This window comes from Papaver somniferum, chromosome 5 (genome assembly GCF_003573695.1).
Source record: "Papaver somniferum cultivar HN1 chromosome 5, ASM357369v1, whole genome shotgun sequence".
Taxonomy (NCBI): Eukaryota; Viridiplantae; Streptophyta; class Magnoliopsida; order Ranunculales; family Papaveraceae; genus Papaver; species Papaver somniferum.
The window spans coordinates 157,460,440-157,532,528 of NC_039362.1; the positions used below are offsets into that span (position 1 = coordinate 157,460,440).

The 72,089-nt window shown below is 34.1% G+C and overlaps 2 protein-coding genes, 1 long non-coding RNA gene and 1 pseudogene across 3 annotated transcripts in view; 2 read left to right on the top strand and 2 right to left on the bottom strand.

Moving 5' to 3' along the window:
* Window positions 1–22,181: 22,181 nt before the first annotated feature.
* Window positions 22,182–23,935, bottom strand: LOC113278020. Its single transcript, XM_026526965.1, has 4 exons — window positions 23,795–23,935; window positions 23,565–23,687; window positions 23,415–23,487; window positions 22,182–22,669 (listed from the first exon to the last, which is right to left on the bottom strand). Exons 1-4 carry the CDS (start codon window positions 23,822–23,824, stop codon window positions 22,434–22,436), a joined length of 462 nt encoding a protein of 153 aa, XP_026382750.1. The 5' UTR covers window positions 23,825–23,935; the 3' UTR covers window positions 22,182–22,433.
* Window positions 23,936–27,320: 3,385 nt separating this feature from the next.
* On the top strand, window positions 27,321–28,701 carry LOC113279928 (annotated as a pseudogene).
* An 8,619-nt stretch (window positions 28,702–37,320) lies between these two features.
* On the top strand, window positions 37,321–38,976 carry LOC113283344. The gene is made up of 2 exons (XR_003327439.1): window positions 37,321–37,561; window positions 37,825–38,976. It is a non-coding gene; the product is annotated as an uncharacterized LOC113283344 (long non-coding RNA).
* Window positions 38,977–63,050: 24,074 nt separating this feature from the next.
* LOC113283345 overlaps window positions 63,051–72,089 on the bottom strand; it is a 10,955-nt gene continuing 1,916 nt past the window's right edge. The window contains exons 3-14 of the mRNA XM_026532571.1: window positions 71,356–72,089; window positions 70,872–71,199; window positions 70,525–70,780; window positions 70,201–70,417; window positions 69,729–70,081; window positions 69,052–69,582; window positions 67,712–68,921; window positions 67,196–67,546; window positions 66,884–67,121; window positions 63,978–66,538; window positions 63,701–63,858; window positions 63,051–63,428 (exon numbers count right to left, since the gene is read on the bottom strand). The exon at window positions 71,356–72,089 is cut by the window's right edge and continues 469 nt beyond it. Of these exons, the coding sequence (XP_026388356.1) occupies window positions 63,182–63,428; window positions 63,701–63,858; window positions 63,978–66,538; window positions 66,884–67,121; window positions 67,196–67,546; window positions 67,712–68,921; window positions 69,052–69,582; window positions 69,729–70,081; window positions 70,201–70,417; window positions 70,525–70,780; window positions 70,872–71,199; window positions 71,356–72,089 (7,184 nt within the window). The 3' untranslated portion in view covers window positions 63,051–63,181. The remainder of the gene's footprint in view (window positions 63,429–63,700; window positions 63,859–63,977; window positions 66,539–66,883; window positions 67,122–67,195; window positions 67,547–67,711; window positions 68,922–69,051; window positions 69,583–69,728; window positions 70,082–70,200; window positions 70,418–70,524; window positions 70,781–70,871; window positions 71,200–71,355) is intronic.

The following is a 72,089-nucleotide window of genomic DNA, read 5'->3' on the forward strand; positions in this document are numbered from 1 at the left end:
AAGAGAGTTACTATCACTTTTTCATTTTAGCACAAAAAAGTAGTTAGGAACACCTTTGTTTGTTAATAGAGATAGAACTAAATCCTTTCATTTTCTGATTGATAAGTTCTATGCTAGGCTCGGAAATATGAAGAAAGCTAATATGAATGGTGCTGGTAGAACTGTTGTTACTAAACATGTTCTGTCAAGTCTTGCTTTGTACCATATGTCCTGTTTTCCTCTCCCTAAAAAGCTTACTTCAAAGTTTGATGTTATTCAAAGAACCTTCTGGTGGTCCAAGAAAATCCTCGCAAGGCAGCTTATTTTCGCTCTTGGACTGACATAGGTAAATCCAAAAAACGTGGTGGTCTTGGTATTAGAAACTCTTATGCTTTGAATAGGGTCTTTATTTCGAAAATACCCCGGAGAATTACTCAGTTCCTTGACCACTTGATTTCAAAATTTCTAAAATACAAATATTTTCCTAATCAAAACTTGCTGGAAATTGATAAGGTAGCTGACGCCTCTTCTTGGATATGGAAGGGCATTATTAACAGTCTAAGTTTTCTGAGATCTAATATTGTTTGCAAGATTAACAATGGTAACTCTACTAGAATTTGGTCTTCCATCTGGTTACCCTGCTCTTCTGCTCCTCCTTTATCTATTAATCCTAATTATAATAATTATACCTTTGTTAGTGAGCTCATAGATCCTCATCATAATACATGGAAGTTAGACACTCTGAACTCCCTGTTTTGTCCTGAAGACGTCATCAAAATTCGTTTTATTCGTCTGAATGTTTTGTGTGATGATAAGATTATGTGGGCACATACTAAAGATGATAATTCTACCATTAAGCCTGCTTATAAAGTGTACACTAACGACTATGCTCCTGCTGATGAGTCTGCTTTTTGGACCAAGGTCTGTTCGTTGAACTGTCTCCCTAAAGTTAAGTTTTTTATATGGAAAGTATTTTCTCATATGTTTCCGGTTAACGTTACAATGAATGCCTATAATAACTCTATAGATCCTTCCTGTCCTCTCTGCAACAATGCTTCTGAAATTGTTCTTCATCTTTTATTTCAATGTCCTGTAGCGTCTCACATTTGGTTTGCTTTTCCGCTTCAGTATCTGATATCTTTTGATCTTTTCTGGCCTAATGATTATTTTCTGAAATGGTTTGATATTAGGCTAGGTCAGTCGCCTTTCCCTGTGGGTTGGCCTTGTATAGGTGCAATTATTATGTGGTGTATTTGGAAAATGAGATGTGAAGTTGTCTTTCAGAAAGTGGCAATAAATCTGAACAGGGTTATGCTCAACACTAAAAGAATGTTGAATACTTACATCCATCCCCCTCCTGCGCCTGTTGTTCGTGTGGATGCAAAAACTCCTACTTCTATTGTTGAACATATTCTCTTTATAGATGGCTCTTATAAAAACTTTAACATGGGAGCTGGATTGTCTTATGTGATGTTGCAGGAAAAATAAAACTTTGTAAATCGAACTTTGGGCTTGCTCCTGATGCAGTTTGTGCTGAAGCAATGGCGCTGTCTTTGGCTTTTTCCTAGGCAAATGAGCTGAACTTGTCCAAAGTTCTCTTAGTTAGTGACTGCTTGCAAGAAAAAAGAAAATGAAATTTAGAACTAGATCAATTATATCTCTTAAATATTTTTTTTTGTCACTCATATCATTTTGGCATGAAAATTAAACTTTACGATCCCAACAATTCGAGGCTCTAGGCAATGGCCTATCTAGCCTAGTTCGTTCGACATTGTTGTCGTCAAATGTGTTCATGTGAGAAATCTAAGCAAGGAATTTGTGTTATGTTAATCTAGCGAAGATACAATATGTTATCACGACAGACAAAAACAATTTGGTTGAGCTGAAAATTTTAAGTTGCCAGCAAGCTGGGCGAAATTGTTCAAGTCTTAGCAGTAAAAATCAGTTTGAGAAATTGATTTGTGGTCATGTATGAAAGGGCATCTGTCAGCCATCAGTTTTCATGGCTGAATTGATGAGATTTCAAGGCACCATGAATTTCAATCTCTTCGTCCCCCTCAAAGATAACCTACTCGTTTTAATTTTTTGTCCCTTCAAACGTTGACCCTTTTAAATAAACAAGGTCATATCCTAAAATTATCCTTTTAATGGATTATTATTATTAAATATTAGTATTAGCAGTATGTATAATTTCCTTTTAATAGATTATTATTATTAAATATTAGTATTAGTCATGTTTATATTCGTTATGTAGGTGTTTTAAAATGTTTGAGAGATGTGTCATTTATAAATTTTGCTAGTTATTATCCGCAAAGAAATACCTTAAAGTATCACTTTTCATTCTTGCCTTAAAAATTGTGCAAACTTGAAATAAGTCATCTTTGGATGGACGGAGAGGGTAATAGGTTTGGGAATTTTCATCCAACGAATTTCAAAAAGCTTAGAACCCGAATATGTCTCCATATAAAATATGTTTCCAATCATAAAAAATGATTTCATCCATAAAAATACATATACGAGTATTAATACAGAGATACAAACACATTTTCTTAGCTTCAACATTAACAGATCCTAGTATTGTGACCATAACCATGTCAGCCGCATCAACAAAGATGATTACTTTGAAGAGTTCTAACGAGAAAATCTTTGTTATTGAGGAGATCGTTGCCTTGCAATCTAAAACTATTGATCTCCAGATGATTGATAACGCACTTGAGAATATTGTTATCCTTTTTACTACCATCATGAGAGATACCTTGGAAGAGGTGGTCGACTAATGCACCAAACACGTTGAGGTTTAGACCTATGAAGATATAAAGATTTTAGATGGATAGTTTGTGAATTTCGAACATGATGAAACAAATACCCAGATGTTATTAGACATGTTCCGGTATACCAAGTTTCTTAACATAAAGGGATTGATGGATTTGACAAGAGAGAGTGGCTAAATGGTTGCCTTGTAAAACACTAGAAGAAGTAGTATTGATTTTTAAAAGTATAAAAATTAGTTGTCTTGGAAAAAACTAATTTGGATGGAGTAGGAGGTGGCTGGATCGATCATAGCTGGTTTCTTTTGATGAAATTTAGTGTTTTGTTTTCATTTTATCTAATTAGTAGTAGGTATTTAAAGCAATCTTTTTAAGAACGAATTTATATTTTGGTGTTTAAAGAGGTAGGATCCATAAATAATATTATATGAACACTATCTTACAAGATTTTCACCAATTTTTCTTTAGAGTCTAAGGGATAATGAATTTGAAGCTAATATTTTGATGATACGTTCTTCTTATTAATCTTTAGATTCTTACAAAAAATGAGCACAATCAGAGATACCAAACCTCGTGATCTACCGATTTTAATTCGACCATAGAAAATCAACTATTGATTTTAAAAGTGGTAGATGGTGGTGTTATACATTTCGGATTACAATATAACTTCTTTGAAGTAATACTCGATAATATAATATTCTCGTTAAAATAATAAAATTTCCTGGTCTCGATTCGGGCTCTTAGCGCTAAAATAATAAATTCGATAAAATCATAAAATAATACATTTTTGAAGTTCCCCTTAATGATCATTAGGTCCCAAATAATATATAAAATAATAGTTTTACTAGAAAAATAAAAAATTAATTTCATACATATTAAACTTTTCCAAAATATAATTTAATATTGGTTTCTTTTTCTTTAGAACTCAAATCAAGTTGTAATTCATACCCAATAATTCGTAATGCAATCAAAATATCCGGGGCCACGTTATACAACAACAAGAAGTAATTTTGAAGTGTCATTAATATTTGGAGTGCATGTATTTGTATTGCAATTAGTCAATAATATAATGCTTTTACAAAATTAGTCGATATTTTACTTAACCTACAAGTATTATTCAACCTCCAAGCTATGAATTACTTTTTAAAATAACTATATATTATTTAATTATAAAATTATTATATTATTTTTTATACAAAAATAAAATTATTTTATTATTATATTATAAAATAATAATTTATTATGTTATTGATAATATAATATTTCTTTAAAATAATAATTTTTGTTGGTCTCAAACCTATTATTTTATAATAATTATATTGTATACTCGTTTTTTTTAGGATTATCGGTTTCCATAAGAAGAATGTATCACTAGAAAATTTGCTTCAATTTCATTGTCGTTTGGGTTCTAAAGAAAAATGGGTGAAAATTTTGTAAGGTAGTGTCCATTTATGATTGTCCCTAGATCCTCCCTCATATTTAAATTCTTCTATTTTGTTGAATATTAAGTATCTAGCTCGATCGTGAAATAATCATCTAGTAGAATAATAGTAAGAAAAATCCTCCCCAATAGGAAAAATTATGTATTCTTGTTGTATGTAAAATTACAAAATACGAACAAACTTTAATAGCATCTAGATAGATTACTAACTAGTAACCTTAAGACTTTCAAAGACGCCAGGAACGACATTAAGTTCAGGACCGGGATGACCATATTCACCTTTAGAATTCTTACAAATAACAACAGGACAATCAACAAACTGGTGTCGCTAACCTTTCGAACAAACTTTGTTTTCCTATAGAAAATCCAGATGTGAACAATCATGCAAAATTACAATCCGCATTCAAAATCTTAAAATTGTCATTCTCGTGCATCAATAGAATAAGCGAAACCGGCAATATTTCGACGACCATAATAAAACATCCGCATACAATTAATAAAGAATTTTCAAGAAAGTAATATTTATATTCAGACTAGTGTGAAAATATGATAATGAGATTAGCGTTACTTAGTGTTTGTGTGTTACTTAGTTAGGGTTTGCATACGACTCAACAGATCGTTTGCATTTGTATGTTTGTCACTTCTAATATGCTCTGACATGGTTAATCATCTACTGACATGCATGGATTTATGTGCAGGGCCATCTCTTAGTTCTTGAAGCTCTGAGCGGACTATGAAACTAGTAATTAACGGTTGCACGCACAATCTTTAAAGTATACTTTTTTACCAAACAACATTCCACATTTCTCCTCCTATTAATATTTGTTTATATTTAATATAAAAAAGTTATTTCAAGATCTTTGTTTCTTGGTTTTAGAGAACAATTAACATTTCAAAAAAATACTTGTTTTTATATGAATTATTTAAAATTAGGGAATATATTCCTTAAAAGTTCTTACCAAATATCTGAATTCATAATGACATTACGCAAAAAAAATATTTATACGAAAAGAAAACGAAACATATTGTACTACAAAAAGTATATGTAAAAAGATGTTCATCAACAAAAACGAAAGTTCGTACTAGAGTAAATGTATTCATATGTTAAAAAAAAACTTTGTATGAAAAAAACAATACATATATAAACATTCAAATACAAGAAAACAAACCATGTTATAAATTTCGCATGTGCAAACTAACTTTTTTAGAAATCTATTTCTCTTCAACAATTTAAAATTGGCCCATTCCATATATATATATATATATATATATGAATTTGGGTTTTCCGAATCCTAGATTGAAAAATGCTTTAAGTTCACGAAAATGTAGGTAAATGTTAAAAAAAAATTAATGTATAAAAAATAATTTACATTTTGTAATATGGGTAAACACCTGCTACCTCGATTTTTTTTTGTATAAGGATAAAAATAAACCTGCATGATAATAGGTGATAAAACAATATCAAAATTCATTGACTCAAGCATAAATATTAACATATATTTAAAATATTGTTCAAGAAGGTGTATTTGAGTTCGCGAACCTAAACTCTTTTATGTTTCCTATAATTTTATTTACATTTGAGTTCGTGAACCTACAAAGATTTTGATTTTTTTTTATCTCTTATAAGTTGATGAACTCATTAGTTACAGACCTCAAATCTTAACAAGTCAACCTAACACACTATTGGCTTTGGACTCATTCTTATTTAATTTTCAACAAACCTTTCACGTGCTTACAAATTGCTTTTTCTTAACTAATTTATTTTTATAAAAAGTTTTAAGTTATTTCTAAGAATTCATATAGCTTGAGATTCAAGCTTTTAGATCTTCTTTTAAAAAATTGCATCTTTGTACACATTGTCTATTCTTAGTAGTTTTCATAGAATTTACTTAAGTTGACAATTGTCTACAACTTTAAACTATGGAAAGAACCTCATTGAAAGTCTAATTGTTACCAAAGAAACAAAATTTTGTATCAAAGGAAACAAATTAGATTTAACAATCGAGACATAACTTTGGTTGTAAGAAATTCAATGTTTGCACATTAAACAACCCGGCCTTGACTGATTATTATAAAACGATGAAAACTCAATCCCTACACGCTTGTGTATTTTGTTGATGAAAATACAAGGGTACCCAAATATACCTCAATATAAAACTTTTCCATCTGTAAGTCCTTTCTCCGAAAGTGATTGTCTATGGACTGAGTCGAGACAATACAACTAACCGATTCACACTTCGTGTGATCGTCTATGAATACGAGATCGAGACAATACGACAACAAGATAACTTGTGTGATTGACTATAAATACAAGATCGAGGCAATACAACAATGAATTATTTTTACTTGATAATAGGTTCGGACTTAACCAAACACAATAGGATTGCTATCACGTAAATAGGAATTAACGTTTGTGTATTTTACTTCTAATTATAATAAAACAATTATAATTGCGGAAATAGAAAAGTAAAAGATACAACAAGATTTTGTTAACGACGAAACCGCAAATGCAGAAAAACCCCGGGACCTTGTCCAGAATTGAATACTCTCAGGATTAAGCCTCTATACAAAATCTAAACCAACTTCGTACAGTTGAGACCAAGAACTTAAACCTATAGTTCACCTAGTTCCGTATGTATCCTTGCGCCTCCCGTTTTGCAATAAGTCACGCACTTGGAACAATTCCTTTGGTTCGTATTCCGAACAGTATAGGAACAACAAATCTGTTCGGTAACAACTCTTTTCAAACAAGTGATATGAGTTTGACAAAAGGCTCTTCTGTTTATCCCAATAAACTCCTTTGTCAGGTCCTTAGATCTATCTTTTCAATAACCAAAGTAATTGTCAAGACTTTGCAATCAATACTTTGAATCACAAAGAATTGTATTGATGCCGATCAAGTTTTCTGCACACCAAAAATTATGAACCCAAATCAAAAATCTTCTTCGTATTTAAATCTTCTTATATTTTCAATAAACACCTGCACACAATCAACTTGAATCTCTTGTGATCAATCACAAATCTCTTGTGATCAATCACACACATAACGGAGTCTGTTAACAATGAATTATCACAAGACGTCTTTAGATCTACAAACAGTCTAAATATCCCCGTCAAAATTTCGATCTAGTTTGAGTGAATCTTATATCAGAAGAGAAGATTCTCAAGCATAAACAAACTAGGTGCAATCAAATCTCAACAATTGTTAGTCAATCAAATGAATCGAAAATTAATAATAAACTGCAATTATCTAGTTTCCCACTAACGGTTTTCGTAGAGCTTCCCAATCCTAAAGAAGTCTTTAAAACGAGCGGTCGTAAGAGATTTCGCCTAATTAGGGTACTTTCCTCTCCGAATAGACGACTCCACCAGTAGCAACACAACTAAGTAGTTTTGCTGGCTCCGAGGATTAGTTTGCTAGAAATGCAAACTTCAATATTTATAGACCAAGGAAGTTGACTGAAATCTCAGTAGAAAATCTCCAACTAGTAAATGCGCATTACTAATTTTATTTTCTACGGATATGCATTTTAATTGTTGGAAATTAAAATCATATAAAACTAAAAACCTTAATTAAAAGATTCTCAATTTATTTAGATCTGGAATTCTCCTTTAGCTATTAAGGAATATCTTTGAACAATAAAAGATAAGAGTTACTACACATGTTTAAAGTATGTCGACATCTTTACTTTGTAAATCCTTTTTCATATTTACAATCTTGGAACCGGTTTTCCACACTTCCAAATAAGTTTAGAACTGGTACATCTTACTTCCAAGAACTATGTGATTGATTATCCTATCAAATCACCATTAATGGGTTTCACGGTTCTACCTCAACATAAAGTTTCGGTTTTACCTCCAAGTGGGTACTAGGATCGGTTACACTAGTTACCATAAAATGGCTAACTAAGTACTATGATCGGTTACCATTTCTTATGGTAAAACTTGTGATCGGTTGACCAAGTTATAGGATCGGTTACACCAACTTACTAAAACTTGTTAACCTACTACAAGGATTTATTACACATCTTGTGATTAGTCTCAACCAAGTTCTATGATTGGTTACCCAATGACTAGGAATGGTCATACCAATTTCAAGAGATCGATCTTACCATCTTAGGTGATTACTTAAGATCGGTTTCACTAATAAAAGTCATACCAATACAAAATTCAGGCCTTGTGAATAGTTTTACCAAGATACATAAACAAGTTATGAGCGGTTATACTAAACACACATATTGGTAATTCAAAAGATTTGCAATGAATAACAATACCAATAAGCTTAACGATTTTCCTTTCGATTCACAAAACAATTTTATGAATATACTTCCTTTAAACGAATGTAAAATATTGTTTCCTAGGACGAAATCTTCAACCATACCCATACATAACCACAATCATACGATTATGTCGATGTCTTATATACGAAGTTCAAAAGATAGACGTTATACTTCGTATTGTAATTCTTTAATACTATGTCTAACTAGAGTATAATCATTCACAGCTTCGCAGTTATGTTTTCAATATGCACGACTTGAAAGATATGTTAGGGAATGAAACAGTTCAATTCAAATATTACTAACCTCAAGTGGAAGGATGATGTCGGCGTTGTAGCTCCTTACTTCTTCACATTCTTCAAGTTTTCACGTAATACTTGTAATGTCTCATATCCTAATACTTTCAAGCTAACCTATACGAAGTTGACTTTAGTAAATAATCAAGCGACTCTTTAAATGAGTTTTGGTTCACTAAAATATGACAACCAAACTTGAGATACCAACGCTTGGTGGGTTCAACCGAGCTATGTTCTAACAATCTTCCCCTTTGTCAATTTTAGTGACAAAACTCTTACATCATATGGATAAACAAATTACAAGAATTCATTACACATACGCTTGATTCTCAAATTCAACAGCACAATAACCTGTATACATTCAATTCATAAATGTCGTTGTTGACATATAATAACAAAGCTAGTACTCCCCCTAAAGGTAAGATAGGTAGATTTTATATCCGCATGTCTTTTTTATTCCCATCATCATATGATATGTTTCTCCCCCTTAATCTATGCTTTACTCTTTCGCTAGATATAACGTTTAAGCACAATTGTCCTTTCCCTTAGTGATACCAAATCAATATCAAATTACTTGTTTACTCCACATATTTCTCCCCCTTTTTGTCACAAAATGACAAAGGTAGGAGCAAATAAAGGAAATACTGAAAGGATCTTACAAATCTTACAAAGAGACTTGCAACCTATAAGAGTTAAGCACGAGGGTTCCACACACCATTTTAGATAACCAATATCAAAACCGAAACTACAAAGTAATTTTGTTTTGATATTTCACCAAGGAAACAATTGCCCGAAGCAATTTTCCCTAATAGTTTAGCAAACCAAAAATCGACTAAGCACCTTAGTTCCTTTGCTAAACCGATTTCACAAATACAATCGCTTGTTCGATAAGACCAAAATAAAGATCAGAGTTAACTCTATTTTTCTCATCAGGTTCTAACTATTCAAATAATAACTTACACCTTTCACTTTTAAACAAGACAAGTACTAGGTTAGTTAACTATCATTTCTTGTTAAGGCATTCGATTAGACTTGAATAACAGAAACCTCCACTTTGATAAGTCTAACTAAGATCATAATTAACTTAGTTTCTCTTATCCAGAATCGAATTGGACTAAACAATTCATCCCGAAACATTTTCTTTTGTTAATCCATAAACAATTCATACAAACCATATAAATCAACTTGCATAATTATTTACCTCAACCGGAAGCAATTGAAACAACATAGACATTAAAGTATCGCAATTGCACCGAAATTTTGTAAGCCTAAACAATTGATACCAAACAATAAAGCAAGATAACAATAGTTTTTCTTAATCGTAAATAATTGAATCACACACACATCCATACACAAACAATGGAATAAACATCAATTGTACCGAAATTTTGTTAAGCAAAATATATGCAATAAAATCAGGCTTTTCTTAAACATGAAAACGATTAACTAACAAATTCGTTACCTCAAATTCCGCATCCTCTTCTCCCCCAAAGATATGTCATTAAGCGCAAGTTCACATAGAACTCTCCCCCGTTATGTTGTCATCCTCTCGTAAAAACAAAAGAACAACAACAACCAACATTTACCAGAGAAAGGTTGAAAACCGGTTCTAACTATTGCAATGCAAAAGTTGAAACCCAGAAACACATATGCTTTTATGCTAAACCAAACGATTCAACATATTGTGACTTTTTCACATATTGTTTCAATTAGAACCCCTTTTGATACTTTGATAAAGCCTACCAACATGGGCTAGAACTTAATACTGCTAAACCAAAAAATCATCCTAACCATAAGGGTTCACATCATATGAGATCGAAAATTAAGGTTATGAAAACCGAAATCAAACATCCCATAAACATACATAGAAATAATATAAAAAATTCAAGCACGGGCTATGTAATCAAAAACTATCACAAGAAAAATTATAAAATAATAGTTTTATTCATAAATAAGATAGTTTTATTCAAAATAGACCTTATACAATTATTGAAAGAAATCAAAAACTGATGTCTATTTTTCTTTGATCAATCCTTCATCTCAATGCTATAGGAAGGTAGATTATTACTTTCAGTCTTCAGCTTGTGAAATTCTTCAAGTAGATAACCTTGTTGTTTGACCAGAATTTCTTGTAGTTGAGAAATTTTCGTGAAAGATTCTGCAAGAACATGTAATTCTGTCTTTGATTGAACACAAAAGTGTGTCAATGCTTCAATACACTGATCATTCTTCAGCATATTCTTTCTTTCCTTCTTTCTAAGCCAATCTCTCTTTTTGATTTTGCTCTTTGATTTCTCTATATCAAGAGAACATGCAGACTTATTCTTAAAGTGATCTTTCTGATCTAGCATCTTATCAAGAGACGACATTGGATCCAAACTCATAGTTTGGACAAGGAATGACCAAGAAAATAGAAGGATATTTTTATAATGTTCATACTACCGAAAATATAATATTCCTAAAAATATGAATATCTCAAATATTTTCAATTACTAGATTTTATTCCCATAATCTACACATACGTGCCTTGATTTTTCTTCTTCCTCACTCAAAGATTTGGCACACGTGGTGAGGAAAGAATTCTAATACCGATCAGTTGGTATTAGTATGAGATTTTCTCTCATTATGGAATTTTGAACAACCAGAGTGTCCTTGATCTAGTATCGTATGAGAAATTCCTCTTTTGTTACCTCGAACTAGCGAAGTATCCTGAGATTGGCTTAGGTTGCCTATGCAACTTTTAGCAATTCTATTTTTGAGGCAGTTTTTGCCTCTTGTCTTATTTTTCCCTTTACAATTAGATGATTTACTAACATTGGAAGACCTGTCCATTTTAAAAATGGGTAAATCGCTAATGGAGGAGGAAGAAATAAGATTGACAACTAATGTAATATTAGTTGTTTCCTCTTCTTCAGAATCATATGAATCAGATCTCTCGTCTAGAGTTACATCTAGAGCCTTGCTTCCAGTGTATTTCTTAAGATTGGGATAGTCTTTAGCAATATGACCAAACCCTTTACACTTAAAGCACTGCGGCTGATATTCATCATCTTCTTCATGATCCTTTTTGACAGGAACTCGATCATGTGGACGAGAAAATCGATGAGTATCCTTTATGAACCTCTTATTTCTTTTCTTTAAGAGATCTCGAAACTGTCTAGTAGTTAATGATAATGATTATTCAATTTCATCATTAGAATTTTCTGCAAACTGTTCATCTGAATCATCCATCTGTCTACTCCTCTCCATTGGATCTTTCGGAACTTTTGCATCTTTAAAAGCGATTCCTTTTATTTGAATAGACTATAATTCATGATCAAAGATCTTTAAATTTCCAAGGAGTGTGCTTCGTGAGAGTGTTGAAAGATCATTTGCTTCTATGATTGCATGCTTCTTAGAGTCGTATCTAGATGGCAACGATCTGAGAATTTTGCACATTATATCCTTTTCAGAAATAGTCTTTCCAATAGAGAAAGAAGCATTAATTATCTCAGAGAGTTTAATATGAAACTCTTCAAAAGTGTCGTTGTCATCCATTCGAAGGTTTTCCCAATCAGATGTAAGAGTTTGAAGTCTAGCTTCTTTCTCTGATGTTTTTCCTTTGAATACGATCTGGAGATTATCCCAAGCTTTTTTCGAAGTTTAACATGTTGATACATGATGTTGTAGATCACAGCTTACAGCATGTATTATAGCATTCAAACCATCTGAATTCTGCTTTGCAAGAGCCTTTTCTTCGTTTGAAAAATCTACTAAGCGTTTAAACTCAGTTTCTGAATTTTTTATCTTTGGACGAATATAATCATCGATGACTAATAGCCATATATTAAAGTTGTTAGAGCACTGCTCGGTCAAACTCGCATGCTTTGCTATCTCAAGCATGTTTGTCAATGTTAGTGATCAAAACTATAAGTCTTGTTTTCTAGTCTATTATAGCTAAGTCTCGAACTAGGATAATAAGTGTAGTTGATCTCAAGGACTTCATGGAGATTCATCATACAAGTGGAAGAACTACTCAAGGAACCGGTGGAACTTCTCGACAAAAAGGTATGTGAAGACTTGAACTTATCTGTCACTCAAAAGTCTATCTATTCTATCTCCTACTTCTTGAGACAAAAGTCGTATGCTATATATATAGACTTAGATTATATACATTTGGTATTTAGAGTCGAGTATACCTCGCCTATCTATATCTCGAAATATGTGTTGGTAAGCGTTTCGCTTCGACCATGTTTTTCTTTACCTAGTGACGCAAGTCATGTATGTTTCGATCATCTTGAAAATTGCCTTGACGAGAAATAGTGTAACAACTGTATAACGTCCTCTAAGAATGTTTCAATGATTGGAATGAGAGTTTAGATTAAATAACCATAGTGGACATAAGTATGTTGTGGAACACATATGTGCATAAGTACCATACTGGAAATCGTCTAGTATCCAAGTTCGCGAACTCAGTACGCGAACTGCCGAAGTTCTCAAACCCGAGAATTTCTGTTGAGTTATCAAACTTGTTGCGTGAGCCAAGTCCGCGAACCCAGTCCGCGAACCAGCGAAGCTCTCGAACCCGAGAACTTCTGCTGGAGTTTGAAAACTCTTTCCAGTACTTCAAGTTCGCGAACCTAGTCTGCGAACTTGTATAGGTTATATATCTAAATATGATTTCTGAACTTAACTCATAAAGACTAAGGAATGCTTTTGCAAACCGTGGCTATAAAGTTCATGAACCGATTCATGTGAATCGAATCATCTTTGCCTCAATTGTTTCTTATGTAGTACATGATATTTCCTTGCAATTGAAAAACTCTCTAAATAGTTCATGTGAGTCATTTGAACTAGTTATGGTGAAGAAGAAAATGGTTGGTATGAAATGCTCAAATGGCTAACTTTTTGGTTGACTATTATTGAACCAACAATGCACACGTTTGGGTACGGTTAACAAACCTAGAAGCGTGCAGTTCATTTGTTTATGACAAGCTAAGATTTCGATCTAACGGTTGAGACATATTAGCTTGAATCTAAATCAGGTTTTCATATAACGGTGGATAGCGTTTGCTTTGTGAGCAAGGCGAAACCATGATTTGAAAGAATATATAAGGGGACATCTAACAACTCTACAAACTAATCCCCACACGTCCATGTGATACTAGTTTGTAAGATAGAGTCGATTCTCCTTTAACCTTTGGTTTTCTTCTTCTAGATTCAGGTTAACGACTTAAAGACTTCATTGGGAATGTGAAGCCAGACCGATACTACTTTTATCGTAGTTGTGTGATATGATCTTGCATCTTCTATCGTACGAGTACAATCAGATTGATTGGCTTGAGATCGTGAGAGTTCTCCGAAAGGCAAGATATAAAAGTAATCACAAACATCTTCGTCTCATCGTTTGTGATTCCACGATGTCTTGTTTCGCTACCATACGATTAAGATTGTTGTGAGGTGATTGATTAATCTAGGTTGTTCTTCGAGAATATAAGACTGGATTATCAATTGGTTTCTGTTCACCTTGATTATATATCAAAAGACAAAACAAAAACTTTAGGGTTTTCCTGTGGGAGACAGATTTATCCTTTGATAGACTTGTCTGTGTGAGACAGATTTGTTTATTATTTAAAGCCTGCGATTTTGGGTTGTAGCAACTCTTAGTTGTGGGTGAGATCAGTTAAGGGAATCAAATGCGTAGTATCCTGCTGGGATCATAGGGGTAGGGGTGCAACTGTACCTTGGATCAGTGGGAGACTGATTGGGGTTCAACTAGAGTCCAGTCCGAAGTTAGCTTGGAGTAGGCTAGTGTCTGTAGCGGATTAATACAATGTGTATTCAATCTGGACTACGCCCCGGGATTTTTCTGCATTTGCGGTTTCCTCGTTAACAAAACTGCTGGTGTCTGTGTTATTTCTTTTCCGCATTATATTTGTTTATATAATAGAAATAATACAGGTTGTGCTTTAGATCAATCAATTGGATAGTCCGACCTAACGGTTGTTGATTGATATTTATTGATCCTTGGACATTGGTCTTTGGTACCGTCCAAGTTCATCTCTCTTTGATAAAGACTCGCAGATTTCTAGTTGCTTGAGTAAAGATCAAATTGAGAGATTGAGATATTAACTCCTTGAGATACTTTTACCTAGATTGAGTCTGACTGTGTAGTTGATTTTCTAGAAAGTGTTTCGGAGTTAGTCCATACAAATTGCTAAGCGAAATATTGGGTGGTGTTGTTAGACCCCCGCTTTTTCAAAAGTCTCGTGATTGAAGAAAATATCTCATAGCAGATTTCCACCATAGATAGTTTTTCCGTCAAATCTTTGCGGTACGTTAATTGAAGTCGATTCATGAGAATTCGAGTTCATTATTATAGGTTGGATCGCACCAAACACAGATTTTTAGATCTTTTCGTGTTTGCCTGCTCTGATACCAATTGAAAATACGAGGGTACCCAAATATACCCCAATCTAAAACTTTTCCACCTATAAGTCTCTTCTTCGAAAGTGATTGTCTATGGACTGAGTCGAGACAATACAACTAATCGATTCACACTTCGTGTGATCTTCTATGGATACGAGATCGAGACAATATGACAACAAGACAACTTGTGTGATTGACTATGGATACAAGATCTAGACAATACAACAACGAAGTATGTTTACTTGATAATAGGTTCGGACTTAACCAAACACAATTGCTATCAAGTAAATATGAATTAACGTTTGTGTATTTTACTTCTAATTATAATAAAACAACTATAATTGCGGAAATAGAAAAGTAAAAGACACAACAAGAATTTGTTAACGAGGAAACCGCAAATGCAGAAAAACCCTAGGACCTTATCTAAAATTGAATACTCTAAGGATTAAGCCGTTATACAAAATCTAAACCAACTTCGTATAGTTGAGACCAAGCAACTAAACCTATAGTTCACCTAGTCCCATCTGTATCCATGCGCCTCCAACTTGCAATAAGTCACGCACTTGGAACAATTCCTTTGGTTTGTATTCCAAACAGTAAAGGAATAAAAAATCTATTCGGTAACAACTCTTTTCAAACAAGTGACATGAGTTTGAAAAAAGGATCTTCCGTTTATCCCAATAAACTCCTTTGTCAAGTCCTTATATATATATTTTCAACAACTACCAAAGTAATTGTCAAGACTTTGCAATCAATACTTTGAATCACAAAGAATTGTATTGATGTCGATCTACTCAACTAATCAATCAAATCTATCACAAAGATAAACTGATTATAATTGGATCCCCAGCCGATCAAGTTTTGTGCACACCAAATATTATGAACCCAAATCAGAAATCTTCTTCGTCTTCAAATCTTCTTAGATCTTAAATAAACACATGCACGCAATCAACTTGAATCTTTTGTGATCAATCACACACAGAACGGAGTCTGTTAACAACGGATTATCACAAGACGTCTTTAGATCTAAAAACAGTCTAAAGATCCCCGTCTAAACTTCAATCTAGTTTGAGTGAATCTTATATCAGAAGAGAAGATTCTCAAGCATAAACAAACAAGGTGCAATCAAAGTTCAACAACCGTTAGTCAATCAAATCAATCGAAAACTAATAATAAACTGCAATTATCTAGTTTCCCACCAACGGTACTCGTAGAGCTTCCTAATTTCGAAGAAGTCTTTAAAATGAGTGGTCGTAAGAGATTTAGCCTAATTAGGGTACTTTCCTCTCCGAATAGACGGCTCCACCAGTAACAACATAACTAGGTAGTTTTGCTGGCTCTGAGGATTAATTTGTTAGAAATGCAAACTTCAATATTTATAGACCAAGGAAGTTTGGACACCAAGGAATTTCCAAAACCGAAAATATTCTCAAGATATGCAATATATTTCCAAATTTGGTTTTCATAATTCCTGGAAATTCTCTATCCAAATATGGACCGAAATCTCAGTAGAAAATCTCCAACTAGTAAATGCACATTACTAACTTTTATTTTCTAAAGATATGCATTTTAATTGTTGGAAATTAAAATCATATAAAATTAAAAACCTTAATTAAAAGATTCTCAATTTATTTCGATCCGGGATTGTCCTTTAGCTATTAAGGAATATCTTTGAACAATAAAATATAAGAGTTACTACACATGTTCAAAGTATGTCGACATCTTTACTCTGTAAATCATTTTTCATATTTACAATCTTGGAACCGATTTTCCACACTTCCAAACATGTTTAGAATTGGTTCATCTGACTTCCAAGAACTATGTGATTAATTATTCTATCAAATCACCATTAACGGGTTTCACGGTTCTACCTCGACATAAAGTTTCGGTTCTACCTCCAAGTGGGTACTAGGATCGGTTGCACTAGTTATCATAAAATGGCTAACTAAGTACTATGATCGGTTACCACTTCTTATGGTAAAACTTGTGATCGGTTGACCAAGTTATAGGATCGGTTACACCAACTTACTAAAACTTGTCAACCTACTACAAGGATTGATTACACATCTTGTGATTAGTCTCAACCAAGTTCTATGATCAGTTACCCAATGACTAGGAATGGTCATACCAATTTCAAGAGATCGATCTTACCATCTTAGGTGATTACTTAAGATCGGTTTCACTAATAAAAGTCATACCAATACAAAAGTCAGGCCTTGTGAATAGTTTTACCAAGATACATAAACAAGTTATGAGCGGTTATACTAAACACGCATATTGGTAATTCAAAAGATTTGCAATAAATAACAATACCAATAAGCCTAGCGATTTCCCTTTCGATTCACAAAACAATTTTATGAATATACTTCCTTTAAACGAATGTAAAATATTGTTTCCTAGGACGAAATCTTCAACCATACCCATACATAACCACAATGGCATTCATATGATTATGTCCATGTCTTATATACGAAGTTCAAAAGATAGACGTTATACTTCGTATTGTAATTCTTTAATAATATGTCTAACTAGAGTATAATCATTCACAGCTTCGCAATTATGTTTTCAATATGCACGACTTGAAAGATATGTTAGGGAATGAAACAGTTCAAGTCAAATATTACTAACCTCGAGTGGAAGGATGATCTCGTCGTTGTAGCTCCTTACTTCTTCACATTCTTCAAGTTTTCACGTAATACTTGTAATGTCTCATATCCTAATACTTTCAAGCTAACCTATACTTGACTCTAGTAAATAATCAAGCGACTCTTTAAATGAGTTTTGGTTCACTAAAATATGATAACCAAACTTGACATACCAACGCTTGGTGGGTTCAACCGAGCTATGCTCTAACAGTTGAAAGTTTGTCCTCCGAATTTCGTGGTCTAAGGTTTGACTTTGAAAGACTTCATCTAGGATTCGTCAGGTACATGTACAACCTGTATTTGTATTTATTCTATTCGTAATTCTTATCTATTGTAAGGTGTTTATGTTATGATATAAGGCCACTGAAGAATTATCTATTTGATAGAAAACTTAAAATACGATGGAGTATAACTCTTATATATTGAAGTCTTGTTCGCAAGTTCCACGAGAATTCATTTTGGACTTTGATCAAGATTGATATTCTTGTGTAGATAGTTGATTAGGTGTTTCTATAACTTTTGAAACGAATAAACCCAAGTCTTGGAGATTTAGTTTCGTCCAAATCAGGGAACACATTTATGTCTACCGGACTAGCATCAAAAAGCAAACCATCAGGCATCATGTTGGAGATAGAGTGGCACTACTCTTCACGACGAACGTGGAGATACTCCTAGGTTTGTAAAGGACATCAATTAGGAGAATCAAGTGTATGTGTTCGTACGAGAATCAAAATATGTAAGGGAACAACTACAACAAATTAGATTAGATGGTTTATTATTTTCCAACTACATATTCTAGACCGAAGTCTTATAGTAGGCTAGTTTTGTAGCGGATTAATACAATGTATGTTCAAACTAGACGATGTCTCGAGGTTTTTGTGTTTTCAGTTTTTCTCATTACCAAAATCCATGATTGTGATTTAGTTTACTTTTAATTTTCATATTATATATTTATTTCATTTTATAATTAAAAGTACAAACAAGTTGTACGTTAATCAATCCTTGTGATTCGTGAATCCTTTATTTAGATTATCCAAGGATATTTATTGTTTGCTTTAATCCTGATCAAAGCTTACACAAGAAATTGTCTATAGGTTCTGTAAAAAAAAGTTGATTGTGTACTTGGTACCATCCTCTTTTCAATTTATAATGTTAACAATTAATATAAGGATACACCACATTCATTTATCAACGTTGTTGGATTATATCGATGTATTATATAGTTATTTGACTTTTAATTTTCTTCGGTGTTTATCGTTTGGAGTCTTTGGATAGTGTATACTAGGGTTTTCGTGCATAATGTCCATATAAGGGAGAAATTGTCCATACTTGAAAGTTTGTCAGGGTATTCGTAATTCGACAATAAACATAAATGAGAATTAAATAAGTCTGAACACTTAGATAATTTTTGTAGATGAGTGTTTGGATCAGAAATACATGGGATGATTCGCTGAGCAATGAACATAGATGAGAATTTGGAAAAATCCATATGAATTGTTAAATTTTAGTTTTTTTAAAAATAAAATAAAAGAGTGCATTCATATTATCTTAACTTTTTATCATAAAAGATATTTATCTATGAAACGGGCTTATCAATGTCCCAATACCCGGCATAGGTCATGCAATTTATCATATTAATTTATCCTTGTAAGATTTCGAGTATCAAAGATCTATCAGGTAAAAGATAGTATGACCGGGTTTCACGAATCCCAAGTGAAGTCTTCAAATTAGGTCTCCAGAGGACGACTCTAGCCGAAACTAGTATACATCGTGTAGGGATTGAGATTCTACTTTAAAGAGATTCATTTATTTATAATGATGAAACATACTAGATTTCTTAAGGTTCAAGCAAATTTTCTTGTGATCAAAGCAAGTACATGAACATGTTTAAGAATTACTTTGATCTTAAGCAAACTAATTTTCTCAACATAGATTGATCCCAAAGAATGAAACCACTTAATGTAACCATATGAGAAGTTTGTCTGGTAATACAAAGAAAGACGTACACCCACGTATTTGTCGATTAAGAAACCATGCATAAAAGTTAGCTTACGAATAACCAAGTATGGTTCGTGAATTCTCAATCAATTTTGGAGTTTATTAACACCCAAAAACATATCATTTCGCGAGCTAAAAAAAGTGATTCGTGAAATCACTATGTTTGAAGTGTCCAGAAACATACCAAAAGTGCATAGTTCGCGAACTGAAAAATCAATTCTTGAATACGTAAATTTCAGATAGTATCCAAGAGCACCTTGAAATTGCATAGTTCACAAACTGAAAAAATCAATTCGCGAACACTTGTAGACCTTGAATTTCAGTATCATCAATAAATTGCACAGTTCGTGAATAAAAAAATCAGTTTGTAAACAAAAGTACAAGTTAACATTTTTAGGCTTATATTTCACATACATTGTTTTTTGAATAATAAAAATTATTCTCAACCTCAAAAGTGATAACACCTATGAACATCCAATGCTTGGGTTCATGTTTCGAGGTTTTTCAAGTACAAGCTTGAACTCGAAACTTCTTCTTTGTGATTCATCGTATACACTAAAGCCATATGACATTGTCTTAAAAGATATAATGCACATAACGAGTAAATAAGATAGTCGGTCTTCACATACTTTTGTTGATGAAGTTATCACAGATGTCTTCGTTGTTTTTTAGTCTTCCAATCTTCGAGGGTATTCGATGATTTCTGATACTCAACTACCATGCTCTAATCCTAGTCTGAGACTGAATTTAATAGACTATAATTTTAGTCCTCTAACATTAATGACGATTTTGACTCACCAATACTTATGGGTTCAACCGAGCGATGCTCTGATTTCAAAGAGTTGATACTTGATATTTTAGTCTTTTCCAGTTTGATGATTTTTGTTGTAACATACTTTTTCAATTAATTGTAACGTCAAACTTATAACAGAATTTTCTGCAAGAATTCCTCAACTACCACGATCGTATCAATGGCACAACCTCCAGGAGTAACCACGGTTTCAGTTACAGAAACATGTGTCATGCTTATAGCGGTCAAAATAGCAACAAACATATGGTGGATAAAATAGTCAAACCCACAAAACCTTGTTCATTTCACCACAATCCAGATCAGGACAACATCGTATTTGCGAGATATGATCAGCAAAATCAAAAGCCTACTGCGATCTATTCTGCATCATACAATCCGCACATTTATAGAGAGCCCAACCAGCCGAAGGATGCACTAGCTAATCAGACGACATGCAGAAGTTAATAGAGGATCAGAGATATTTTGAAACTAAATTTTGGGAATACGTAGTATATGTAATTGGTGACTCCATGGGTCGTAATGTTCGCACACGTAATTTCTTTTTAGTTTAAATCAATATACTATGTTCAGAAAATAGTGGGATGTGATCAAAATTTAATCTTCTTCTAGTGGCATAGAGACATTCATCAAATTTTGTGTGAATTTACTGCGAAATAGGACATCAAAATTACATGAAAATGTACAAAAATAGATAGCTAGATGGAATTGAAAGCGATACACTGTACTTACTAAACAAACGACATTCAAAATAACGGCTAGACAATATGACTATTAACCACTATGTAAGAACACTAAAACAATCAAGTTGTAAGAAATTTTTGGGCCCTAACAATGTGAGGCTCTAGGCAATAGCCTAGCTGGCATGGTCTATAAGATGGCTCTGTCTATGTGGACATTCTACGTTATTGTTCGACTGACTGGACTTTGGAACAGAGAAACAAGTTGTAACCATTGATTAGAAGTACTATAATGAAAGAAATTGGAACATCAAATACTAAAGATCTTATTAGCACGATATATTCAGCAATTAAAGTGTGCTAGAATGCCTACCAGTAATCAATTTATCTGCAGTTTTGTAAAACGCTGCAAGTCACTGTTTCCAATTTACAAGAACTTTCTGCATGAGGTTTTAGTTTATTTCATCAGAAAAAATTACCAATTACGATCTGTACAAAAAAAAAATCTGAGACTGCAGTTGTTAGCTGCTGGAGGTTAAGAAAACTGCTAGGTGATATTACTGAGTTTGAGTCCAGCATTTCACACAGAAGAACCGAAGATTGGAACAACCATTTTGCAACCTACCGAAGATTGGAACAACCATTTGCAACCTTGTTGGCTTGCCGCAGATTTGCTTTCCTTTGGATCAGATACTGCATTGCTTCTACATTGACAGAGTTTGGCATTGTTACAGGCTTACAGCAATAATCATTTTCTGGTGGCAGTTCATCATCAGAGTTGCTCAGTTGCAAAAAAGTGTAAAATCTTATAAGTGTTGAAGAAATAATTAGTAGGAGCTCTACATTTTACAGTTAACAACTTAAAAGAATAATACCTCGACTGTACTTCGTATACATATTTTGCATTCAGCAGTTACAAAATTGAGAGACCAGATCAAATTGTTTACATACATCCTTGACCCTCTCCATACCAGCAAAATAAAAAATAAAAAATGATTTAGTTTCTACACTTACAGTTACATCACTCACATACTTTGGTTCACTTTTGTATGAAAACTATGAACAAAAAAGAATCAAAAAACTCCAAACAGTGTAGAGTTTCCTCGATTCATCCTTATAGAGAAAAACTTTTTTCATCTTATTGAGACACCACTAGAGTTGAGAAGCAAGGGGCAATCATCTTGTTTATGTGTCTCATTAGAACTAATCAGCGTCAAGAAGTCCTTATAGGTTTTGTGCCAGTCCTCAACCACAACATTCTTTTCCAACTCCTCTAATGCTCTACGAGCTGCTGCTCTATCTCTCTGTCTTTGCAACTTAGCTTCTCGATTCTTCCTTGAAGCAATTTCCGCGGCAGCTCTATTTTTGGCTACACATCAAGAAAAGGAGATTCAATTAGGTCCGGTAAAAAAATTATTACACAAGAATGAATGGACAATGATATACTATCCACATCACTGAATGGCATAATCGAAAACAACATATTTCTTCATACAACTGATGCTCTATCCACATCACTGAATGACATAATCGAAAACAACATATTTCTTCATACAACTGATGCTCAATCCAGAAGAACCAGAACGCCAGGCGTATTCGTTCATGGAAAATCAAGAACATAACAAAGCTACAGTTGAACACTGGACCAGCCAACTCATCTATCTCTACTGACCTTGGAGACCACAAACTGGAATCTGACCTTGTACAGATTCGATGAGATGGTGCCCCTACGTCTATTCTCTAGCTCCTAATAGTACTAGGTTTCTCATGCTTTCAGTGTAATGAATATTAGTTATCATACCTTTGTGAACATAATTTAACCAGAAGTTAATTTGGTTTTAGATGGAAAGAATGATGGTGATGGTGGTGGCGGTGAAAGCGATGGTGGTGGCGGTGGTGGAAGCAATGGAGGTGGAGCATAAACTGAAAACAACATGAACTAGGCAAAATTGAATGACAAAATAAAGGTCAAGTAAATTAGTTATGGAAAGGTATGATCAATCCCAATTTGAGTTAGTGCAAGATAAATAGTTATGGTATTCAAGAATCAAGACCCAATTGAATAACAACATAAAGTGAAAACAACATGAACTGGGGTTGTTCAAATCTCAAACCTAGCTGTTGCAGTCGCATCTTCTCCATCAATACCTTCTCCTTCTGTAATCTAAGAGATTCGTTTTTCTCATCCTGAGTGTTCAGGACAGAAAGCAGATTAGTTTTAGCCCATATATTTATCAAAGTCAATTGGGGAAAAAAACAGTTACCTTTAATTCAAGCAGAATCTCTGATTTGATTATGGTACCAGAGAATCGAGCCCTCAAAAATTCAACACGAGATTGTGAATCTAAGTTGCTCAGATGCTGATTACCGAAATCCGTGAATAAACCCTAGAATTAGATCAAAACAAAAATAGATTAAATTAGAATCTCAAACAATAATTAAAAAAAAAACGAAATTTACATCAACAAACACAAACCCTAGAACTGATACATACTTGTTGACAAGAACCAAGAACATCAACCATTGTTGCTGCGAATTTATCTTATGCTTAAGTGAACGAAACAGATAAAAAAGACACTTTAGGGGTTATCAGAACTAGAACTAAGAAGGGGTATTGATCGGAAGGGGTTTTAATAGCAGAGACGAAACGATACTTGTGAGCGGTTTGAAATTAGGGTTAAGGGACGCGTTTATTGGAAAACAATTTTAGTCTGATAATTGGAAACAGGGGAGATATGTTTCCCGCCAATTTTTTTTTTTTTTTTGTAAATATTTGTATTAATATTATTACATAATTAACTAACTGGAAACTTAGCAAGCAGCGTACTACTACATAAGTTGAACAGGTTGTCGTGCTAGCCTACCAGCGAGCCTCATGAGGAACAAAGCCGAGGGAGTCGAAGCGGATAGTGTGGCTAATGTCGTCTCAAGGGGGGTAAACTAACTCTACCGTCCATGTCAAACTCTGTAATATTGCGCCATTTGGGACTCGAACCTGGGACCTCCTGGAGCGCATGAAACTTCTGTGAAGCGCATGAAACCAGCTGAGCTACAAGCCGGTCATATTTATAAAAGGAAGTTTATTACCTATGATGGGTTCTAATCTGAGATTAGCCCTTTCTAGGAAATTAGTTCTTTCACAGGTGTTCATATTCTCCGTAGAGAAGTATCTAATTCTCCGAGATCGCACTTCCTTAGCAAGTCTATCTTCAAAGTCCACAAAATTTCTAGTTTTGAATATAAAGGAAACCGAATTACAACTATTAAAAGAAATTTTGCATCTATTGATGCTTGTATGAGATCTCCAAGGCTGGTCTTCAGGATTAGCTTCTCCATTCATAATCTTCACAAGCGTTTGACAGTCACTGATAAAGCAACAATTTTTGAGCTGTATATCCTTCATCCATCTAAGAGCCTCAATTCCTGCTTTAGCTTCAGCTTCTAAGGGGCAAGATGCCCAGTTTCTGCTTGCTCGACAATGTTTCTTGATTCCTGTGTTATACAGAATTGAAATCGCATAGCCTATAGTAAAGTCAGCTTCCAAGAATGAAGTATCAAGATGAATAAACCAATCAAAGACACTATTGTCCTTTATATAAGTAACATTGCACACATTTCTGACAGATATAGAGTTGCACCTAACTGAAGTGTCCATGGAGATATCACGATTCTGGTGGGAAGCTTTAATAGAATCAATTAACTTTCGTGGCACTGGCAAAACATATTATCAAAGTTCACACTATTTCTAAATTTCCAAGTAGACCAAATGATGAAGGAGATTTTATCATTGCTATCGTTAAAAACTTTATTGTTCATCCAAAACTTAAACCAAAGTAAGATATCATTTTGACCTTCATACTTGTAAATATTATTCAAACCAAAGGAGTCCTGGACTTTTTTAGTGAAAGGGCAATTAACAAACAAATGCATTTCATCTTCAAGAGTATGACCATCACAAAGTAAACAGAAGGGATTAATATCTTTAACATATTTAGACATTTTGCGCTCTAAGGACAGAGCACCAGAAACAAACTTCCAACAAAACATATTAACCTTAGGCATAATATTTAATCTCCAAATATGCTTCCAAAAATTAGCTTCATTTTTTTCGATATTGAGTTTAGTAAGAAAATTATAAGCAGATTTAGTAGTGAGTTCTCCTGATCTAGTTGAACTCTATCTGATCTTGTCTGGTTTATAAAGATTGATAGTTACAGAGTTTATAGTATTATGAACAGAAGTATGAACATACTTCGAGATGATGTTCATATCCCAATTCCCATAAACATTCATTAACAGGGTGTTAGTCCTCAGGGGAGTTGGGTGTATTTGAGTTTTTTCCCGTTAGTCATGGGGGAGTTCGAGGAAGTCTCTCAAAATCCCCATTAGTCGTGGGAGAGTTCAGAGGAGTTTCCCAAACTCCCTAGAAAACCCTCGTTAGTCGTGGGAGAGTTTGAAAAAAACTCTTGAACTCCCTGTTAGTGGTAAAACCCTAAAATTCTAGGGAGTTGGTTGTTTTGGGGAGTTCTGGAGAGTTGATAGCGTATTTTTGCCTTACACAAATCTCTCAAAAGAGTAAAGATTTGGGAGGGAGTATGGACAGAGAAAAACATAGGAGAAAGAAGAGGAAACGATTCAGCTTTCAGGTATGCTTTTTTTCTCATCTTTTTTATTCTTATTTGATCTTTATGATTGTTTGTTTTGATTGTTTATAGTTTGTTTTGATTGTTTTTCTTATCAAAACCTTCTTCTTCACTCTCTTTGATCTCCATGATTGTTTGTTTTGATTGTTTATAGTTTGTTTTGATTATTTTTCATATCAAAACCCTCTTCTGTCAAAAATCCTGAACCCTTCTGGTCACGGATATAAGGTCACCAACATCAAGCTCGATCTGTTGTTTCCCTTGAGATTAGTTGTAGGGTTTCACCACTAAATGGCAGATTAGATGATAAGTCGTGTACTGTAATTATTCAACAAAAAACACCAACATGTACTTGATTAAGAAAACACAGGAAGTTGATAACGTAAAAAACAGGTGTATTGTGAGATGATAGTGATAGTGTAAAAGACACAAGAGTAAGATGATTGTCTCTACTTCAAAAAAACACTAAAAGGAAACAAATACGTACAGTTTTCAAATATTTGTTTCAGCAGTTGTTTTGTTTATTCTGGTTGTAGGTTGGACTTAAGTTTATGTTTCTTTTAACTGAAATATGAGAGATGTTTTATGGTAGTGTAAAATTTAGAGAAAGATGAAATGTTTACTTGTTTTTGAATGTTTTAATCTGCATGTTTGTATGTGTAATAACGATTTATGTTGATAAATTGTCTTCTCTTGATTATATTGAGTAGAATTAGTAGATTGATATATGATCATTAGTAGGTTGTGCCGCATTTTCAATTAGCTTACAGTAGTTCCTTTAGAAGCTTATCCCTTGAAAATCTATATATGAGAAGAGTGGTAAAATAGATTGACATGTGAATCTGGTGAACACACAAAGTGTGAATCCGCATCTTGTAGTTGTGACAAAAGTAGTTATTCAGAATTTTAGCTCTTGGCAATCTCCATATGAGAAGAATTCCAAACAATTGTGAATACGTAGAGTGACCAAGGTTAATTCAAAAGTAGTGTTGTCTTACTCATTTGGAATATAAGTTAGTGTGAAATTGCTTTGTCCTCTTTAGGCGATGTGTTGCTCTGTACTAACTAGGCTAATATGTAAAAGATGACTTCTTCTTTTTGAGAAGCAGAGTTGGTTAGACTTTCTTTTTATTAATCTATCTAGCATATATGTAGTTGTGGTTAAGTGGTAAATCTTTTCCAGAGAATGGGAACAATCCTAGGTCTCCCTATATGCCCAATATTAGCGTGTAACGTTGGTAATCCTAGTACTTTTTCTTGGAAGTATGCAACAAGATATATATAGCTTAAAGTTCTAGTCTAATGTTAAGTAATCCCCAACCAAAGGATTATATGTATACCCTAACTTTATAGCCTAAAGTTAAGTATAAAATCTAAATGGTTTATCGAAAGCCAAACCCAAAACTGAATGTAGAAATACTAAAGTTAAGAAAGAAGTAAGTTACGCAATTGCATAACATAGAAAGCGTACCTCGATTATGTCGAGTATAATGATTACAATGCCAGTAGTAGATAGGTTGTCGGGATGAAATGTATAGCATAGAAAATAATAATGATTCCTGGAATATAATGGAAATGCGTCAGTAATTTAGCTTGAATGGACTCATTACACTACTACATGTTCTTGATACTGGATACAATACCAGTACTAGCTAGGTTGTCGGGATGAAACAGTTCATTTGCTTCTATATTATTACAATATCACTATTTTATTGCAACTCTCAACATCTACCGGAGTTTGACCATCCTAGGGAACCAACAGGCCAATAACCAACATGGCCATTTCTGAATCACAAGCCAAATCCATTCCTTCTTGGCTTCTAAATCTTCTCAGTTGTAGCTTTACCTGTAACTTTAAATATTATAGCCCCAAAGATGATGGCTAAGCCAACAAGTGCAATTCCAACTAAAATTCGAGAGAGTACACGATTTTATCCTTATTTTAATGATTTCATTGGAGCTATGGACGATACAAATATCCCAGCAATGGTAAAGAAAAGATATGCAGCTGTTTACCAGAATCGACATGGAATTACATCTCAAAATGTGTTAGGGTTTGGAACTTCGACTTGGAGTTCATATACGTGCTCAGTGGACGAGAAGGGTCTGCTTATGATTCGAAAATACTTAACGACGTAATGACAAAAAGAAATGGACTGAAAATACCGCAAGATAATTTTACTTTTATCTAATGTGAAGTTCTAATTTTTGGGTTAAGTTATATTTGGGTTCTCCTTGACAAAGTTTTCTTTTTGTGGTTTATTCAGGTAAATATTACTTGGGGGATGGTGGGTTTGCAAACCGACGATATTGTTTAACACCATTTCGTGGACAACGTTATCATTTGAAATAATTTTCTTGTACGGGTAATCATGCAGAAAAGGCTGAAGAATTGTTTAACTTACGTCATGCTTCTTTGAGGAATGTAGTTGAAACATCGTTTGGTGTTTTGAAGTCTCGTTTCTTGATCTTTAAGTCTCAACCTCCATTTTCGTATCAAGTGCAAGCAGAGATAGTGACAACTTGTGCAGGCTCACACAACTTCTTGCGAAAAGAATGCCGTTCAGATGATTTTCCAGTCGAGGAAGAGGAAGATAGCCATCCATCCTTATCAACGCTTGAAAATGATGACGAAGTTTTGACACAAACTCAAGAACAACAACGTCAAGAAGCTAATGCATGGAGAAAGAGTATAGCGGATGATATGTGGATTAATGTTCGTGAACAAAGAGAGTTAGAATTGCATGGAGACTGTTAAAATGAAAGAAAATTTTTTATCTCGTTGCACATATTATTGATATAGAGATAGGATCATTTTTACTTGCAAATGAGGATTCGTTGTTTCTTAAAAGAGAATGATCTAGGAATGAACTCTCTCAAACTCTCCCAAACTCCTCTAATAAACTCTCTTAAACTCCCTACACCTCCCCAAACTCCTTGAACTCAAAAACACCAAACTCTCTCAAACTCCATGCACTCTCTCAAAATCCCCAAGATTCAAAATACACTCAACTCTCCACAAATCACTCGAGGACTAACCCCCTTTAAATCATTAACAATATTAGGCATATTATTATCAATAATAACAGGAGTAAAAAGGGCAGATTGATTAGGGAGTCACAAATCAGTCCAAATATTAATGTCGATTCTGTTATTCACCTGCTAGACACTGTTAGATTTAATGATCTCCAGACCTTTTCTAATACCGGACCAAATCCAGGAGATTTTATACTTTCTGGTTTTCTTAAAGGATTATGATTTCTGAAATATTTATGCTTTAGTATTTTAGCCCAAAGCTGATCTTGATTATGAATTAACCTCCAGGCTAACTTAGTGATTAAAGCTAGATTGTACTTATGAGGAATTCTAACTCCTAGACCACCATGGAGAATGTCTTTAGTAATGCTAGGCCAGGCTTTATGATAGTATCATTTCTTTTTATTTTTATTTTGCCACCAAAAATCTCTTTGGATTTTGTCCAAGTTGTCAAGGTCTTTTTTAGGAAAATCTAGACATTGCATTTAATGATTTGGGTATGCACCAAGCATTGTTTTAGTTAAGACAGTGTGACCAACGTGATTAAACATCTTTCCACTAATGGAAAATATCAGTTTCCTGACCGTCAAATCAAGTTATAGATACGAGTTAAATGACTTGCTTTGGCGGTCGGAGAAAGGGTCGTTGTTTGAGCGTCTTTTTCATCTGTGACGTGGCTACACGGGTCGACAACTAATTTTAATAGTCAAGGGGTTATGACTGACTCTCATCGGTCATTGATATAGATTCTAATATTAAAAAAAAAAACAGATTCAACCGGCTGACTGAATCTGTTTGGCCTAACCGAATCTGACTGAATCTGTTTGGCCTAACCGAATCTGATTCAAAATGAAAACCAAATCGAAAATAAAATTCAATGAAACATGTGCTCATAAATTTAAAATGCCTTTTCCATTAATTAGTCAATGTATTCATTACACAATTTATAACTGAATTAAACACTTAGATTCAAAATCATATGGATTCAAATTCTGAATTCACACCAATTTGTAAGTTCAAGGTTTCTTAAAGAGAAGAAAAAATAAGTTCAAAGTGTCTTAAAGAAAATTGCAAACCAGCAAAATGATAAACTGCCTGGTGTTGAACTAACCCCACACACTTTGATGAGAGATGGATTCTGGGCTTCAATAATAAGCTCCATGGTTAACAAATGAGTTCCAAGCTTTCTCAGCATTACACACAAATTTGCTTGCATGCACATTACACAAACTTAAGAAATCAAGTAATACTCTACATAAGTAAAACAACAAACAACAATGAAGTGTCTCATTATAAGCTCACCTATTTTATCGTTTTCATCTCAATCCCCACCTCTTATTAATGGCGTACCAACCAAAAATAAAGAATAACTGAAATTACTCCTGCAATTTTTCTTAGAACTAAACGAAGATGACAAAATCTCATGGGATAGTTACTCATACCCCTTCAGTGCCAGCAACCTTTCCTCCAAAATAATGAACTGAGCCCACACTTAACAATCGAGTACCTGCAGCAAGAATAATTTTTCAAAATCAATAAAACCAACAAACAAGGACAAGCTGACAATTTCTTATAACTTCATCAAAGCGCAATTAGTTTATTGAAATTTCTCAAAACCCACCTGTACACCCAAACAATTTGACAATTTCAATTTGGACTGATATCCAAAATTAATCCTAGTAAAGAGTCTGTTAAGATAAGTCCAGGCTCAGCAAGTTTTTTAGAAGCATCTTGCTAGTGAAATAGTTGTATGCCTGCCAACCTGTAACAATCCATCATCCACTACAGATTTTAAAGCAGGTGGGAACCTCCCTTTACTCAAGGGAGTCAAGAATTAAACAAAAATCTTAAGAATTGGCAAAATCAACAATAAACAAGAAAAGAAAAGAGTTAGAGAAGAAAAAGCACAAGTCATTGGATATAGACTTCGAACTCACCATTGTAGAACCTCAGCAACTGTTTCCCTGCAGAACCAAGTGGCCAAACTTCTCCCTGAATTTTCAAACAAAAATGTTAATGAACCATCGACCAATAGTTACATAAAAATACTAGGAATGTTAATGAACCATCGACCAACAGTTACAAAAAGCTAAGAAAGCTCCATTTACAGCAGGAACAAGGCTGCAGCTGATAGACGTAGAGATTAAAGTCACTTCAAGATATAAAAAAAAGGTAAAAGGAGAAGGAGAAACAGAGATAGCTAAGCAGCACCTAACCTTGATGTGGTGCCACTATGATCTAACTTTTGCATGAGAATGGCTCTAGAGCGGGCATTTAAAGACCGTACATGAAGAAGAAAAACTAGCATATCAAGTGCCAGTAATTAGCCATGTATCAAGAGTTCATATTTATCATTGGTTAATTCAAGGATGGCATGTAGGAATACTAACATTTATTCACGGCTAGAAATATATTATATAGTAACATGTTAGACAAAGCACCGACTGGTCAAAGTACACATTTTCTAAAAAAGAAAAAGGTACTCTTGCTCCAATTGATCTCATTAGGGTCTAGTCTTTTATCTTTGACGGTTATCCTATTATTTTATCAAACAGAAAAAAAAAGGAAAAAGGTTGTTTCCCACCTTTGATGATCCTCCCTGCAATGTCTAATAGCCCGTTCAAACTCTGAAGCGGCTCTAGCAAACTGGACAAAACCCAACCCTTTGAGCTATCCATTATCCTCTGGTCACCAGCTCAACAACACCAAAGGATTCAAACACCTGGAAAAAACAATATCAAGCCCAAATCAGATCAAGTTTCGAAATCACACATATTACCTTTTACTCAACAGATCGCATAGTAATCTTTACAACAGAAGGAATGGTATAGCATAATCATCACTAACAATAAAGGGCCCAATAGCACATCTAAATCAAATGATTAATTTTTTCAGATTTTAATGTTATTATGGTTATAGCATAATCTTGCGTCTTTGGACCAAATTTATATACACATACATTTACCATCTTTTCATATATAATGCATCAAGACAGAAACAAAGATTGAGATAAAAATCGTGTCAAGTCGTGAACTGCACAAAAACGAGTCAAAAAAAAAAAAAATCCCTGACGAAGTTGTTTTTCTGTGATGTTTCCATCAGCACCTGCAAAATAGTTGGCATTTGCAGAAAATGATAACTAAGTCAATAAGATACAATCTAAATGGATGCATAAGATATAATTCGAGACTTCAAAACGATAACTTTGTTGTCGATAACAAAGTTACTAAACTAGTATACTTTTCTGAGGGATTCATGTTAGTTTTCAAACCAAGAAACAATAATATAAGATTCCACAAGCCATCCAGGTTACACAATTGAAGTTAATATTTATGGAATATATAAAGAAAACAAAAGATAAAAAAAGTTACCCCATTTTATTTTCTTTAAGGATTTTCATCAAGAACTTGTCATGCAGTATCTGGTCCTTGAGAAAGCGAGTTATTAATTTATATTATGATATTTTCTATAACTTTCTTGACCTGCAAAGAAAATATCTCAACAAATTATAAGAAGCTGGGAAGAGTAATCACCAAATAGTACACAGTTCATCATGGAATGAGAACTACAGAAAATGATGTTGCATAAGCATCTGGATGTTGGGTGTACAAACATACATGACCATTACCATTCATGTGATATGCCAATTCAGTTCCATCAGGTAAGCCACGCCTTCCTCGAGTTCCTAAAGCTACTCTTCTATCAGCTCGTGTAACAACAGTTGTTCCAACCTTCATGTTCACACAATAAATAATATCAGCAACAAATAGACCTGATGTGGACAATTAAAAAAAATTGAACTTCCTGTAATCCACCATCATTCATGCTTACTCTTTTTTTGTAAAGTTCCATAACTGTGACTATTTATTCAATATAATCACAATCCAAAACATCTGCAAACATAACATACAAGATGTTATCACCTGAAAAATTTGAGAAACTGATCCACGTAACTTGGATAATTTCAGAAAAGTTGATCTAACAACATCCCAATTCAGAACCGTGAACTCCATCCACCCACAAACTAGAACTTCTTGGTCCTTTTATACAGAATTTGAAGACTCATAACCTTGAACTGCTTAAACACATCAAGTAGACAGTATATATCCTAACTTTATAGTGCCTTCCAGCTAGTTATCTCATTACTCATCCGATCAACAAGAACAGGAAGGCATACAGGTAATTCTGCTTGGAGGTTATCACCAAATGTTGAAATGACGAGGCCCATGCAAGAAATAGCACACTCCTTAACTCCTGTTAGAATAAAAAATTTAGTACATCAGAAGGAGAACTTTTTGGTTGGGTAGCATAGATAGTTAAACGCTCAAAGACGACATAAAAAAAATTGTGGTTGTATCCAGATAATACCAACCTGATCTTGATCTTGGTTAGATAGACGTGTTAAAATTGCATTATAGATTGGATGAATGTATGGCTTGTAATCAAAACCAACACCCTGAAAAAGATGGTGTTAAACGTGAAATAGATGAAGACATAAAATTCAGAAATTTCATGAAATATAACAATTCTCACCGCAACGTTAGGTCGCACCACCCGAACAATCTCCCCGCACACTCTGAATGCTTCAGCAGTAACTTTGTAATAACGCTCACCAAAAACAGACAGTACAAGAGCAGAAAGTACGGGAGCATACAGGACCTGAAGAAACACCAATCAAAATTCACGACCCAAGAATATCTCTTCATTACAGTTTGAAGAGAGGAATAAAATAGAAAACATAGACTTCTTGTACCAACTCTACATAATATAATAGTTACCCCTTAAGACAACTAGAGGATTTCCCCCATATAGCTATTGGAAAACCTTGTCTGATCCCAATTAGTATTTGAAGGCCAAATTAACAGTTTAGAGACAAAGCTTGTTGAAGTGCTTCGGTTTTCATTAAGAAATAAAAGAGGAAAATAGAATATTGTTGTGGTAGAAATAAATCTGGAAGCTTCTTCGGTTAGTTGGAATATTAAGCAGCATTTGTTGTTCGTCGACCTGAAATTACACAAAGATTTCAGGGAAAATCAGTCCATTTCATCATTATTCACCAGAAAAAATTACAAGCCAAAATTGAAATTACACAAACTGTCTCTAGATGCTTTAATGGAAGGGTCAAAATATTACAAGTCCAACTGGATATCTCCAATGCTTCATGAAACATAAAGACACGAACCTTCCGTCCACCTCTTTAAACCGTACACTACCTTGCTCTTTGTTCCACTCATCTTCGTGAGAGCTTCAACCACATCACTTATACGCAGAACAACCTGCTTAAACCCTGTAATTATACCTCGCTCATATAACGAAATTCCTCAATAAATGAACAATAAACTTAAGCAACACTGCAATCAACACTTAGTGGATCCATTTGCATATAACTCAAACTATAATTGACATAAATCCTTCTCAAGAACAGAAACAAACCTAAAGAATAAAAAGTATACGCATTCCTAATGTATCAATCTTACCTTAGCACTTGGATGTTCAACTCCTAGCATCTTTATAAGAAAAACATAGACCAAATGTTGAGCAACGCGTTCAACAACACTACATCCAGAACCACACAAACACATGAGTCCTGTAAAATACACAAACTCACTTCAATATTCCATTTCAAAAACACAACAAATTAACATAAATCTACTAGTAATGAAAATTTTGAACTACCTTAATTTGTAAGGCGGATCCATATGGATGGAGAAATTCTTTCCCTCATTAGTCTTCCACTTAGAAGGCCAGCAATACATATGACTGAATCAAATATAACATATCCTGAAATTGATCCAGCAACAGCTCTTATCAAAAGGCCACTTTCAGTTTCTTGCCATGGCATCTACGAATTACCCAACCGCAATCATAGAAAACAAAATGTAAACAACTAAACAGATTCAATTAAAACAACTAAACAGGGGACAGAACCAGTGAGCTAAAAACAATCGATTGTGCGATGAAAATAAAAAGTAACCAAGTTTCTGTACCAACCATATAAAATCGATTCTTGGTGTGAGTATTGACTTTTACTTCCAAGATTGAAGACGACTTAAACCAATCTAAATCTTCAAAGAACATCTCAAGATTTTCAAGTTCTAAAAACCCTAAAACCAACAGATTTAGCAGTAATCATTCATGAGATGATTATGTTTTTTAGATCTAGTTAAAGATTTTGATAAAACCCCTGAAAATGAAAGCAAAAAAAGAAACATGGATTGAATTTGTTCCCAGCAGATTTGAGATCTACAACTCGAATAGTGGGTTGAGGGATTTAAGAAGAAGAATAAAGAGAAGGTTTATTAGATGGTTGAAATAGCATCTAGGGTTACTGATTTCTCCATTTCCACGGAGCTGGTTTCTTAGGTTAGAGATGGGGACCGAGAGCTGAGAGCAAAAGAAGAAGAAAGTGAGATTTGGAAAGGGGAGAGAGAAAGAGGTATATATATGCCGAATAATAAAATCTACCGAAGGTAAATCGTGTTTCATCATTCGTTGGGTCCGCAGTTGACTCGGAGATAAAAAGGTAATTATTCCGCGATTTTTTTTAGCCGTCTGAGAATTTTTTTTCTTATTCCTCAACCGTCTTGATCGGTCAATGGTTAACTGACGGTCAACAGGGGTCGATTTTGTGGGTTGAAGAAACCCCATTTTCCACTAGTGTTCCCATCCAACCTTGGAGAGAAGCGTAGTACTTATTCAGTAAAGGCTCAAAACTATTTACTTTATTTCTATCAAAAAAGAGGGAAGTTCCTAAATATTTATCATTCTTAGAGATTTTTATAACTTTAAGAATTTTAGAAATAATTTTACAATGTTTGTTGTGAATTTTTGGAGTAAAATAAATGCCATATTTTTGAAAGTTAATGACCTGTCCAGTCATTTCCACAAAGAGCTTTAGAATGTTAACAATATTTTTTTGCTTCATACAGGTTAGATTTAGGAAAGAGAAAACAATCGTCAGGAAAAAACAGATGAGAAACAAAAGGTGCGTTTTTAGTGACTTTAATTTCAGAAATCTGTTTATTATTTTCATCTTTTAAAAGGAGTTTGGAGAGCACCTCCATGCATATAATAAAAAGGTAAGGGGATAAAGGGTCTCCTTGTTGGAGATCCCTGGACACAAAGATTTTTTCACCAGGCACTCCCTTTAGAAAAACCGAGAAAGACGTAGTGGTTATACATTGCATAATCAGTTGACACCAATCCTCACAGAAACCAAAAGAGATAAGAGTCTGATTAATAAAGTCTCATTTGATCCTGTCGAAAGCTTTCTAAATATCGATTTTAAGGTCGTGTTCTCGCTTTTATTTTTAGAAGTCTTCATAGAGTGTAAAATTTCATGCGCCACTATTATATTGTCAGTGATTTGTCGACCAGGAATAAAGGAAGACTGATTTTAAGAAATAAGTTTAGGAATTAAAGGTTTCAGTATGTTTGTTAAAAAATTTGAAATAATTTTATACGTAATGTTGCTGAGACTGATTGGGAGAAAATCACTAGGGTTAGAAAGGTTTTGAACCTTGGGAATTAAAGTGATATAAGTGTAGTTCATTTCTTTGAGGATGTATTTTTTTTGAAAAAATCTTGGAATATATTGATAATGTCATTGTTAACAATGTCCCAGTAAGCTTTAAAAAAGCCAAGCGGGTAACCATCTGGTCCAGGAGAGCCCCACTGGTTCATGGCGAAGAGAGTATTTTTGTTTTCAACTTCGTCAGGAATCGTAATGAGCAAATTATTATCATTTTCATGAATACAAGGTTCTATAAGGTTATTGAGGATGTCAAGGTGTTGCGCATTAGTAGAGGTGCTTATATTTTTGAAGTGTTTTATTAACATGTTTTGAATTTGTGAGTTATCATCAATCCAAAGACCAGTATCATCCCTAAGCGTGTGAATGTGATTTATTCATCTTATTAGCAGTTTGGTGAAAGAAGGCAGTATTTCTATCAAAATCCTTAATGAATTTATCTTTCAAAAGGTGATTCCAGTGATCAGTCTCTCTACTATACCAGATATCCAGATTATTATGTGTATCTTTAATTTCTAAAATAGGTAGAGGATTAACAGTGTAAGGACCCTCAAGCTCGTCAACGCTATTTGACCGGTTAAGAGACGATCAAGAGATGATTTACTCGCTAATAACTTGATTAGTTAATATAGATTTTAATTAATGTTAATTAATCTAACAATGATCTAGATACGAAATTAGTATCACTAGGTAGATCTCGAAAAGTTTGGCGAAATAGACTGCTCGCACGTGTCAATCGGAAACTGGACGAAGAAGATTTTATCAGATTAGTTAGAGGGGAAAAATAGTCATTTTCCGTAATATTTTGGTCGGCCTTATCCCCTGTCGATTTGAGAAGATTAACTCATTCTCTTTTCTTCTTCTTTTTCATTCTTCTTTCTTATTCTCTTTCATTCTTCTCTGTTCTTTCTTCTTTCCTCCTTTCGGTCGATTCCGTCGACGAAGCTAGCATAATTTGATGCGAGTGATTCATCAAATTTTAGTAGTTAGTTGTATGATGGAGAAGGTGATGGTGCTGAAATTGTTCGACCACAGGAAGAAGCAGAAAAAGGTAAGATAATTTAGGGTTCAAATTGATTGATGCTTATTTATGAAATCGTTTTGTGTTGATTGATTATAGAGTGGGTTTACTCTTAACTGAAGTATAAATGGATGTATAAGCTAATTTCAGTTTCATAGAGAATTAGGATTTGTGTTGTTCTTACCCAAATTGGAGTTAGGGTTCCTGAATCGGGTAGTTCAGATGAATATGTTGAAGTGAGTAGCAGTATTCGGATTTGAGTTATTGATTTGGGGTTTTGAATCTTGTTTTAGGTTGTTTGAAATTGAGAAGCATTTTGGTGAATGGAGGCAGGGATAATGAATCTGTGAATGGAGGTAGTAATTGATGGATAGAATGAGATCCAAGGAAACTCAGTTATAATCTGGTGGAGCTAAATGATTTCAGGGAGTTCATGGAGTTAAGCTCAGTTTAAAATAAAGAAGATGAATGGATGTTACAGAATTAAGTAGATTTCCTGAAATGACAATGATGTTGCTGTTGTGGTGTTGATGTTGTACGGTTGTTGGTAGAAGCTAAATTGAGTTGCTTGTGACAAACATGAAGAAGTTGATGTGTTGTATGTATTTTGAATTAGAAGAATTGTTATAATACAGCTTAATTGGTTGAGATGGTGATTTATATAGCTTGTTTGCTGAAGCTGGAGATTGAATGGATTGAGTTGTGGCTGTAGTTTCGGTTTGATGTGGGTTACATGAAGACAAAGATGGTTAAATGTGTGAGTGTTGTGAACTGAATCTTACAACTGAAACAGAAATGGTATTGAAGATGAACCTGGTTTAGATGAGGGTGTGAGCTGTGAATGTGCAAGTGTGGTGTTGTTGGTAGTACTTAAGTTGTTATTTGTCATTGGGAAATGCTCAGGAGTTACAGGAATGAAATATGAAGTATGGCTGGTTAGTGAGATGTATTTGTACCTTCAGTTGAGAGCAAGGACTTGATAGTGTTGATGCAGTTAGAACTGTGGTTGGAGTTATAGGAATTTGGTATATGCTGAAATTTATATGAGGTGTTGATGTTTGAAGTTACACATTCGAAGAATACTAGTATCGTAATGAGTTGCAGTTGAAGATTATGTATGAACTGTTGGTATTCATTGTACAAAAGAATGGAACTGGAATTGGAACTGCAGAGGTTGAGGAACTGCTGGTGGAAGTGTAGCCAGGGATGAGATGTTGCAGAGACGATGTTCAAGACTCAAATGGATTAAGAGATTGATTGCAGTTGTTGCAGTTGAGCTGGATCAGTTAATTTTTTAGTCGCAGCTGTTGGAAATGAGATGTACTTAGTATCTAATTGAGATATAAAGTAATAGATTAGTTGTATGTTTGATTGTAGTATTGAATATTGTAAGATAGGTTTTGAACTGTTAGTTTCACAGAACCAACAAGCTTAAATGATTCAGACCTGCCAGCTGTTTAGCTAACTGATTTTCTGACTCAGCTGATCTGACTGAGTTAACTCACCGAGTTTTCCTGTCTTGACCGAGTTAGACCATTGACCTGACCTTGACTTCAGACGTTGACCGCAATTGACCAGTGGACTGTTCCGTTAGTGGATTCTTTTGGACCAGGCTTTAGATTAATGGGCTGGTTTGTTAGACTTGGGCTTAGAACTAGTTTCTTGTATTTGGCGAGCCCTTGACTTGTTCTACAAAGTTGTAGATATTCATAAGTCGTAGTTAATAGACTATAGAATATATCCAAATCAATTAGTAAACCTTAGATATGCTGAAGTTAGATAATAAAAAGGTGTAGAACCATAAATGGGTTTAGAACCAGTTGATAGACTTTTATGAACCTTGTATGAGCCTTTTGGCTAATTTCTTAGAATGCTTGTGTGATTGTCAGTTAGTCTTTATTAACAACGATCGATTCAGAGGATGAACCAGTGGATTGAGGATCTCGAGATAGGCGAGGCTTGTCATCCAAAAAGGTGGGAACTCTGTAACCTTCTTATAATCATTAAGCTTTCTTTTATCTGCGATCATGATGAGTCTTTACTATTTGTGTGCATGATAGCGTATACTGTGATGCTCTATTTCCCGTATCTTGAGTATGATGTATATGTTGTATCTGTATGTACGGTATTGCTATGATGTGATGTGTTTGATATGCATTGTGAGATTTCCCTGCGAGGAGTATATGTGTTTCCCCACGGCTCTTAGCTAAGTTAAGTAAGGCGGTAATTCGTCCGTCGATAATATACCTAGTATGGAGGTAATTCATCCATTTAAATATTATTATAACTATTTCATTAGTAGAGGTAATTCATCCGTTATAGTATTATTGTTTATTAATATAGTAGGGCGGTAACTCATCTGTTTGAATATTACCTAGTAGGGCGGTAATTCGTCCGTTATGATAATATATATATACTATTTTATTTGAGGGAAATCACTCGTGTGCATATTATACTTGTTTGTCTAACTTTCTGATCTTGATGGTAATATTCTGAATCATGGTTTGCATGAGCACTCTGTGTGGACGATGTTATTATTATTCATTAGGGTTGCTTTCGCGTCGTCTTCTCCAATGAGTTTGGCGAGGTTAGAGTGACACTTTCTTTGTAATTCATAAATTGTTGTATGATTAGTTTATTCTTGTTTTCTTTCAAACTATATTCTTTAGTAATGTGGAGCATGTTAGTGATTACCTGAGAGTTATATATTTCCATTGAGCACCCCTTTGGGATGATGTGCTCACATGTTCCCACTTCAGTTTCAGTTTTCCGAAGATATGATGTACTTGAAGACATCCGCTTCTCTAGTTTAAACCGATATTCTATTAAGAACGTTTCTTGTATCTTACATATATATGAATTCTTGTTGTTTTGTAAAACAATACACATATATACTAATATCTTTTGGGAGTTTCGTCTATAAAGCATCAGAGAGCTTCAGAATTAGTTTTGTTTTACTTTATATAATTATGTCCCTTAAGACCAATGATCTAGACGTTGTTACTTCAGGATTAGGCTATAATCCTATTGGTTAAGCAGGTTTAAGATCAGTATCATGACAAATAGTGTGAAGAAATTCCATTTTCTTATTAAGATTCTCTATATGCTGGAAGATGTTTCCGAAGACTGATTTATTCCACTTAGAAAGAGTGTAGGAGAGATTTTTAAGATTCTTTTGGATTTTATAAGCGTAAGAGCCATTAATGTTACAATTCCAGTTATTAGAAATAAGTTCTCTAAAATTATCATGACTTAACCAAGTTCTGATGATTTTAAAAGGTTTATGAGCATGATGTTTCAAAGGCTTGCAAGTTAAAAGTATTGGAGTATGGTCAGAACCAACTCTAGGCAGATGACTAACAATAGCATTGGGATAAATGTTAGACCAGCAAGAAGAAGACGGAACTCTATCAATATGTTCTTTAATATTTTCATTTCCTTCTCTATTATTCGACAAAGCGAAAGGAATTCCCTGATATCTAAGGTCCATTAAACCTAGAGACTGAGTATTATCATGGATGAGCTTATTAACATGAGAGTTACTATTTCACCTTGCTTATCACTAACATGCAGAATAAAGTTTAAATCACCTATTATGATCTAGGAAGAACTAGAATTCAATTTACAAAAGTGGTTAATTTTATCCCATCGCGATTTTTTTTCCTTGGGCATTAAGAGAACTATGCATACAGACAATATTCCAAACATTATTAAAACAATTATGGATTTCAAAGAAGCAAATATCAAAAAATTCAGCGATGCATGCCACTTTGATATTATTATACCATGCTATCAAAAACCCACCAGAAAGGCCTATCCTAGGAACGAAAAACCAATCATGAAACCTTAAATTCCTATCTAATATATTCATGTTATCTCCGAGTGATTTCGTTTCTGCCAGAAAAATGAAATCAGGATTGTGCTTCTTAAGTATATATTTTTTAAGTGACTTTTTGTGAGGGGTTTTCCAATCCCCTGCACATTCCATGAAAGTATTCTCATTGCAAAAAAACTAGGATTTAAAAGATAAATGAGAACAATGTAGAAACTAAACAAAATGAGAAGGTTAAGGAAAAAGTAAATGGAGTAGGAAGATAGGATGTAAGGAAAAATCAGGCTAAGGTAAACATAAAAGTAGTCACAAAAAGAGGAGTTAAAATAAAGATTTTTAGTTATGAAAAGAACCTGATTAGAGTGATATAATTTTTGTTCGATATAAGTATCAGCACTTGCAATTCCATTTGAATATTCACCCCTTTATATCACCACCCTAGCACTATCTTTAGAAACCTTTTCAGAAAGCCTATTAAGAACAATAGTAATTTCTTTCAAGTAGTTATCCATGTCCATAATGTCAGAAATTATATCTTCCCCTCTCCTTCTCTTTTTAGCTCTGTGACCATTCACATTTAACTCAGAAGAATAAATATAATGAACTGCCACTGGAGAATTTGGTGGATTTCTCTCTTCTTCTTCCACCTTGTCATTATTCTCAACATTCTCCTGACCATCAATTCTTTCATTCTCAACTTCAGGATTTTCTTGAATATTTTCTGGTTGCATAAGCCCTTCGATGTTCTCTTCCATTTCATTTTTATCAACTTGATCACCAAAAGGGTCAACACCTTGAAGTTTTAATGCATGAACATCAAGCCATGCAATATTATCAATTAGACCACAGTAGTTTTCATTATGATTGAAAACATAACAGTTCCTGGAGATTTCTAAGGGAAAACCCAAATAAAAAATAACCACCTTAATCTTCTCACCATCTTCAAGGGTAATCTTCTCTTTTCTGACCAGAGGCAGGTTGACAACCACTTTAACTTTAGCCTTGACAACACCAATAGCATCTCTATTGTATATAGTTGTAGGCTCTCCAGCTTGAGAAGAAATCAGTTGGGAAATATTGTCTCTATCCAAATCAACTCTCAACCTAAATTCAATGAAAAAGACTTCAAACTGAAAAAGTGCATCCTGCACATTCATGTGGAACTGCCAAGGTAATAGAACAAGAAAAGGACCACCAACTGAGTGAGGTCTCTCTCTCAGAACTCTTTGAAAACATCTCTAGAATGAATACGGAATATGAAGATATTTCTCTTATTTGTAGTGATGATAATAACTTCTCTTTCAGCACCCCATATTTGTCTGACAGCAAAACTAACAACACTTCTAGTAACTATTGCTTCTCTATAGACGTAACCAATAAGAGCATACGACTCAACAAATCTTCTCTTTCCTTGCAGACTGACATGTCTAATGGTTTTGTGAGTATTATTACAGTTTTTTTGGAGATTAGAAGACAACTTTTCAATGTTTGAAGAAGAAGACTCCATTGAATTAAAACCAGCAAACAACAATAGCAGACTGAAAAGGATGTTTAAAATTTTACTGAGAGAGATTGTGTGTAAGTTCTTTCCTGTAGGTGTGATGTTTTCTAAGAGGCCAAAGTTTGTGGAGGAAAGAAATTTATTTAGAAGTTGTATAAATATGAACAACTCGATAGGTATGAAAATTTGCAGAATGCCAAGTGTTCATCATGCTACTATCTTGAGACTAAAGTAACACCAGTCAAAAGACTTGGAGGAAAATCTGCTACTGATTACTGACGACACAATTAGAGAAGAAAAGAGAGTAATGATTGCTAAAAAGAGTGTAAAGATGGGCTTACTTGCACGACCTGATGGAGGAATCGAAGAGATTTGAATAAAAATTGAGAGGCTCCCCAAATCTTCTTAAACTGACAATAATCTTTATGAGAACGAACTACAAGGAAAACCCGCTGCAAATGTCTCAACTGCTTCCGCAAAAAACCCTAGTCCTCCCAATCAGGTCTGGGTTGGAGTGAAGGGATGAAATCTGCAACAGAATAAAGAATAATTAGGTTAATAAAATAAACTGAACTAATCAAAGAATAAAAAATAGAAATCGGAGAAAGAGATAATTAATTAGGGGTCTAAAAAACTAGGGTTCATAGGTTTGCAGAATAACGGAGATTTAAGAGGAAAAATCGATGATGGATAAAAAAAAATTAGAGAAAAAAACAACAACAAAATAGGGCGGAGAAAACAAATAAAGCTAAATCATGGACATGCAGGAGATTGCCTAAGAGAGTCAAAGTTGAAAATTTTGAATCGGCTTCGACTCAGTTATCGCCCGATTTTTTGCACGAATCGCAGAGCCAATTTTGATAGTTAAGCCCAACAAATCTTGCCAAAACTTTTTATGTAGCCGTCGATGAATAATACTTCTACTCATGATTTATTGATATCTACCACATACGTATTTACTAACGGCATTACTTGACAATTGCTATCATGTGATGACATGGTCTTCTTTACCGGTTGATAGAAACATTTTAGAGTATGGAAATGGTCACATGAGCTCAAAGAGGTTAATGAAGGTGCAGATTTATTGGAAAAAGAAGCGAAGTCCGACAATACTCGTAGGTTGTGGAGAAATGACTTACCTAGTTGGATGGATTCTTTTCGTCAATTCACGCGATAATAACGGCGAACCGGGTTATTTCCGTCAATTCAAACAATAATAATAACTACATATACCATTCATGTGATTCAAGAAGCTACAAGCATGAAATAAAATAATAATAAAATTCACTTACGACAGTTCTTATGATTATACGAAAATATTGTAGTGGTCCTAAAGGAAGTTACACATATAAATATCTTAAATTCATCAAATGTGTTTGGGATTTGGGCGTAAGATCCCAAATACAACAATAATCACAATTCCACAAACTTGAGTTCAAATTATTACCTCAAAATAAATTAAATTAGAATCTCAAACAATGTAAAAAAAATAAAAAAAAACGAAATTTACATCAATAAACAAACTCCAGTATTCATAAGTTCAAATTAGAAACAATAACTAAAACCAAAATTCTCATCAACAAACATAAACCCTGGAACTGATACATACTTGTTTACAAGAACCAATAACATCAACCATTGTTGTTGAGAATTTTTATCAACTACGCTTATGCTTAAGTGAATGAAACATATAAAAGAAGAAACTTTTGGGGTTATCAGAAGCAGAACTACGAAAGGGGTTTGTCAGGAAATCAAGAAAACGGGAAACTTTTGGGGTTATCAGAAGCAGAACTAAGAAAGGGTCCTTCAGGAAACCAAGAAGACGAAAAAGGGTCGGTTCTCTAACTGCAGTTGAGGGGTTTTAACAGAAGAAACGATACTTGTGAGAGGATGCGTTTTAAAGGTTTGGAATTAGGGTGTAACAAGTGGGCGACGCGTTTATTGGAAAAAAATATTTAGTCTGATAATCGGAAACCATAGGAGATAAGTTTCCCGCCAAAACTTTCTATGTAGCCGTCGATGAATACTACTTTTAATCCTGACTTATTGATATCTACGACATACGTATTTCCTAACGACAACCAAATTTATTTGCCAATTTCTATAAGGTGATGACATGGTCTTCTTTACCGGTTGTTGTTAGAGACATTTTAGAGTATGGAAATGGGCACATATGCCTTGAGAGGTTAATGAAGTGGCAGATTACTGGCAAAAAGAACTAGGTCTGATAATAATCGTAGGTTGTGGTGAAATGACTTGCCTAGTTGGTTGAGTTCTCTTATTAATTTTTTTGTTTAATGTTATAAGTATTTGATTTTTATCGATGAAATTTACTTTTATAATCAAACAAAGATCTTGTTTACCAAAACTTAGTACTTTAATTTAAAAGCAGGTAAAATGGGAAGAATGTCTGAAACTCAAGAACTTAACTTTTGTTTTATGTTCAATACATATACTGATTGTTCGTCACAAAATATATTTACTAGTGTATATTTCCCTCCATTGTCGCACAAATTTTGAATCAACATTTTAGTAAACAAAATGCATAACATTTCAAAACATCTTGAAATTGATTTTGCACAGTCGGACGAAGAAAATCATGATCGGCATAATTGATTTCATGAGATGTAAAGTGAAAACTAAATCAAAACTAGCCATCGACTCATAAGTTACATCGATGCCTTCTCGATGCACATAAGTTATTCCATCCTTAATGATTTAATTAAACTTCATAAAAGGACTAAATGAAAATGAGAGGGTATCTAGTACACCACAAAAATTTTACTTAGTTAAACTGTATGGAAAATTTCTTGTACAATCAATACATATAGATCTTTAGAAAAATATTCTAGCAAACTCAAAGGTTCTGCCTCTTCAAGATTGGTTGCAAAGAAGGTCCCATATCTAGCTTGGAGAGTTGCACCAGTATCAGAACGAAGCGTGACTCCAAATCCTGCACTTGTATATCAGCATCAATACAAGAAGCATCGAAATTTAATTTAAGTGGTGGAGCTTTTCGTTCTTGTTTTGTAGGCCTTTAATATGGATTGTTCAGTATTTCTTTGACCAATGTCAATTTTGCATGTCCAATATTATAAATGTCCATAATTTTGCATGTCCAATATTATAAATGTCTTCGGACTGCTAAACCTGTAAACTGGAATTTGACTTTTTCTAAAAAAAATCTCATATACCTTTTCTTCCAAATCATCCAACATTTAGTAGCTACAATCTCAATTATATTGTTATTGCTTGTTCGTGCAATCCGATTTGAGTATAATTCCAAATAAAATAAAATAATAATAATAATAATATATGATAATAATAATAAGTCGCAAATGCACCAAGTATTTGGCCAAATGTGAGGCACACGGATATGGTTTCAATGTATTAGCCTTTTCACTCTTAGGAGAATTAGGTGAAAATATGGTTTTATTCCTCGAGAGGTTGAGAAACTGCCGAGATGGTAATGATGCTAATACCAAAATAGGTGGTTCTTTGTTTCATAGATTATGCATCATTATTCAGAAAGGGATTTAGGCCCATCTTGTCGCTAGGTTACCTACCATTTCTTGTAACTTTGGTTTTGATTCTTAATAAAATACCCTTGGGGTGTCCTTTTTTAATAATAATAATAATAATAAATCTTATACATACTAGTTCGGTAGAAAGGGAACATCATTGACTTTCCATTGTCAAGTTTGAATAATGGTTGGTTTGTATGTGCCAGAGAAGAGTGTGGCAGAGAAGAGTTGAGTTTAACCTTTGTAATCTGCATGATCTCATAGCATCCAATCAAATTTCAAGGAATGAACCACTAAATACTATCAAGATCGTAGAAGGAGCGATCTGTATGATAACAATGTACGGTCCGTTCCGGGACGTGCTATTGCCGCTGCTCTTAGCCCTAAACGCACTAAATGTTTAGACCAATGCACGGCCCATGGATACGACTTTAGTCTTTTAGATTTCTCGGCATTAGGTGAATTAGGAAGTGATTTTGTTGTTTTTCTGAACAGATTGAGGAACTTCCTAGCCAACTATGATGCTAACTATAAGGTAGGAAGTTCTCTCTTATAATTGTACTTGAACCTGTCGGAGGAGATAACATCCAAACTGTTCTAGTAAATGAACATTCAAAAAAATAGGTTTTTCGGGGATTCAAAAGGGTTATTGGAAACAATGCATATCAATATTGTTAACATATTTCCTTAAATTTTTCTTATCTGTTAATGCAGTGTGCATTTCCCTAAGAAAATCTTAACCTTTCAAAAGGTTGCAGTAGTATAAGTTGATGAACTAGCAGTATGACTGTGCATTTTTTCATTTAATGATTTCACATTGAATTCCCCAGTAATAATAAGTAGTCATCTTAACTATCATGCTTAAGCATGACAGTGTTGTTAGTAAGATTTTGATCTGTACAATCATATCAGCTATATTGGCAGGAAAATTGTTTTTAACTTTTTCAGCATTCCACTTCTTTGTTTATGAGTTTATAATCTCAGGCACAAGTGTTAAAGAACTATGATTTATATCATAGTAAGATGTTAAACTACAAACGCCAGACCATATATTAATTGAATTACCATAACCTACCTCCGAGCAGTTGTACTTATGATGATATACTCCTTCCAAAATACACTTCTACATCCAAGATTCATTATAAAGTGTTTATTTTTAGCATGAAACAACGTTAAAATCCTTAAATTCTTATCTTTTATAATGGATTACCATAAGGATTTTGGCTGGGTAGCCGATCTCTAGGCTAGTTTTGCAATCAAGCTTTATTCATTTTGGTATCTTCTTTAAACCCCAATCGTCCTATTTTTATTGAAATCCAAAATTTTCATATAAACACATTTTACATTGATACTCCTCCCTACCATAAGTCTCCCAAAATTACATTTGTTTTATGAGTGATTTTTTTTAGGACAAAACACCTCATTTGGTATATTGGAAGACTAGATAGACATATTTATTTAACGCTAGTTTACGAGATTGAACTAATATTTTACCTTGCTATCTTTGAACAATTTGATCCATTTTCTAAAAAATTGTGTGAAAAGTTTTCTATTTTGATATGTCTATGAATAGTAGTGCTCCAAAATATGATTCATTTATGTTTATTCTTTCGATTTTCACCTATCAAATCATTATTCTCTGATATTTAGAATGAATTTTGTTACTAAAAAAAACTTCTGACTTGCTAAATTTTATTAGTTTCCCTGATGCAAAATTAAATTAATCAATGATATTTAGTATGTTTTTGCAATTTATCTAAGAAAGGGGTATTGTGCGTGACGCTTCGTAGGGAAATCAAGAAGATGGAAAAGAGACGGTTTTTAGTTAGAGATTACTGAAGTTGATCGAAAGGGGTTTTAATAGGAGAAACCATACTTGTGAAGGAATGCATTTTATAGGTTTGAAATTAGGATTATAAGAATTGTGGAACGCGTTTATTAGAAAAAACATTAGTTTGATAATTGGAAATCAGGGGAGATACGTTTTATTTCCCGCCAAAACTTGAACTCGGAAATCTATTAGTTTCTATCCAGCCGTTGGTGAATAATTTTTTTTTATTATTATTTTTTTTGTAAAGGGCAAATTAGAATAAAAAATGAAACCTCACAAAACAGTGAGCTTCAAAGATTTAGCTAACAAGGTTAGCTCATACCAATTATAGCATTCCAATTATAAATTAGAGTAGACGGATAATAATCCTCAAAATAATTTAGTGTGTAAAGACCGATTGGAAAGCGTACACTTAACAACGATAATGAATAATATTTCTCTACTCCTGATTTATTGATATCTACTACATATGTATTTACCAACGGCAACCAAATTTATTTTCCAATTGCTATTATGTGATGACATGATCTTTGGTTGGTGAAACATTTCAGAGTATTGAAATGAGCACATATGTCTAGAGAGGTTAATGAAGTCATTAATTTATTGACAAAAGAAGTCAAATCTAGTAATAATCGTAGGTTGCGGAGAAATGACTTACCTAGTTGGTTGATTTTTTTAAAGAAACTAAATGTTATAAGTGTTTGATTTTTCTCTTTATGTTTAAAAAAAAGATCATGTTTACCAAAATACGATAATAAATTTTTTTTAACCAGATCATAATGCTTTATTTTCAGAAGCGGGTAGAATAGGCAGAATGTTTGAAACTCAAGAACTTAACTTTTATTAATGTTCAACATATATACCGATCGTGTGTCACGAAATAAATTCACTGGTATCAGATTCTCATCCATTGTCCCTCGAATTTTGGATCAATATTTTAATAAAAAGAATGCATAATATCTCAAAACATCTTCAAATTGATTTTGCAAAGTCTGACGAAGAAAATCATGATCGGCATAATTGATTTCATGAGATATAAAGCTAAAACTAAATCAAAACCAACCATTGACCCATAAGTTGCACCGGTGTCTTCTCGTTACAAATAAGTTATTCCATCATTAATGATTTAATTAAACTTCATATGTAGGATTAAATGAAAATTAGAGAGTATCTAGTACACCACCAACTTTTCCTTAGTGAAACTGTATGGAAAATTTCTTATACAATTGATACATATAGATCTCTAGAATGATATTCCAGCAAGCTCAGAGCTTCTGCCTCTTTAAAATAGGTTGCAAAGAGGGCCCAGATCTAGCTTGGAGAGTTGTACCAGTATCAGAACGGAACATGAGTCCAAATCCTGCATCAAGTTGATTTTATGTTGAAGCTTTCCGCTTTTGATTTGTGTTGGTATTTACTATAGATTGTCCAATGTTTCTTTGACCAATGTCAGTTGAACCTTCCATAATTGTGCATGTTCACTATGATGGATGTTTTTGGACTGTTAGAACAACCAGTAAACTAGAATTTGTCTTGTTTTAGAAAATTTTGTATGTACCTTTTCTTTCAAATCATCCAACATTTAGTAGATACAATCTAAATTATGCTGTTATTGCTTGTTCGTGCAATCCAATTTGAGTATAATTTTAGAAAAGGGAATCCGAATCTACAATTGGACTTGCCTGTCAAAGGAGGTAAGATCCAAACTGTTCTAGTAAATGGACATTCAAAAGAATAGATTTTTCAGGACTCAAAAGGGTTATTGCTGAATATAAAATGCACACCTATATTATGAACATATTTCCATAACTTTTTCTTATCTTTTAATTCATTGAGTATGCATTTCCATAAGAAAACCTTAATTCTTTGAGATACTTGCATTTCCTGAAATTTTTCCAAAAAGTTACAGTAATATAAGCCGATGAGCTAGCAGTACGATTGTGCATTTTTTCATATAATGATTTCACATTGAACATATTTACATAAATTTTTCTTATTTGTTAATGCATTGAGTATGCATTTACATAAGAAAATCTTAATTCTTTGAGATACTTGCATTTCCTGAAAATTTTCCAAAAGTTTACAGAAATCTAAGCTGATGAACTGGCCGTACGATTGTGCATTTTTTTTTAATGATTTCACATTGAATTCTCCAGTAGTAGTAAGCAGTCATCTTAATTTATCGTGCTTAAGCATGCCAATGTTATTAGTAAATATTTTGATCCCTATAATCATATCAGTTATATTAGCAGGAAAGTTACTTTTAACATTTTCAACATTCTACTTCTTTATTTCTGAGTTTGTAATACCAAGCACAAGTGTTCAAGAATCATGATTTATATCATGGTAAGATGTTAAACTACAAATATTGGACCATATATTAATTGAATTACCGTAACCTACCATAAACTACCTCCCAACAGTTATACTTATGGACGATAGATACTCATTGCAAAATATACTTATATATCTAAGATTCATTATAATAATTTTCTAGCGTGAAACAATGTAAAATTCCTTAAATATTTATCTTTTAGAATGGATGACCATAAGGATTTTGGCTAGGTAGCAAATCTCTAGTCTAGTTTCGTAATCATAGATTTATTCATTTGGTCGCTTATTTAAACCCCAACCCTCCGATTTCTATTGGTTTGTACCAAAAATCCTAACTTTACATAATAAGACATTTTGCACTGCTATTCTTCCCTACCGTAAGTCTCTCTAGATTACATTTGTACTATGAGTGATTTTTTTTTTTTGGGAGGACAAAGAACCTCATTTAGTATATTAAGACTAGATAAAAACATATCTGTTTAACACTAGTTTACGAGATTGAACTAATGTTTTACCTTGCCATCTTTGAACTCTCTGATCTATTTTCTGAATAACTGTGTAAAATGTTTTCAATTTTGATAAGTCTATGAATAGTGCTCCAAAATATAAGTCCATTATGTTTATTTTCAATTTTCACCGATGTCATCATTATACTATGATGTCTAGAATGAATTTTATTACTAAACAACACTTCTGACTTGCTAAAAATTACTAGTTTCCCTGATGCAGAACTAAATTGATCAATGATAGCTTTTGTAAAAAATAGACAGTCATGTCTGAAAAATGTGAGAGAAGGGGTTTTAATATGTCTTGAAATTTTTATTCTTGAAAGGACTTCCTGGCAAATGATGAAAAGGAAAGGAAGTAGAGGCCGTAATCTTCTAATAGGAATAAAGAATTCTCCTGAAGTATTGTTCAACAGAAATTGTAACGGAAGTAGTTGACACACATTAATAAATTAATGTGCACCAGCATTTAATAAGACCAAAAGCATTTAAATTCTTAGTCATGAAATTCCAATTTAATTTGTTTAAAAACCTTCGACATGTCAATTTTTATTCCTAGACCCTCATTCTTTTTAAAAAGCGAGTTGCTTCATGGACTGTTGTACGCAAGATAACTAGTAGAGAGAAAAGCATATTAAAAGGTGGAATCATTTATTTTTTTTGTAAATGCATTTTGAGTCTATTAGTCAAAAACTAGGACAATATCTTATGGGGTGTGTTACTCGACCAATTGGTCAGAAATTATTTGGGGATTTTTTATTTTTGGAATTAAAAAGGTTTCATTTAATTTTGGGTTTATAGTTTTTTTTTTTAAAGATATCTCGAATCAATACTTTTATTTGGAGTCCAACTAGCTCCCAATTATGTCTGGAGAAGCTTGTTGGAAACCCATCTAGTCTCAGTGATTTATTTGGTTTCACTTTTTTCATTATATTCTATACTTCACTGGAAGTGGGGATAACAAGAAGTTGGTTATTATCTTGCAATTAGTTTTGTTTCTTTTCCTTCTTTTAAGAGTTTTAATATGGAAATAATTTGTATTTCTTTCTCCTAGTTTAACCATATTGCCTCTTGGCTATTGCTTTATGTGAATCATAAATTCCCTTCTTGTGTGATTGTTTGTTGTGACAATTTTTTTTTTTTATGTTTTTCAGGTTTTCGAGATTATTTTGGCTGGAGTTACAAAAACATTTTTCCTCGAAGTAACTAAATTTTGCCGTGATGTTTTAAAGTAGATAGTACAGTTGTTGTTACATTGAGTCCATACACGACTTTTTTTCCCGTGATGTTTCAAATCTTATGTATTAAGTTCATACACGACTTTTTTTTAAGCCATGCTAAAGGACTTCAAAATAGAATGTTTCTCAGAAGCTACAGTTATGTCTATACCTAATCTTAGAGGAAAATGGTCTGATCCAATGTGGGTAAGGTGAGAAAGAGTTGTTTGTATGTTGAAATTGTAGAATCGCAAGAGGATCCCAATTTGAGAGATGTATTTTCCAAACTACTCTGGATGTTTATTGGTTGGAGAACAACATTCTTTAGAAGGCTATTATCCTGAACTAGGGAATCCCAATTTGATATTTCTTTATTTGATTATGTTGGGTTTTTGGGTGAAACCACTGAAAAGGGCCTTTTACCCGATATTGAAGACAATAAGATCAATTTGTCACATGAACACTCTTTAAAGGAGTGTGCACAAAAAGACTTTGTATGCTCACATCGCTTTAGTTGGACTTAAGAAAGCATTTCAGTATATTTGGAACAATTTCCTTACAGAAAAAATAATATTATGTTTTCCTTGCAAAATAGTGAGACAAGGTTAATCCTTACATACTGGACCTTCAAGTACGTATATTAGCAAAATATATTGAATGAGTGTTACTCTGACATCAAACTTCCCAGCCTTTGCAACAAGTTGCTTCTTCAATTTTCCACAATAGTTTCATTATATTGTTTCCGTGGACACTCTGTGGTAACCTCACAACAAGTTTCTTAGAAAAATCCATCGGTGATAATCATTTTCTGATCCCAGTTGCTTTCTTTTATCATCATAATTACTCAGTTTCCTGTACAACTGCTGGGACCTCCATATCCATGAATTTCAAAAGTCGAGGGTTCTACTAGATCCATGTTACCCTCACCAATTTTATACTTTCCCGAGGAACATCGGGTACCGGAATAAAACCCTTCATATTACTATTATACATCAGAATTCCTTGCAGCTAGTGATTTGGATATGCAACTTAGAAAATTTTATAATTTCCCGAGGAACATCGGGCACCTGACTAAAACTCTTCATATTACTATTATACATTAGAGTTTCCTGTAGCTGGTGATTTGGATATGCAGCTTAGAATACTACTAGTGACATCATTATTAAGATGGGTAAGTGAGTTATAGTGACATCATGACTGAAATTTCTTTTTTCTAGAAAAAATCTAAAAATGCGGAAGCATGAATTAATTTTCAAGAGCTCTATATTTTACACCACAACTTGAAAAAATGATACCTCGATTATGCTCCATATATATATGGAGCATAATTTGTAAACCGATAGATCTGTATTACAAGCATGGATTACCATTCATAATAATTTGTAAGAGCTCTATATTTTACAAGAATGGATTACCATTCATAAAAGGAGGACTTGCTTCTATTAGTGAACTGATATATCTCAAATTTTGCTTAGAAACTAATAGAGTACCTTCTCTTGTAATTAGAACCATAAATCTATTAAATTAGAAATGAAGTTAAATTATAAAAGTAATTAAAATAATAGTTCAACCATTAGTGTATTAATAATAAATAATAATAGGATCACTAATAATCATAACAAAAGTAATATTAACACTTATCAAATAGTATTGTATTGAATTTTATCTAATTAAAGATCTTATTAGTGAATATATAACGATAAAAAGTAATAATTAGGATCAAGTAACTACGCAAAATTATTAGTAATTATCTACAGTTAGATTTTGTAGATTAAATAAAATTAAAAATATTTTCTTGTGCATTGAAACCGGATAGATAATATAAGACTTATTAGATAAACCTAAGAACAGTGGATAAATTGCATATATATATATATATATATTGTTTTCGGAACTTACAAAACTGAGAGATGGGTCAAATCATTACATACATCCTTGACCCTCCCATACCAGCAAAAGAAAGAAGAAAAAAATGATTTGGTGTTCACACTAACAGTTATATTATTCACATACTTTGGCTCACTTTTGTATGAAAATTATGAATAACAAAAAAGAATCGAAAATCCCATACAGGGTACAATTTCCTCAATCCATCCTTATTGAGAAAACTTATTTTCTTCTGATTGAGATACCACTAGACTTGAGAAGAACAAGACATTTACTTAGAATTAATCAGCATCAAGAAATTCTTATAGGTTTTATGCCAGTCATCAACCACAACATTCTTTTCCAACTCCTCTAATGTTCTACGAGCTGCTGCTCGGTCCTTTTGTCTTTTCAGTCGCATCATTTCCATTAATTTCTTCTCCTTCTGTAAGCTCTGCAGTCTCATATTTTCCATTAACTTCTTCTCTTTTTGTAATCTAACAGATTGGTTTTTCTCATCCTGAATGTTCAACGACAGAATGCAGATTAGATATAACCCATATTTATTACTACTGGTATGAACAATTAAAACTAATTGGGGAAAAGAAATCTTGTCATTAATTCAAGTGTATTACTACTCATATGAATAAAATTAAATCTAATTGGGGAAAATAAACCTTACCATTCATGCGTAACCTCTGCTTTAAAAATGGTATCAGAAAATGGAGCCCTCAATAATTCAACACTCAAATCTACTATGCTAATTTGAAGATGATTATACATGAACAACCCTTAGAATTTGATCAAAACAGAAGACGAAAATATTATCAAATAATAAATAGGATCCAAATTTTTATTAACAAACAAACATAGAACTGATTAATTGATACCTACTTGCCTAAAAGGACTACCAACATCCACCATTGCTGGAAATTTTAGGCTTTTTGTCAGATAGAATTAAAACCAGACTGTTTAGGAGAATAAAAAATAATAAAAGCTATATATATATACTCAATGTTGAGTTTTTAGTTATATGATAGGAGAATTAAATATGCAGAGAGATAATTTTATCTTTCCCGACAAAACTTGGCTTCCTTTGTAACTGATGTGTTTTCGATGCGTTCACGAACATTACTAATTTTAGAACAGGATGAGTTCTTCATATCTACCCATAAGCATTTACTAAAGGCCACCATATTGGGTCGCCAAATGTTATGTTTCAATGATTACATGGAAGGGATGATCTTGTTTGGAGTCTGACATATTTTCCATTTTATTGTACTTCGAATGTTGACTACGAGGCTATTGTAGGGCTACATTTTATAGCGACCAACAGTAGTGATAGATGTTCAGGCGCATGATGATTTTGTTATTGCTTCATATCAACTAAAATAAAAAAAATTCAACGATAGAGCGAAGTTTTGTGAAAATAATAAAATAAATCAACTTTGAGAATGTTCGGATATCATAAGCATAAATTAATTTTATAAGTTAAAGAGGGTGGGTGTGGGGAAATCATTATAAAAAGTTGGTAATTTTTGTTTTAAAAGTCATTTTTCATATTTAGTTGCCAACCTAACTATTTTCTTCTTCTTGAAGATGAAAAGTTAGTTCTAAAATAATATCCAAACACCCTCTTAACAATAAACAAATATAACCTTAAAGATTGTGAGTTACAAAAGTGGATATAATTTTGGTTATTTGGGTTTTGTGCTCAAATTTGTGTGAGTAGCATATTTTGGGATATGATATACATATTTCAGATTATAAGATAGATTTTTGTGTTACAGTGCTGAATATGGATACAAAGTGGCATATTTTAGGTCGTACGACGTATTTGACGCCTGACAGATTTTGGTCACGTGACAGTAGTATTTTTGGGTCACGAGGAAGAACATGAGAAAATTAGATAATTAGTGGGTTTTTTTCTTGTCTTCGATAAGATATTTTGACAAAATTTAGAAATTAATCAATTTGTTTCTGATTGATGGACGAAAGTTAAATGATGGGTTGTTTCCGTCTGAAATGTCAAGACAAATAATGGGGTTCAATTATTGGGAGGCGCAGTCAGTATAGGTGATGGGTTTGTGAAGGAACTTTCCATTAAGAGAACTGAAAAGGCAGTGAAACCGAAGCAGGTTCTACTCAAGCTCTGTGATCCTCATAGTGAGCATGGGTATTCCCAAGCTGTTATTTGGACTTCATATTTGCCAACTAGAATATATTATGGAGGCAGTAGACACTTTCGATAAACACTTGAGAGAGTTGATAGAGGGCATAGTGGTTTGTGGGGGTTCATTCTTTAGGTAGGTATAGTGCAGGTTATCTACTCTTCCAATTAGATATGGAGGACTTGGCTTATATCATTAGTGATGCATACCAATATGTCTTTCTAGCATTACGTGTCCAAACCTTGGGGTGGGGGGTAGAAGGAAGGATGACAATTTCCACAAGGCTCTGAAGATGTTATAAGTAACTCTCCTTTATTTTGACTTTTACACTTTACCAATAAAGACACCACCCCAACTAAAGCCCAAAGTACTTTGGCGACTTCTCTTTTGGGTAAAGTAGTTAAAGACATGGACAAAGTTTACGAGTTTCCAGACAGACAAAAAACAGTTTGCGGTTGCCTGCAGACAGTAGATACCCAGGATTTCCTCCTTGATATTCCGATTGAGGGCCTTGGAAATAAGATATCACCCTTGGAGTGCCATGATATACTTAAATATAGATTGATGATCCCCTTATCCCTTCACATACCCATTGTCTTGCTTGTTTCACAGGGTGTCTGGATTCCTACAGAGAATATACAATTCATTGCATGGTAGACCTAAGGTTTAAGCATATGCATTATCATATGAGAGATACTTTGTATGATGTATTATGGAGAGCCGGTATTTTAGCAAAGAAATAAGCGGTTATCAACTTTTTTACAGATCCACTTGAAGGAAGATCAATACTTAGGTCAGCTGATGTTCTTATTTTTGGCTGGACTAACGGGAAACACGCATGTGTTGACCTCACTGAGGTTTCTTCCTTAGTAAGCATTGGACATGGCACGTTTACAATTGGACAAGCAAAGCACTGAGGGCAGCCTCAAGTAAGATAGGGAAACATGAGAAAGCATTTCATGATAATGGACATGCCTTTATTCCCTTCGCTTTTGATATATTTGGTTTTTTTGGCTCTAGAGGCGGTTGGACTCCTCAAGAGAGTCCAGAAAGCCATGCACAGTAATATCATGATGTACACCTAGTCATGATAATAATGACACTGTTAGAGACATTTGTAAGGTAAGAAATCTTGTTAAAGGAACATACCATATAAGATGGAAAACTAGTCACAACGGCGGAACGGCCTCTTCTATGTTAAAGCTGCTTATAGAGTTATAAGTAGTGTTAATCATAATACACAATTATGGATGCACATGACATCGACCTACCCGACCAAACTTTCGACCGATCACATATAAACTGAACCAACCTAAATCCAATTAATTTAACATCCTTGAATGGTATGAATTCTTTCAACCCAACCTTGCTCTGGTGGCCTGTAGTTGAATCACTATTTCGACCGACCGCGACGTATGCCGACCGATCATATTTATGATTGGTTATATCCTTTGATTTATTATTTGTGGCTATAACACCCTCCTCTTATTTATTTCCCTCAAGCCCTAAATTGAATTTGTTGTTTTAATTTCTCTCTGATAGCTGTTGCGACAGAAAACCATTCTTCACTTCATCTCGTACGCATCACTACCATCACCGCAACATCTTCTCCTTTTCTTCGCCTTTTTCTCGTACTTGATTTCAAGTTTAGGAGAGAGTTTAATTATATTTTCGTTATAGTTTCACAAATTGAAAACTAATATTTTAAATTTGGGAGATTGTGTTTTTCAAATTGGGTTTAATTAAGATTATTGAGATAGTGTTATGAATGGGGTTTTGTTTGATTTTGAATTTTATTAATTTTAATTGTTGATTTTTTTTTGTTAGGATTTGTAACTCTTTTATTTTCCTTTCTGTTTTTGTGAGAATTCTCAAGGTAAGAGAAAGAAATTTGAAAGATAATAAACTCCAATGGCAACTACTCTTTCTCTTCAACAATGTAAAAATGGTTCATGACGATATTATATAAAAAAAATGTTCTTTATGGTATTTTATTCTTTATGTAATCATGTATGATTGTTAAGTGCGATTTTTTTTACTTTGAAAGTTCCCACGACAAGAGATAATCATGCATGATTACATGAATATAACCGATAAACCGATTACCGATCTGTACTGACCCAATACAAAATCGGTTGGTTCGAAACCAACCCGACTCCAAACCTTTTCCTAGTTGGTGCTACTTCTAAAAGAATTCGACAATTACGATGTATTGGTCGGTATTGCTGAAACCCGATCCGAACCGACCGTTGTACAACCATATACACAATATGTGGCTGAACACATAAATTTCCCTTGAATTAGATTTTGGAATGATTCTCTACCTTCAAAGATTTTACATTTTTTATGGAAATGTATTCACAATTGTCTACCTATAAAGGAAAGACTTGCTAGACATGTTACAAATATTAGTTCCTTATGTCGATTATGCAATAATGAAAGTGAATCCATTGATCATCTATTATTGAATTATCAGATCAGTATGCAGGTTTGGATTGCGAGGATACAAACTTTGCAGGAATTATGGGAGGAAAGTCTCTCAAAGACTGGGTTTCTAAGTGGTTCACAGTCAGCATTGGTGCAGGAAGGTTTGGTTATTGTTGCAGGGTATACTTTACGGAACACCTGGAAAGCCAAATGTCCATGGATATTTCATAATACAAGGGTGCAGGTAGATGTGACTGTAAGACAAGTAAAAAAAAAATGCTTGAATGGAATGAGCATCTAAGAAAACAAAGAGAAAGAAGTCTGGATTCTAACACATTTAGATAGACAGTTAGATGGAGTCTTCCTCATTTCGATTTTCACAAAATTAATTTCGATGATGCTTTTCTTAAAGAAGATAAAACTAAAGGATTTGTTTTAAATTTTATTGATAGTGAAGGAAACTTTGGTGGAGTTCGGTGTATTCCGGAAGTATCTGATAACGAGGAGCAGGTTGAGGCTATATCATCATGAGATGCAATTAAATGGGACAAAAGAAATAACATTCAAAAATTGATCTAGAAGGAGATAGCCCGAATGTAGTCATGGACATAAATGATATAATATGATTTATTAGATGGACGGATATTTCCATTATTATGGATTTCAAGGAGTTAATAAGTATTTTCAGGAGTTGGGACTGTGTTTGTATACCAAGGGAATGAATGAGGTAGCCCACTGTTTGGCTAAAGAAGCTAGGTTAAGTAGTAGCTTTTATTCATTGAGACAAGATTCTCTTCTTTGACTGAAAACTCTTATTAGAGAGAAACTATACGTAGATTCTTGTTAAAGTTAATGAATATCTTTTCGCTGGCGTGAGTAGTTTGTGCTACTTGATCGTGTGTAGATGAAGACTGAAATTGGTTCATGGGATTTTCAGGAGTGAATTATATTTTGAGGGTTTGTTTACCTATTTGATTTATAGTTTTCTAGATGTGGAGGCAGGAGGCTCATATGGGTCTCCTTAGAAGTTATGATTTTTTTAAAGGCCTTTCTGGGCTTTTTTTGAAGTTATTTTTGTTACTTTTTTAATTTATTTAGGTTGGGGCCTTCGTGACCCTTGTAATTCTTGTATTTACAATCTTTTTTTTTAATAAATTTTAACCTAGCAACAGAAAAAATAACGAATATCTTTTCCTATTAAAACGAAAGAAAAATAAAAAACGGATTTCATCTTTCATTTATCTCTCCCTTCTCTCCATATGAAAATAAAAAAATCCTAGAGCTTCCTTCTTCATATTGCTCATATCTAGTCCTTGGGATTAAAAATAATTTAATTTATGCTTTTAGGTTTTATTTTTGTTATTTCTGGTGTCTATGGTCACATTTCTTCGCTATTTTGGCGATCTTTACTTCGTCTATAGGACAATTTTCTCTTCGCTCTAATAGTGATTCTTCCAGGTCTCCATAGTGTTTTTTGGCTTGCTATTCTCGAATCGTCAAGAACATCAACGATTCTGCTCGGCATCGCTTTAGATTCAAGAGGGATTCAGGGCATCCATATTCGTTTCGATCCACAAGATTTTGGGAAAAAAAATACTCCATCTTATTTGGAGCATCTCTTATTAAAGAAGATAATCATTTTAAATGGTCGGAATTGATCTCGATCACATAGTCATTCATCATTACTACATCTACAAAGATTGAATGTCTTTGCGGTTCATTACTCTTTCTCTTTGCGGTGTACTTGTAATTGGTGTCGTTATTTGTATTTGGGTTTTGATTATCTTGTATTTTGGTGTTTTTGATAATATTGCAAGCAATCATGTAAACACTATTTTACTTTGAATAAATTGAAGGCTTCTCTTGAATGTAGCTCACGCTTTTACTAACCATACCCCAAAAAGTTTAAGTTAAAATGAAAAATCAAGGTTACCAAACAAGTCTTAATTTTTTTACTAACAATCCTACTTCTTCCCCAAAATCAAATTATAAATCCTAACGTCTTTTTTTTTAATCCAAACTAAGTTATACTTGAGTTTATTTCTTATTGTTCTCACACAATTCTTAAAACTTATCCTATTATAAACCTTAAATTTTTCGGAAAATGGGTCATTTGTCCAAATATTTTTAAAAATGGTTCAAATGGACGAGTAAAAATTAGTATGGGTGAAATGGACAAAAAAAATTTAGCAAGGATGAAACTAGATTCATCCTGGCTTAAACTTAAAATATAGCGAGGATGAAACTGGATGCATCCTGTGTAAATTAAAAAATAAGAAAAAGTATTTGAAAATTGGCAGGATGAAACTGTTTACATCCTGGCTATTTTTACATTTTTGTCCATTTAGACAGTATCAAAATCTAAGTGTCCTTCTCACCCAGGAATTATTGGTTTTGGTCTTTTTAACCAATTTTGTGTAAATTTTTACGTTTTTTCCAAAACAAACTAAACCTAAATCACCATGTTTTATATGGGTTATAATTAATAAAAGTAACCCGTTACAGGGGCGGCATGGTTTATTAAAAGGGCGGCATTCTAATAGGACAAAAAGGGTCATTACATGATCATTCAAGGTGTCTCTAATAAAAAAAACTGGAAATGACAAATTAACCTTCATAATTGATAATCTAGTTTAGTGATGATAATCAGTTTTAATGTTAATGATTAATTTCACTTATATTAACTCAAAATCAAAACAAAATCAGATTTTAGAGTTTTTAAAAAAAAAATTGGAGATGGTAGAGAAGTTTTAACCCAAAGTGAAGGTTAATCTCAATCAATTGAAGAAATTAACCAACAAAGCGAAAACCCAATACCTGAAAATGACCAGGTATACTTCTAAATTAGTCCCAACTAGCTTTTTGTTGCTCAAATACGTAAAATAATTCAATTTCTTACATTTTCAGAGCTAATTACGGTTGGCATTTTGCTCGTAACCAACCGTAATTCATAGTTACGGTTCGTAACTATGAACTACCAACCATAACTGGTTAAATTTCGGGAAAACCCAATTGTAAAACCAGTTACGGTTGGTAACTAAATGCTCGATACCAACCGTAACTGAAGAAAATTCTCAGATATAAGAACATACGGTTGGTAATTGAACTATTACCAACCGTAACAGTATCAAATTCTCCAGTTACGGTTTATAATAGAGTTAAAATCAACCGAACTCACATAAACCCAGAAATTTGATTTTCAATTTTCACCTAAAACCCTAATTTCTGATAGAAATTAAACTTAAATCGAACAAAAATAAACTAAACCCTAACTGGGTTTTTCATAACATACCTCGTATAAGTCATAATACTTGATTAATTTTCGAATCACTGATTAATCAAAGACGATGAAATTTTGAGTTTTAATGGAGGTTGATGGGAGGAGAAGAGAAGAAAAAAGAAAACAAATTTTCAATTTAGCTTTGATTTAGGTTAAAATACAGGGAGGGTAATCTAGACAATTTACAAAACCATTTAGACACATCCTAACCAACTAGAGGGACACTATTATCACACTGCCGCCCCTCTAACAAACCATGCCCCATAACAAGATACATACTAAATAAAAACATGGACTACTACATTTAAGAGAAACCAAATTGAGATGTGATTAAAAAAAGAAGAACTGTTACGTGTCAGAACATCAATCATCCATTTTTAGAACGATAACTCAAATGATCTTTTTAGTGGAGCAAAGCAAAGATCCACGGCAAATACATAAAACCAATTGATTAATTTCCAATACCAGGATCCATAAGACATTCCCTGGCTTGACCTTGACTTGACAACATTAGCAAACAAACTACTGACCTGGAGACAAAATTTGGTCCAAAACTACAGATCCAAACTACAAAATGCCCTTACAATGGTTACAAGTCCCCGACCAAACAGCGTCGCAATAAATATGATCACCACAACATGTACGGAGCACCCATATCCCACAGGGTTCGTGGAGATTAGATGAACATGCATCACTGGAAGTTAAAAAGGCCGCAAAAACCATAGCCAATATAGTGAACAAATTCATGATGGAGAAAAAACCTGTTTGATGTGATCTTTGTATTGAATATGATGGAGTATGTTGTTTGCTGAGACTCTTCTTATTTATAGTTTTGGCAGCCCAACTGTTTGAGAAGTCGATAAATCTATGCTTCCTGATGATTGGATACACATCCGAAATGTTTAAATAATTATTTAATCTGATCCAGTAATTATGGATCGAGTTTCATTACCATGTTGTTTCATGTGAAGGAGTGGACTTGAGCTCTGATTATCATTATTTTTTTTATGTTAATTTTGTGCCGGGTAAATAGAGCCAAAAAAAATTGTTACGAATGGGCAAAGTCACTTCAGAAATGATCGATGAAATTGCAATTAAAAGTACTGTACACCGAACTATGTCCCACTAATCTAAATAACAGGAAATTATCACCAAGCAAAGTTACTTCTTCCCCTTGCCTTTGCCGCTCTTCTTACTCTTGGATTTTGTTTTCCCCTTGCCCTTGTTAGTCTTCTTGTTGTTTACCCCTTCTGATGCAACACTGGTTTTTGCAGTTTCGGCAGGAATATTTGTATCATTAGGCATCAAAAACAACGAATCCAAGAATGGTTTCAGTTTCTGCTCCCACGCCTGCATCTTACCAAAGAAGTCGGTAACCGTTGAAATAGTGTGGCCAATTTCCTCATCCCTGAAACAAAAGTGTAAACAAGATTGAGTTCTTTCATACCAAAATGACATTGAGCTAGTTAGGATTGAGAGCCGAGACTAACAGATACACATTATTATAGTTAGGTATTATTTGAATGTTAAGAAAAATACGTAAAGAGGGTAGGCGAAACAAAGACCCTATTATCATGCAATTGGAACAGCAAAAACAAATGCTTCATCATTATGTCTGAGAAAAATGATCATATTCAAAACAATCGTGGGAAAACAATAAAATGTAAGTCTGAAACTGACCTCTGGGACGTTTGAGTAGCAAGGAGCAGGTTGTTTACATCCTCGAGCATGACTTCAATTTCGTTAGAGAGACGCTGAGCTTCATCATCACGAGGAGTTTTCCGCTTCAGTGTTGCTATTGCAGCTTCAAGAATGTGGATGCATTCAGGTAACTCCACCTGAAAGTAAACATAGAAAAAATAAGATTTGCAAGCAAATATGATATAAATAGATCCCATAAGATTTGCAGTATTGATTAAGGAAAGAAAGCAAAGGTGCAAACACACCCATGACTAACCTTCCACTGCTGTTTGTCAGACTCGGAGCTAGTTTCTTCAATGTAAGCATTGATTTCTTTCTGATACTTAGAGACATCAAATGTATGCCAAAACTTCTTATAACTCCTTTGCAAGTCGAGCATTTCGACTTCAGAACCCGGAGTACATTCAGCGTTGCTATCTTGGCCAACAATCGCCAAAGAACTGCATGCCTTGCTTAAGCAGTTAGCCTCTATTTCATCCTTTGGGGCACAATCAGGATTCTTCGGGAATAATAAAAACAACACATCTTCCCTACAGTGAATCATATTCAAGTCCACAAGGATACCATCAGGCCAGGAATACTTGGATCGACTATTTCTAAGACGTACTGTCACCAGGGGATTCTCAATTGTTTCAAGTGCGCGTGCAAGTATTTTAGTATTCATCCCTTTCCTACTGGTAAATATCTCTTGAAATGCAGCTGGAAGTTGGGAAATTAAATCTCTTCTAGCCAATAGAAATTGAATTGGCTTTCCCGTGTTTCCATTGATACAAATTAGACAGATCAATATTACCAATCTTAAGACCAGAAAAGGGTAATCCTTCTTGGATGCAGCATCAGTTCTCCCAAACCATTCCAAAGTCTCCACTTTACTTGTTAAAAGGCCAGCTACAACATCAATGAGAAGTTCGGAAGATACAATGTACTCTGGTTTTGAAATGTTTTTCCAGTTGTCGATGGAAAGTGATTCGACAAGAGAAAACTTTGTTGTGATAAAGGACCCTTGGCAAGAGCTCGCCAAAAAGACAAGGCGCTCAAGAAGATACACAAAGCAGGTTGGTGAAATATAATCAACCTCTTTCTTCCAGTTGGCATTATAATATGTGTCTCGTAATGCATCCAGAAACTTCCAGACTAACGCCACGGGAAGAAATGCTGAATCAATGCTCTCTTTAAGCTGATGAATGAACATTCCCCATTTTTCCCATTTTGGGTTCACATCAAACCGATCTAATATCTGTAGATACAGTTCATCTGTTAGATTCCCAGACGTGAATAGCAGCATCACCACCCGCCCAATTTGCCCATGCGACAAATAAGGACTTGACGTCAGATTTTCAGCAATTAATTCTTTGATTAGATCCTTAGAGAGATCTGTTTGTCTCAAAGCAATCATATTTTCCATCATTATCAGTTTCAAGTCCATGGGACACAAAATCCGAGAGAACTGCCACTTCGAAGACAATAAGCCCTTCTGAAGTGAATTAGGAAGTTTCTTGTCCAATTCCTTGAATTCCATTATCCACTTGGTGACTTCAAAAATGCGAAGAACAGTTGCCCCATGGTGAAATATTGAAAACGGATTCTCCTGGAGGGCATCAAGCTTCTCCAGTACTTTCATACAAACAGCAAGTATTTCAGAAACCCAATAGCAACGAGCAGCTTTTACGAATTGTTGAACATCCAAATAGACCAAATTACCATTCCTATGAAAAAATCTATCATTGATTTCTCTCGTCCAATAAGCAGTATCATTTACCAAAACATAGCACCAACCATTTGCGCGTTCCTGTTTGCGCACACCCAAGTAACCCAAACAGAATGCCTCAAATTCCATATAGTTTTCTTCATGCTGTGTTCCAAGAGAACTGAAGTACTTCAACACTTCGGCAATCATCTCTTTCCACTGATTCCAATAGTGAATTAATGTATCCATGGAGACCCTGTTCTGGGAAATTGACTCTTCTGCATGCCTTGATGGATTCAATACCACTTCGTCATTCCAAAAATATTTCTGAGCTGAAACTTGTAAATGTAAATCAAGAATTTTCCAACAAGAGATGATTTCTGCTCGGCGGTTCTTGAGTCTTTGTGAAGCACCTAAACAATCTCCCAGCACTGATAGGCTACTGGTGGTGTCTGACAGTAAGCTTGTCTCCACACAGACAAATTCGTGAAAGAGATCACCTTTGTTTTTGGCAATCAATTTTGCTGTGAGTAAAAGTTCTTCTTTGTTCATAAATTTATCTAAGGGCCAACCTTTACTTTCATTTGACCAAAGCGAGCAACCAAGAACATGCATTAGAATTAACCCACATGCTTCTTCAAAGGTCCCAGCCTTTTCTAACATATCAGCCTCGAGAAGAAGATCTCCTTTCAACCTTGCGACACTGGCAGCCTCAGTAAAATTACCAGATTCAGCCTCTAACACAATAAGTTCACTAAGATAATTACGAGATCCCAAGAACGCCCGTTTTTCCTCCATTGAAGAAAAGGCTCGAACAAACTTCACCATACTGTTCGTATCATTCAGTTGATGATAATGAAGAGCACATCTCTCGAGAAAACTTTGTTCCATTGTTTTCAGTTCTCGACTTTTAACAGTATCAGCATCTAATTGAGCATTTTCTTTCCAGTTTCTAATGTAATCCAGACCCTTGTCGAAGAGATTACCAGTTGTGCACACAACTAAGCATTTCGTTAAGCAATTGACCTTACAATACACTTCAGCTGCAGTACTCCAACATTCAGCTTGATGAAAACAGTCACCGGCGACTTCAAGGTAAGATTCATCACATTTATCCCGGTACAGTGCACCTGTACACGGTAAAAAAGACATTATACACAAGATAGTTATCAAAAATTAAAAAGATGCTGCAACGAAAAAATTGATATAACAACCGATGAAAACTAGAATGAAAACTGTGGTAATAAACAACAATCTCAAACCATGTAACAGAACCTAGTTGGAGAAGAAATGTTGAGGAAAGGAAAATGACCACAGCTAGAAATCATCTTTATTTATCAAAAGAAAATATATCATTAAAAGGAAACCACTTCAACTGGAAAAATATCAGAAATGCATGTAATAATATGGATAAAAACTTAAGAATACATTGGAAAAAAAGAATGCCACGGTAATAAAAGGCAAATATTGCATACCAGCCCTTTTAAACTCCTTCAACTCGATAAAACATTCGGCTGCTAACTCATTTTTGCTAATTGATTCATAAATTTCAGCAGCCTCCATAAGAGCAACACGAGCAAGTTCAAAGTTAGAACCCTGCAAACGATCAGCAGCAGCTCTAAGGCCAGAAGCCTTCGCCCATTTCTCCCGTTTTAAGTCCCCAGCTCTCTCAAAACACATTGTCGCCATCTCATAGTTACGTTCATTGAATAACTGCATAGAATTCAGTGATACTATCATATTCAAATCGAAGATAAAAGTTAGGCAGAATCTTCAGTCAAACATACCTTGATACCACGAGAAAGCCACTCTTCCTTGCTACTAGCAACCATCATTGCCTGCGCAAGTGATTCGTCAAGCTCTCTAACCTGAACAAGATTCTGCTCCTTCCAGTACTCATACATGGGCTTAGAGAACTCATCTATGTTCTCACAAATCCACAATCTTTGCCTAGTTCGAGTTATAGCGACATACAATTGCTTCAGTTCTGAGCAGAGTAATTTATGTTTTGCCTTGCTAAAACTTGGAAATTTCTGTTCAACAGAGCTGAAAAGGTTTTGTTGCTTCATGTATCCGTAAACAACTCTCCATTGATTCTTCAAAGGTGAGGTTCCAAAAAAGTTATACAGCAACACGTCCTATGTAGATAGCATCCGGAAATTTCACAAAAAGATGACAACAAAAAAGAAATAAGTTAGCCTGAAATACATATCATTTTGTGTGTACATAGTGAAGAAAGTATGGTCAAATCAAAACTAAACGTATTATCATATTATTATAAAAGTGATTTGATAGGTAATCACCTGAAATTCAAGACCTTTGCACTCAACTATTGTCAGCACAAGAGCTTGCTTTCCGATCTGTTCCAAAATTTCCTTCCTAGCAAATTCATCGCGCACCAAGATAACCTGTTCTGCACCAAATCCTACCATTTTCTCTCCAGTATTTCCACCACAGCTGTTGCCAAAAATCGTAATAATAGCATTCTCATCCTTCACCGATTCAAGCAAAACTGGTTGTTCTCCATAAATAAGGCTAGTCTCGGGGCTTAAAATATCAATTGAATGTGGAAAGAAATGGTAAAGAAGCTCAATCACACTCTGTGACAAATGGAGAACACCTGCATGAGTACGGAAATTTTGGTTCAGTTGGAATATCTCTGATATACGAGATTGATCCTTGTCTTTTACATTTCCTTTGCCATTACTATGTGAATCATGAAGAAACTCATTGAAGAACAAAGATCTGATATCTTGAAATCTGAAGTCGATCCCCCTGGCAATAGTCTGTGCAGTGTCACCAGAAAAAACAAATCCCTCCACAAAGTTTCTGCAAATGTACTTGAAAAGTCCAATTTGTCTCATAGTCAAATCCTGAACCTCATCAATATACACAAAGTCCATATCATCACCCCTATAGTTCCCACTTTTCAACCGAGAATGAAGATCAATGACGAGATCAGACAAATCAAACTCACCATTTAGCACCTTCTTCTTTTCATAATCAATAAAGATATCATAAATCATCTCTCTTGTTTCCATGCTCAGGATTGAAACCCGACCAAGAGATAGTGACTTGTAATCTTCCTTGCTAAGTTTTCCATCAGGTACCTTACCACCAATCAACCCACCCTTTATGTGTGAGATGATCTCAGTAAAAACCGTAGAAGAATCGAGCTTCTTGGTCATCGCAGAATTGAAATGAGGCCAGTAAAATGAGTTGAAACGATCAAAATTAACCTCCTTTGATCTTATGAGTGCATGCAACGCAAATGGACTAGATTTTACAGTAATACCACTTGAAGATTCACCTGCAGTGAATCTATCAAAATAAGAATTGTCCATACTTCCATCAAGCATCATTAAGAATTTCTGAAATGTTATGACCAGGGGATACTTTTCAGGTAGAATGTCAGCAAAACAATCAGGAATATCCCTGAATTCAACAGCATCATTCGTATCATGCATATCTATTAAACTATGCACAGGGGAAGAAGTTCCAGCACATATAAAACTGCAAAACACAAGAAAAGAAAATTAATTTGTGAACAAAAACCAAGTGTACCTCTCATGTTGTGACTCTCATTGCTACATGAATATTCATAACAAATACCGAAAACTTTAAGTGAATGATGAAGAATCACCTTTTCAAGTTAGATATTTGGTTCTTTACAGCTGAGCATAGTTTAGGACTGACAGTTACGAATATCTGGCGTAAGAAAGTTCCTTTATTCTCGTCGATATTTCCTCTTTTAACAATTTTGCTGGCAGTATGCATAGAAACATCACCCTTAACCTCAGAGAATCCAGTTGAAGCTAGATGGTGTTGCTGCTCCTTTTGAAACAATTTCATTGTTAGAACAGTTGTTTTACCAGTACCCGACCGTCCAAGAATAAATGTACTTCTAGGGAAACGTATAATCTCCAATTCTTGGTCTGTTACTTCGAAAGGAAGCTCAAGTTCTCCACCATCATTTCCAGAGAGTAAATGATTCACCACACCAGATGACAAAGAGTAAAATTTCATTAATAACAAGCTGTCTCTCACTTTCGAGTTCTCAACATAACTTCTTCCATCTGTTATCCCGGTGGCTGAACCTGTAGCTGACTCGGCGTTTTTCTTGAACTGAACTATCTCATCACTTGCCTTCCATATCATTGGGACCTCCAAATCTCTAGAAGAAGAAAACCAAAAAGTATTGCTACAGTATGTCTCAAGGAATTGTGAACATAAGTATATTATAGGAAGAAAAGACAATAATAATAGATTGGCATAAGAAACTGTTTTTACACAGTTGGAGACAATGAGTGGCATTCATACCCCTCTATGTGCTTCAGCTTACACCGGCTGAGGTAGTCATCAGTGTACAATGAAAAGATATTATCCAGACGGTTAACTAGTTTAGGAATCTCCTCAAGAGGTAAAATATCCCATATCTTTAGAACCTGCGTGTAGCTTGAATCTTTCGCGATATCAACACTGGATAAAATATACAACCCCCCGACCTTATATTGTTTCAGAAGCTGCAATGGACTTCCACAATAAGTGTCTGACTTAAGCTTCCTTGGGCGCCAACCATTGGAAAGCTTAAGCAATAAATTGATAACTAACTTTTGTGTTTGTGATGATTTGATGTTCCCAAATGACTTCTTGAAGTTATCGCTAAATAGAACCTGCAAGTATAAAGGCAACAAAGGACAGGGCTTAAATAAATCCAACTATGGTGAAGAAGAAAGAAAGTTACATTTAGCACTTCACAGAAGTTCATTACTAGCACTACTACATTATTTACCTTCCATCTAGCACTTTTGAAAAGTAAACTATCTCCACTAAGTAAATCATCTAATTGGGACAGCTCATTCTTCGCCTCTAATATGGCTTTAGCAATCTCCTTATCTTCACAAGCACGAAAGAAACAACGCCGAACTTTTGAATCATTAACTAAAGCGGACCAGCAAGTTTCACTATTCAATAAAGTTCGTTCGTCACCTAAAATCCACAAGCAGTGCCTGGAAGTCCAATGCGAAGCGATTAACCAAAAGAAGTTACATTTGAAGTAAGCAGATTAAATGATATTCTTTGACATATAACAAAGACATTCTAGCATCGGTCATACCTCGCCCTTGTTAAAGCAACATTGGTTCGCTGAAAATTAGAAAGAAACCCAATTGATCCACCTTTATTCGATCTGACTGTAGATATTATGATGATATCTTCTTCACCACCTTGGAAACCATCCACGGTCTTCACTCTCAAAGAAAATCCATCATGCTTATCATACTTCTTTCCAACCTTTTCCTGTATTGCAGCAACTTGAGCAATGTATGGGGATATTATACCAATGCTTAGATTTTGTTTTGAGTCCTGCCATGCTGTAATTAAAACATTAATAACTGGAAAAAGTTTTACAACAAAGCAGTAATAATTAAGAATAAATTTTGCTGTGATGTATACTAGTCACACCTTTATGAAGCATGCGCACTATTTTCATCACAACTGCAACTTCCACAATATTTCTTCTACTATGAACGATGTCATCTACCTCCTCTCTTCCGTCAGAAATACTTATGAAAGAGTATGGCCCAAACATAGCTCCAGGAAGGAACCGTCTTTCGTAACTTTTACATAAAACATTTGGTGCATCAGAAATCTGATGTTGATAAAAGTTTGCATTCGGGAACAAGCTTATTTGGGGATGCATCCGGTATTGCATATTAAGCAGGTTCTTTGAGTGTCCCAATGAACTCAACCTCTCGAACAGACTTCTGCCAAACCCAGCTTCATCAGAGACCTTAACAAAAAGAAAAACAAATTAAAAATCCCAAAAGTGAATATACCATTATAATTAAAATGAAATGCTTAAGCAAAGCTAGAAGTGATTTAACAGACAAGCATTAACAATTTATGCTTAACATGATCTAAGACCTAGTAGCTGCAGTATAATTACCTTGCTATTGACCATCGCTGGTAACTGACACTCATCCCCGATCAAAATAGCATGTCTTATACCTTGAAGCTGTAAGGGTATTAGTGACTCACACTCTTTTAACTGAGCAGCTTCGTCAATAACTAATAAGTTCAGTGGATCAATCTCCAACTTAAACAGATTATATGAGCTAGAAGCTGTGCAAAAAAAGAGGGAAGCATTCTGGAAACAGAACTCCCGTACATCCCATTTCAATGACTCCAAACTCCTGTACTGAAACTTTGAAAGGCATGCGTCAAGATCTAGAGAATCATGAAGGGTGCTCAGATGCTCAAGACACTCACTTCTCATCCTGGATAGAGTTGCTGTGGTAGCACTATGACACGGTTCATTCACATGTACATCAGTACAAACTAATTCTCCCTCCTCGAATATCTCTTCTAGTTCTTTGTCCGTTACATCATCATGTAACAGCAATCTTTCAAAAGATTCGAGCGAATCAAGAAGGGAATTCACCTTGACAATATGCTGAGAAATTAGACTTTTTGGGAAATGGGTGTATAAAGTATTCATGTAGGTTTTCAGGGGTAAGCCTACAGCTTTGTATCGGTTTCTAGTATACTCAAGAAAGGAAATGGGTGTTTCATTCCCCTCTTCACCTTCACCCTTTTTGGTTTTTTCATTCTCCAAAAATACTTGATACTGTGAACCACAATTCGTAAGAATGTCAATCATTGATCTGAAGGTAAGCTTCC

Excerpts from the sequence above, each read along its gene's own strand:
- LOC113278020 (XM_026526965.1), bottom strand. The coding sequence starts at position 23,824 with ATGGTTGATGTTCTTGGTTCTTGTCAACAA. Across the intron at positions 23,688-23,794 it reads TTCTTGGTTCTTGTCAACAA|GGTTTATTCACGGATTTCGG; the intron begins GTATGTATCAGT and ends ATCTAATTCTAG. Across the intron at positions 22,670-23,414 it reads GATGCGACTGCAACAGCTAG|CCAAAAATAGAGCTGCCGCG; the intron begins GTTTGAGATTTG and ends CTTGATGTGTAG.